We start from the raw sequence: 72089 nt of genomic DNA, 5'->3' as shown, positions 1-72089 counted from the left end.
ATCACCAGGCTTGTTGAGTGCAGGTGAGGAAGAGAGGTGCTTTATAAGAGCAGAAGTGTCAGTGCTGATTCATGCGTCCTCAAAACATCCTCCACCAGTAAGCTAACCAGTCTGGTGGACAACATGGCCTGTTGCCTTCCCCTGCCATAGCTGAAAATGGCTTGAAGCAATGAGCCAGCTTGGGTGTGATATTACATAAACGCATGGCAGGTTCAGAACCATGAAGTGAAAGTGACTACAGAGTGCGCTCAGTAGGCTGTGTGTGGAATATTTCTGGCTGTGCTCTCAAGACCTGTGTCTCTGGCACTGTGACATGGGAAGGGGCAGCCATCTTCTGAGCAGAAGCTGCCTGGAGCTGATTTCCTTGGCTTTATTTTCTATCCTGTGCCAGGACAATTCCAACCCCTGCTTTGAGGACACCTCAGCTTCTTTCCAGTAACAGCACGAGTCTGCAGAACTTTGTGAGTGATGGGCCGGGTGTCCTGACCTGAAATGCCGTAGAAGTGGTCAAGTTGTCTCCTCTCATTTCAGCTGTGGGATGACGTGGTAGACAGGGGAGAGGTGCTTTGCCAGGCATCATGGTATTGGGTCAGGCTTCTCTCTGGACCCTGCCTTTCACTGCTACACAAGAGATTTTTTATCCAGGCTATGTGTCAGTGTTGCTCCCTGACCCTTTGTGTTCTCCTCAGAGGAGAATCACAGAATCATAGAATCATTAAGATCGGAAAAGACCACCAGGATCACCTAATCCAACCGCCAACCCATCCCCACCATGCCCACTAAACCTATCCCTCAGTGCCACATCTCCACGTTTCTTGAACACCTCCAGGGACTGTGAATCCACCACCTCCCTGGGCAGCCTGTTGCAATCTGTATGTGTGCATATGCGTATGGCTTCAACATCTATTTCAAATAGGAGGTATGACATGACTGCAATGACAGAGGAGTGTGCCTGTGCACAGGCTAGAGGCCAGGGTTTGGAAGAGGAGGCCATGAACTGCTTGTTCTCAGAACACTTTGTGGACTTGAGAATATCAACAGAGAGTAACTTTATGGCTTGTGCGGATGTCTGGGCATTTAGTCCTTACCCTGTTGGATTTCTAGCCATTTGTCTTCCAGCAGTTGTCTACTTTGGGAACCAGCTAGCTGCCGTATGAGAAGCAGCATCTCAGCTCCCCAGGTCTTCAGTGTCATCTTCTCAGATCACAAAGTCCAGGTGTGAGAGAGAGCTGTCTCTGTCAGGATGCTGCTCATCACGCAGTCAGGGTGACAGTGTCTGAAGCGCAAAGAGAACACAGGACTTCACAGAGAGGTGGTTGTTCCTCCTGGCCAGCTTCGCTGATCCATCACCAGGCAGAAAGGAAGCTGCATGCAGGTAAGAGGCTTGTGCTACTTCATTTTTCCTCAGAGCAAAGACGACTGAATGGTGAGGGTACTTATTCTTCCATGAGACTTGTGTCCAAAACAGAGATGGTAGAAAGTTTCTGGTGTGCTGTGAATTCACACCTAGGTACTTCTTAATGCTGCTGTGCGTGCTTGCATACAGTCTCCTTGAACTGGACCCAGTGGCTGCCAACCTGAGCCCAAGGAGGCTGATGCACACCTTTTACAACAATAAGCTTCAGTCTTCACTAAGAGCAAACTTGGTGCGCTGTAAAGAAGTATGACATTGTTCAAGCCTGCAGGAATTTACCATCATCCAGCCAGAGACAAAAACAAACTCAAGGATAATTCAGTGTGCCCAGGGGAATTAGTTGCAGTGCAAAATTTGAGCAAGCAGATTATGACTAGGAGGAGCCCAGCAGAACTCACTTTACTTTTATCTTGGGTTCCTAGCAATGAAAAGCTACTGAAACATGCTGAAACCATAAGCAAAGCAAAACTCTTGTTTTTCACATTTTGCTGTTGGAAACTGTCGCTGTGGAATAACAACTTGTTTCTGAAAACGCCATGCATGTTGTTTACAATAAGATTTCCTAATTTTCTGAAGGGCTAAGGGACAAAAATCACTCTCATCTTTCTGCATTCACTTAAACTATCTGCGTTCTTTCATTTGTTTTAAATTAAGGGAGCCAGTGTCTAACAGATAAAGTCATCAGCCTCAGTTCTGTTGCGGCTTTATTCACTTTAGGTCAAACAATGTTAACTTGTTTTAGAAAACCAACAGGGATTATTAGATGTGCAGCATTTTCCCTTAAACCCATCCTCTCCCCCACACACACAGAGTTTAAGAGAGTTCAAGATAATAAATATCCCATCTATTTAAAATTGGCCATGGCAGAAAAGGTTTGAGTGCTCAAACGGTGGAGAGAAGTGAAATGACAATTTTTGTTACCCTAGCCCCTCTGCTGAAAGAGCAGCTCTGTGTTTGGCTCTCTGCTGTCTGCTGAGGGGTGATAAATCAGCCCCATTTTGTGAAATGTTTAGTTTAACTACTTAACTGACAGTTTAGGTGGAAGTAGCTGGTGATGAATCGACCACGGTGTTATCACTCTGTCCTTGCTTTATCACATCAGCAGCAGCTTGATCTGCTGATTGGTGAAGCTGTGCCGGAGTAGCACAGAGGTGTGAACAGCCGTCTCCAAAATTCAGGCTACTCCTCTTGTTTTTATTCTGACTGTCCACAGCTTCCCTCAGAAGGGGCATGGTGTGACAGCTTCCTCCTGAGCCCTGCCGTTGGCATATCTTCCTCTACAGATTGGGCTGGATCAAGATAGCTTTCAGGCACTGCAGGATCAGAAGGAAAAATAATACGTTTATATCATAGGAATATATTAAATTCATTCGAACCCTCCCTCCTTCCAACAATGACATGCTCCACCCAAAGTTGCTGCTTTCCTGTTTTGTCCATTCTGTCCAAAGAGCTTTTACTTCACTTTGAGCTCATCAGAACACTACTAGCAGATACTTTGTAGGAACCAGGTACCTCCAAACCTGACTCTATGTGCTGCTACTTAAACTGACTGCTGCTCAGCTCTTTTTTCACTGAACAGAGACACAGGAGATGCTCTCTGGGACAGCAGGAGGCATCTAAAGGCCAGAAGGTCTCTAAACCTGTAAGCTGATTACTATTTATGGGGACTCTGAAAGTGATATTGCACTGTCCCTTCCCTTCCCTTCCCATCTCCCTTCCCTCCCTCACTGCTTTCCCACCACCTATTTTCCTGTTCTGGCTTTTAAATACTGAGATAGAAAATGGGGAGAGAGTATCCAGGAAAGCATGCACCCCCTTCCTGCCCCCCTCTACCCCCTCAAAAAAAAAAAAAAAAAAAAAAAAAACTGAAGAAGTGGGAAGGTCAGATTGTATTTATGTCTGTCTATATAGAGAGAATTTTCCAGGAACAAGTTTGGTATTTTAACAGAGCAAAATTGTCACTGTAGCTTCCTGGAAGAAGGCTTATAAATCCCCTAGAAAGCTGCATGCAATTTCCAGAGACAGGATTGTCTGTGAGTGCTGGTTTCAAGAGGCAGAAAATATTGGACTTTATTCTCTTTACATCTTTTAGAAACCCTTTGAACAAATGTCAGTTTCCACAGTAGACGCTGGCTGATCAGAATGAGGCGTACTATGTAATGAGTGACTCTGCTCTAGTTTTAGGGACCATCAGGGACAGCTGTGAGCATGAGGAACACCTGGAGCTGTGTTCAGGCTCCAAATGCCTCACCTGTCTGTACTGGAAAAAAAAAAAGGCAGAAATCAAGCCATGTCAATTATCGCATCTAAGGAGCTCATTTACTTTAAACTCATTTACATGTTGACTGCCTATGCAAACTGGAGTATATAAAAAAGAAACATGATTTTGAACTGACTAGAGAAAAGTATTGAATGTAACATATTTCCAGTGTGACTAAATTAATTATTAGCACCCTCCATCATTTTTTCTCTGTTAAGAACAGCAAAATTTGATCCAGAAACATGATCAGCAATAACAGAATGCTGTGAGAAGTCAAAATGAAAGCGATGAGCTAAGAAACGAAGCCACATTTGCAGAGCGTTTTCAGCTAGTCTTCTGCTGGGACACCCTCAGATGTTCATTTCAGAACTGCTTTCCCAGAAGAAAGCGGCAGCCAAATATTTAAACTCATTAGATATACTCAAATTCTTCAGTGCAGCATTGGGCTGTTTCGCATGCACCAGTCTCCAAACGGCTCCATGTGGATTCCATGTCCACACAAAGGTCATTTGCAGGATTAGACCAAAACATTACAAGAGAGGCAAGGAGAAATCGTCCAAGTTAATTTAATTCTCAAGGCGGTCCTTAAGCCCTAAGCAAAATACAAAACAAACTCTGAGCACAGTAATGCAAGGCATTTTCTCCCCCAAAAATCTAAGGACAGGGTTTTGTCTTTTTGGTACAGTCGGAATGGCTTTTGCTGGTATTCAGTTGGGGGTGGACTATCAAATTTCAGGACTGTAGAGTTGCCTGAGTTATAGGCCACAAGCGCTATACAACTTCTATGAGGTTAATTAACCTTAATAACTGGGTCTGGATAATATAAAAAAGAAACCCAGGAGGAAAAGCTCCTCCTTGGTATGCTGTACTCCTGTCTGCTATCCTCCAGACCTGCAGTGCCAGCTGCAGGACCAACAGGCTGCACTCCATTACCTCGAGTTGCGCCAGCACTCCTCTTCTGGAGACATCGTTACGTTTTAGAGGGATCTTGATGAAAGCCAGAGAAAAAGCAAAGATTTGCACCAGTCATCATTTGTCAAACTTCTCTGTTCACTAAGACTTTTTTTCTGTGCCGACAGCTTCTATGTTTATTTAATCTGCTTTCCTTTATTTACTGCTTTTCTTTTACAAAGAAGCAGTTGCTACAGCATTGCCAGCCCAATAATTTTCTTAAAATTTAGCAGTGTGGCCTTTTGAAATGTGTGATACCCCCAAAGCACGAAAGAGTTAAAGAAAAATAAACAGATTACTGCAACTTTGAGCATTTCAAAACAGAGGTAAATAACAGCTGTGCACAGCTCAAGTCTCCTTCCAACAGTTCCTGCTGTAGCAAAGGGGATGAACCGAGTGGAAACTCTGCGGCAGTCATCTTTTGGCTTTTCCTCCTGCAAGATGTTCTCTGACTCCAGCTCAGAGGATTGCACTCTGGATAATGAAAAGAAGTGTTTGTACAAGAACAAAGATGGGGGCAAAGAGTCAGATACGCTGCTTGTATTACCGGTAAAGGATGGCCCGTGTGCCGTCCTCTGAAGACAGCTATCTCAGGCAGCTGCTCCTTTAGCTGCACCTGGAGCCAGGAGGTTATTTCACAGCTGGCTGGACTGATGAAGTTCTCCCTGTCATGTGAATGCAGTTGGACACAGCTTTACACAGTTCCTCAAAGCTAGAGAATGACAAACCACTTTCTTTGCCCCTCTGACCTTTTCTGCTACTCTGTGCTCAAAGAGGGCACAGGGACAACAGGCCTAGCCAGAGGATATGCCTGCTGCAGGGAACTGGGCACTGCTGGACCAGGGGATCGAAGCATCCCATATGGAAGCATTGCTGGAGCACCTTACTACTGCCAGATGTGGCACCTGCTATAAAGCAGACCCGCAGATGGCTTGAGGCTGTGCTGGGGCTCGCTTGTCACTCTTCAATAGCCAGCACGTCCAGCTAGCCACTGAAGAGTTTGGTTCTTCTCAGACAAACGTCAGGGCTTTGTTCTTGTGGTCTAGTCTTTTGTAGTTTTTGCTCATTTTATATTCCAAGTCTTTTCATCTTCTGCTCATGCAATTTCCATTGACTATGCATAGAATATGCGCAGAATCTGAAAGTTCTTCAGAGCACTGTCTGGAAATGTTTTAATGAAGTGGCTCTCACACTCCCTCTCTCCTTTTGGATCTTAATGAACATACTTGCTTCTGGTTCCAATTCAGAGCAGGAGCACTGCTGAAATATTGAAAATATTGATGGATTAGTACAGCGTATAATGGGTACTCTCTTTCCAAAATTAAACATCTTATTCAACTTTAGTTCAGCATGCTCTTAAAACCAAGAATGAGGTGCTCTCGTTGTGCATGAAGCTGTTCCAACATGGCTCCAAGTGCAAGCAAATCCCTATGAAGCTGGCTGCAGTGAGACAAGCAGGGAGCCTAATAACACAAATTTCGAACACCCCGATGCAAATAAATTTTTCTGCATGCCTAGTGCTCTCTGCTCCAAGTGCAGTAGAGGCCAAGGGCAGTATCCATGACACCTGATTTCACCCACTTATAAATAATTCATAGAATCTGAGCTCATTTGCTAGGCTCTCTCAATGGTCAATGAAGACGCAGAAGCTGACACGTTCACACTCTCTTTTTAAGAGAAGTTGCATCAGCTTCATAGGGTTCTTGTTTCTCCTCACTGACTGCTGGGAGAGCTTAGACTTACGTAGCTGTAATGAGTTATTATTAGCCCATCTTCTTTTTGCCACCTTCATATTGGGGGAATTACAATAAAAGTAACATTTTATTCCTGCATATAAAATAGCATCCTTCTGATGAGTAGCAGTGGACTACTGTGCAACTATGCTCTACGTATACAAGTACTAATTACTTCTATATTAAGAAATAAGCGTGACGTGTTAACATTAAGGCTTTCATCCAAATGTGTAGGGGAAATTTTCTCCTCGTAGCGTTGCTGTTAGCTGAGTGTATTGAGACATTTCAATTACGTTAATTAGGTATTTCCTACTTCTTTGACTTATCACTTCCTAAATTGTAATGCTGTTCTGCGGTGTGAGAGTGACAGTGTGACTGTTCTACAGGGTCGGCCTCATAGGAGTTTTGTTTTTAGTAAGGAAGGCTTTTTATTCTACACAAAGCACCAGGGCTAGTATTTTGAAAGCTTCTATAAAAGAAAATATTGATTTTCAGTTTAGTTTTATCCATCATCTTACAAAACTTAGCAGTCTGTCTGTTGCAGAGAATGCCGGGGGTGGTTGTGACCCTGGAAACAATCTGCCTGGTACACGTCATAGTTATTGATATTGAAATTGGACCCATTTGTTAGTAATAAAGAATTGAGCAGTGGTGTCCACTAGCGTAAGAAATAATTAGAAAATCCATTGCACAGCTGACATACACAAACCCAGAGAAAACTAAAATATTGAGCAGTGATATAACTGACCTCTACAGAGGTAAAGAGTTTAGCATCGTACACTGTGCCAAATGCATTAAAACTGAACTCAAATCTTGTCTTTTCACAGTATATACTCTCACAAGGGCTGTTTGTTGTTGTTGTTGTTGTTCATCAGAGATCTGTTATGTATGACAGCACAGTGGAAAGATTTGCAGTACAGATATTCTCCAAATTACTCTGTAGCAAGGAGTGGCTAACAATTTATCTTGTTCACTGCTGAACAAGGTGGTAGCTGGAGTTCCATCCCTTCTGTATAACTGGAACTGAGAACCAAAGCCTCCCTGCAACAGGTAGTTTTCCAGTCCTCGTGACTGTAGGACTGCCCTTTGGTGTGACTTGAACTCGTACCAGTGCAGTTACTCTCCTGGTGCTGCCAGCAAAGTCCAGGAGCAGCCACATTTATCACAGCTACAGTGTTAACTTACAAAGCGCATACAGTTTTAACAGTATTTCTTCCATAGGGATGAGTGTATTGGAAGGTACATCAGATGTTGAAGGTGCTGTTGACTATGGATGTGATATAAAGTTGAAGAAAAGAAGTTGTGGAAAAGAAATGCCAGTGGGGCCAAAGATGGATTTCATTTTGTGAGCACAGCAGAAACTATGATTCAGAGACCAACCTAAAACATGCTTTTGGCAGTGAGAAAGGCCAGCTGGAGAAACCATCGTAGTCCAGTGGATGCTGAGGGAACTCGGTATGGGCTCTGTGGATCAAGTGATGGCAGGTCCTGCAAAGCTCTCCTAAGCCTTTGCATATCTCGCTGTGGATCCTCCTTTATCTGCTTGCCTTGGTGTCAAGAAATAGACCCCCATGCATTCCTCAGAACCAAAATTACAGCCACCCACTCGCTCCATACTCACGTTCTGCCATGACAGGGACTGCGGAGGCAGCCTGCAGCTCCTGAAAGTGGGAGTTGTGACGGTGGCATGAGGAATGAAGGCCTATCTGAAAGGGGTATTCATCATTATTTCAACAGTTATGTATATGAAATAATGAATATAGCATTGAATATGCTGATTTTTTTCCTGCTTAATTGTAAGAAAACCCTTTTTCATCTTTCTTTGATATTGGCATCCAAATGCTACTGTGTCACAGGACCTGCAAAACCCACTTCTGTTTTTGAAGGACACTTCCCATTTTGACTAAGATTTACAGTAGTATAGCCACGTCAAGGAAGTCACAGAATCACAGTCGGGGATGCTCCAGGCACCTCATCATCCTTGTGGCACTCCACTGGACTCTCTAGAAGTTTCCCATCTTTCTCGAACTGAGGAGCACAGATTTGGACACGGTACTCTGGATGTGGCCTCACCAGGGCAGAGTATAGGGGCAGAAAAAAAAGTAGAGGAAACTCAAGCAAACCAACAAGTCATCTCACACACTTTTGTACTAGCCTGAGGGCCAACCAGGCCTCATTACTCCTCTCACGAAACTACTGTGGTGCGGTCAGTCCTAGAGCCCCAGGGGCCTTTGCGATACCAGTAGCACATCAGATGTTCCATCCTATGTTCTTTACAAACTTCAGAGCTTTTCATGATTTTCCATTTCTGTGGAGAAATCCCTACGAATATAGGAGCCAATTTCTAGCCACATGACTGGTCATACATGTAGCCCATAATTACTGAATTTGTATTCATTGAGCAACACTTTCAATGTGTATTTCATCCACTATGTTGCTGGATCGGAATACACGGCTCCATCCTTATTTCAGTGTAAAAGCACGTAAGTATTTAGCACCGAACCAGAAGAATATATTTTCCTGTTGTACCTCCAAAGTAGTTCTGTTAGGAAGATCTACTTCTAAACTAGCACATAGATGTCACTTAGAGACAGGTTGTAATGGGAAACATTTGGGTTTTGGCTAGATTAGTGCATTTAAATGGATCAGTGATGAGATGCAGCTGTAGGGTGGAGGCTCTTTAAAAGCTGCATTGCTCATTGCCAAATATAATGAAATACGAATGACTTCCAGCTAACTTATTGTTGATCTTTATACGAGGGAAATTTTGCAACATGAGCATTTGATACTGCAAAACTGCACCATGGAATGAAAAAAAAAAAAAAGATACACAGGAATTATAAAGATAAGACATAAAAAGAGGAAGTGAAAGCTGAAAATACAGGTAAGGTAAATGTGAAATGAATTGAGACAACCAAAGGTGAGTGGGAAATCAGAAATGTTAGAACTTAACAAACAAGAGATGAAAATAATAGAGAGATGTAACAGTTAGAAGAAGCGGTTAGGAAATTGTTAGTAAAAGAATTGCTGCAAGCATTCAGAATTACTGATATAAAGAAGAAAAATTTCTAGGGAATAAAGTGTGAAGCCATACAAATTCAAAGCTAAGAAAGTTGGTAAGAGTTATCTTAACGCAGATGATTTTTTTTTTTTTTTTTTTTTGCTATGTTCTATTTTCGTTCCTGATTTGGATTGCATTACTCACCTAAAATTATACATTCAGATATGTAATAAAAGGAGACTCAAAGTGATTCCGCTCAATCTTCTTGCTTCCCAGGTCATTTCATTTTTCCCTCAGTATATCCACCACAGCCATGACCAGTTTATTTACTTTGTCTCTGACTGTAAGATGGGAAACTCTCAGACATCTCGTGGCAATCTAACAACAGTTCAAAAACTAAATCCTTCTGCCAGCTGAGAGAGAGAGAACGTTCTGCATGAAGTCGCTCAGCTGAAAACAACACAAAAAAGCCCCTGACCTGTTGTCCTCTTCTGCAAACTGCAGAAAATGGGAACAGTTCTAGAGATAACAGAAGTAGTTTTTATCAGATCCTTAAACTTGCAGAAAGCTATACACAAAATTTTAGTCACGAGAAATCCTCAAAACGTGACCCCATTTGGGTTCAACTTTCTTCAGTTCTTCAGTCCAAAAATAATGCAATGCAGCAGACTTCAGTTAGTAGGAAATACATCTGTGTGCAAAGGAAAAGAGAAACTGTGGACTAACTGCTCCTAATTGGATAACCCGAAGGCTTACATAACGAAGGGTTTGAATAGTGTGACTGGACAAGAAGGTCACTTGTAGGTAGCTTCTCTGAACTCCACTCATCACGTTCATTGCTCTTCCAAGTTTTTACACAACTACATAAAAGCTGTTTTGTTGTTGTTTCTTTGTTTTCTTCAAAAAGTTGGTGTAGCTGGGTTAGGGGCTGTTTTCTTGGCCTGTTGTTCCTGAGAACTGGAAACTTGAATAATATATGGATATATACTCCTGGGTCCAAATCCTGCCTTCATTGACTGCACATGGATCTGGTCTGCCTTTCACGTACAGTACTGTGAACCATGACATCAGACATTGTTTCTAGCAAGCAGCTCTAGAGAAGTTAGTGGGCTATGACAGTCGCTGTTACAGTAAGGCTGTATCAAGTTGCACATTTTAAATTGCTTCAGCTCTGCCATCTAGGGGATCTCAGCCCAGCAGGGTGCATGGTAGAGGAAGTAATGAGTCAGTCTGAAACAAAGGAGATTTATGGGAGAAAACCCTTATGATGGACCCAACTGGGTCTGCAATACAGGGACGACCTGGGTCAATGGGAATGTCCACTGAGAACACCAGCAACCTCAAGCTGTAGCACTCATGTAGCACAGAAAAATGATCAGTTGGAGTCATGTCAGCCTGACTGTCAGGAGGAGAGCACAGTGCAGCTGTGAGGCTAGCAGTCTTGTGTGAACAGACCCTAAACAAGGCAGAATATTTAATTTCAGAATAAGAGAAATTGAGACCAAAACAGCCTTTCAAAACCACCTAGTTCATCCCCATCCTGTTCCACCTGGGCTGTTCCCAGCCCTGTGTTTTTCGGTGATTTATCTGGTCTAATTTTAAATGGCTCAAGAGATGGAGTTTCTACCACTTCCCATGGGAAACTGGTCCATGGTCTGATAGACACAGCCAGGATGTTTTCCTGATGTTCAACCTTCAGCGGTTTTCCTTTGTTCGGTGTAATCTCATTACTCGCAGTTATTCCCCATTGGTCAGCCCCTCTCCTTTGTGCTTACACCTTCACAGTTGGATACAGTTGTCTTTAGGAAAATCCAACTGGCTTGATTATATATTATTCACTTTTTCAAATGCAGAGACAAATCAAAAATATGAGCAAAGGATGGGATAAGTTACTCCTGGAGGGTGCTTTCAAGATTTAATCTACTTCTATTCCGCAAACCCGGCTGAGACCTGCCCAGGTCGTTTAAGGTACTGGTGACCCCACATCCCACCACCTCCTTCCTACCTATGTCAGAACTATGGGAACGTGTTACACAAGGTGGGAGTAACAGATGTGGGAAAGCAAAACCAGTTATCTATAATAAGGGGACATAGAAACTGAAGAGTTGCAGGAAAATGTGTTTAGTGAAGTGGTGTTAAGAGAAGATTACCAAAAATATCTCTGTGTGGGTGCTGCTTTAACTTGACTTAGGAAATACCAGACAGTAACATTGCAATTAATGCCAGAGACAGATCAAAATTTTAGCTCAGAAAGAATATGGCAAATCTGAAGTAGAAAGACTGGTGAATCATAAGCATGGGGAAAGCTGTTGAAATTTTATTTGTGGTGAGATTCTTCAGAGGCCAAGTACAGAGAGGGAAGAAAAGGTGACTGAAAACAGCTATTTCTTGAATGTATGGAAAATGCTGGAAAGAGAACGAAGATCTTGTAATACTTTGTAAGAACGTTTAAAGACAGAGAAGCTGAAATAGAAATGTGGAAGCAAAATGAAAGCACAGAGAGTAACCTGATCAAATCTCTTGAAAGTAGGAGAGAGATCAGAGGAGAGAGCAGTAGAATTAGCTAGAAAGAAATCAATTGAGGCTTTTGTGAGGCCCTTAAGAGATAACTGGGCTTCCGGAAGCTTGGGTTGCAGTGCAGCATCAATAGAACAGGCTGTTCCTTGTTAGCCTTAGTCATAAGAAAGCTGCTGAGAGAGATGAGATGAGCTATTCCTCTCCTTCCCCCATAAGCTCCTGTCTTTAGAATACCAGAGTTTTAGAAGTAACAGTTTAAAATTAAAACCAAAGACACATCTTACCTCCAGTTTTGAATTTTGTGGGAGTTGTGACCGAGGGATGCTGGAGCAGGAGGGACAGAAGCCAAATCAAGGAGGATATAGGTCAGAAGTGAAGAAAGCATCACAAGCAATGATTATAGATATGCTGCTCATGGAGCGGACCCACAGCAAGGAGACAGCACCTGGGTGGGCAGCCGAGGTCAGGGGCAGGTAGGAGAGACTAAACTATCCTTGGAAAGCCTTGCTCCTTGCACCTGTAAGTATGCATTTTTTTCTTTCACAGTGAATACATCAAGGTGACAGCAAGAGAACATTCTATCATGGATAACAACTCTAGTTTTGTGGTGCTGACATTATCCAGAGCTGCTCAAACAGCATATGCAGGAGCTCCAGGTGCTTGTCGCTTGAACACAACTGAAATTGTAAAAACATTCAGAAATCAGGTAGGACAAAAAACAGTTGTTATGGGCTCAGGCGTGTCTGTTCCCAGGAAACTGCGTTGCATTCCTGCCTGTCTGGACTGCAGCGAGGTGCAAAAGAAGATACTCTGGCTTATCTCTGTGACCTAAGTGTAAAGTTATTGTTGTTATGTGACATGCTAGTGGTAGAAATTGGATGAACTCATCTGGAGACAGCAGAACCTTCTTTCCACTCACTCAATTCAGATAACACCAGAGAGATAGACCCTGGCCAGAGACATTCAAATCTAGAGATAAATTTTAAACCATGCAAGATATTTAAATTTGAATTTTAGATCTTTAATTCAAATATCCTCCCTTGCTATAGACCTTTTGCAATGAATGTTTAAAAATTAGTTTTCTATGATCTCTTGGCTTTTTCTCCTCACTCTCTTTTTTCTTATTGTAGTCTGCTTTTTCGGTGTCTTTTCTTTCTTCCCATCTTCCCCTATTTCTTACATCTCCCATTTTCTTCTGTCATTTTTTTTTCCTACTTTTCTTTCCTACTCTTTCATTAGTCTTTCCTTCCCACACCACCCATAGACAGGTAGGATTCCTCATAAGCTTGTTTTCCATTCTCTCTCACTCTCCAGATCTGCAATTATCACCTGGTCCTTTAGTTCCTGGAAGTGCACTAAGAGAGGAATGCAGGTGTGTGTTGGACCCAAGCTTATTTCTTAAATGTTTCTGAGACTGATTCCCCCTTTCCGTGGGTCATTACATGGATTTGGACATGTTGTACACTCACACCTTGACCACTGAATAACCAAGAGGATCCATGGTCACTGTGTTACTAACCTGCTGACAGCTACTGGAAAAATGAGCCATATTACAGCTGGTATGGCCTGTGACACTACAGACTGTGTGGACAGATTTTAAGGTTTTAATATGGTACATTACACATTTTGACTTTCTACAGCACAGGACAAGCTGAAGTGCCTGATGGCCTGGTCTGGCTGGCCAACACTCCAGCTCTCAGGTAGGAATGAAGAAAGACTGGGCAATGGCAAGTTAGATCTCAGATTTAACTTTTTGAAAAGAAAATAGGTATGGAGTTCTGCTCGTAGGTAAAACAGGGGATTAGGAATTATCAGGGTACGTCATTTTTATGTTATCTGTAAAGCAACAGTACAAATATAAAAATATTGTGCAGGCCAAAATCTAGTGATTTGTGTTAATTCTGCATTTTGTGCTGACTCCACCTAAGCCATTTGTCTAGATATTGTTGGCTAGGCATTAGTGGCGTGGTATGCAACTTCACTTAATTATCCATTTTCAGGATCAGCCTTCGGCTCAAACAGATAAGAGAAAAATCAAGACAGAAAGCAAGAATCTGTGATTCACAAGATGTCACATGCTTTGGTTTCTTGACTGAAATTTCTGAAATGAGAACCACCTGCTCCTGGTCATAATGAAGCATCTCTGACTGGAAAGTCAAATGCCTATTTCAGTAAAGTCTAAATAGAGAAGAGGGAAAAATAAAGCTACAATTAAAAAATTCTGCCAGAAGCTTCAGCAGTAGTCCTGGGAGACCAGAAAGGAAGCACAGCAGATCCTTCAGAGTCTGACAGTCTTGCAGAAGACAGATAATTCCAGTGAAATCAAGGCAAAACAGAATAATAAACGCAACAAAAGACAAAGCAGGACAATAAAACAAATGCAGCAAGGTAAACAGACAAGAGGCAGCAAGCAGAGTATGCTTGAGCTGCTGAGCAAGGAGGTGAGTAGCTGAACCCCAGTGCAACTGCACGGTCCTACAATGAGAACATCAGCTCAGGGTGTTGCCATTAAATAAGACGCTGCTATGTGCAGTGCCCCCACTGGGTTTGAAAAGCCATTAGTGCCAGGGTCCTACAGCAGCTTGCTCTCAGTTGTTGTGCTACTCTCCTTAGTAGTGTGAGAGTGGAGCTGTATGTATCTCTCAAATCAGGGCTGTAACCTCTCAGTTTTTGAATCAAAATCTAAGACTGTGTACTTGCCCACATCACTTTTTTGTGTCATGAAAGCCAGCTTCGAAATGTCTGCGAAGGGTCAGCTGGTAATACTCTTATCTAAAGTAGTGCTTTACCCTTGGATGTCACCACAGTCAACCATCCACATCAATGGATGTACCTCCTCTTTTTTTCAAAAGCAACTTAAAAAAATGAATAACGAAAGAAAGATGATGTCCAGAAAGAAAAAGAGGACAGGACGTGACCCCAAGAGACATGAAATATCTAGGTGGGAGGTGCTGAACACACACAACTGCTACTTTCAATTGTAGTTGTAAAGGAACTGAAAGAAATCTGAATTAATGTCATGAGAGCTCAGAGGGAATGGCCTGGCACAAGCCCGGCCTGTGGTTAGTTTAATCATCTATCCGGCTCACCCCTGGTAAATCAGGGTCAGGAAACAATGAGAGGGCTGGGGACTGTTTGCACTGTTGTTTGCTGACTGCCTGTTTAAAGGAATGTTGGAGGAACGTGCCAAGAATCTGGCTTGGTCATGGAAAACGTTCTCAGTTTTGAAAGACTGACAGACCTTTACAGAAAAAACAGACGGGAGCCGACGTATCAGAAAAGAGTGCCAAAGTCAGCAGAGCTTCCAGAAGTTTCTCCAGCTACTAGAAATATTAGAATGAGCAGGAGAGGCGTCACGCAGGCCAGGCTCGTGGCACCTGGGCATGGCCCACTCTTGGTGCCACGGCTCGCGGAGCTACTGGCAGCAAACCTCGTGCTGCTGAGGCGCCCACGCGCTGTGAGCGGCCTGTGCCCGCGCTGCTGCCTGCTTCCAGGTCACCACCCACACCTGGGCCAGAGCGGAGATGAGGCCCCGTGTCTGTTTATTGCTAAGGGCTCGCAGAACGAGGGAGATTCTTCTAGAGGCAGCTGTTCTTGCTTTAAGGCTGACTTACTGCACCATGGAACGTCACTGGAGTGAGAAAGGATAACTGCCTGGTGGCTGAAATAACAGCCTTCAGATGGGATCACTGCAGCGCACTGTCTGAGGTGCACAGGGAAAGAAAAAGTGAGTGAATGTGCTGTGGAAAGCACGAAGGAAGGCAAAAAGAAATGTGGTTTGAGTGAGCAGTCCAGGTGCTGCCTTTGCAATGCACTGTTTTGTAACGCACTGAGCCTCCAAAAGGAGAAAGCCAAAGCAGTGAGTTCCCTTAGCTGCTACTTCTAGTGTCAGTAAAGGAGAGCTGAAGAAGGAGATGGAGCAGGGATCCTGTGAGTGACTGAAAAAAGCCCAATGCAGGAGAATCAGAAAATCATAGAAAGGCTTGGGTTGGAAGGGACCTCAAGGATCATCAAGTTCCAACCCCCCTGCCACAGGCAGGTTGCCAGCCGCTAGATCAAGTACTAGAGCAGGTTGCCCAGGGCCCCATCCAACCTGGCCTTAAACATCTCCAGGGATGGAACATCCACAGCCTCTCTAGGCAGCCCATTCCAGCACTCACGTCTCTCTCAGGAGTTTTGGTGGAGCTCTGGAAAACAGTGAGAAAATGGGAAAGAGATCCTTCGTACTCACCTAATTATCTCCACTGGAGCCACGGGCTGGCACAGGCTGTAGTCCGGCATTTTGGTCCTGTAAAGCAGCCCACAGGCAGCACCCGGCCTCACGGGGCACATTCACAGAAGAGGCTGGGGGCACGAGCAGGAGCCAGTAGAGGGGAAGAAGAGCTGGCGCTGGCAAGAAGCTCAGTGGAGGCAGCACTGGCACTCATGGCAGCACAGTGTCTCAGGGGGAAGGGCAGGGATGCTTCAAGAAGTTAACTCAGTGGCTTTTTTTAAAATCTAGAGCATATTCTCAGTGAGAAGCTAACTCCTACATCTTTACAGTTTGAAACTGTGATCCCATCTGCTCTTAAGTTGAGCGCTGAGCCGGGAAAATACCAGGAGACCTCAGCAAGAGGCTGGGGATGAGGCTGGTGGTGGGGCTGCCGTCTCCTCTCTGCCACTGTGTCCTCCGGTGGTGATTCTGAGGGGTCGCAGCCAGTTGAACATCTGGTGAACTTTACCAAGAACCACATGACTGCATTTCCATCCTATTTGGTAATGTATGAAATGTAACTGAAAATTTAAATTCTCGGGGTTAGCATCAATACCAACATTCCTATCTTTAGGCTGATGCCATTATACTGGCAGACTGAAGGAATGACATTCGCATGGAAAATTGATATATTTTCATACTATTTTCATACATACAGCTGTACTACACTAACTAAAAACTAGTCTGAGAACTTGCTAAGGCTTACTAGGAAGGTAACCTGGGGACTATGAGTAGTTGTATTCAGTCTGTGTGTCTCTGCAGGGCCCACACTGAAGTTACTTTGCTATCCAAATACACAGAACATGCGCTCCTTGTTCTTGAGGAGCTTACACACAATTTTCACAACCTATTTTTACTTTATAAAACACTTTTGTCCTCCTGCATAAAACAATTTAAATGTCTCATGCTGAGGCTGAGACACCGTAAACACAGTTTGAGGAATGGAAAATAACATCAGCAACGCTGCACCCGTCTGAAGAATTCAGATCATCCTGAGGCAGTGCCATGACGTACCTTGACTTCCTTCTTCCTTTTTGCACAGGAAATGGGTTCTTGTGGTTGACTCTTTTTCTAAAAATAAGTGGAGTATAGTCAGGAAAACACTCACTAGCTTTGGACTCCACTTTGTGACTTGTGTGGGGACAATATCAAAATATTTTGATGCATATTTTGGCTAGGCTGCTGCAAGATATGGTGGAGGCCCAACAGAATCCAGATGCCAGCCAGACCTGACCTGGATAAACCCTCCTCTGTTCTTGGCTGAATACTGGAGCTAGAAATACCACAGAAAAGCAGGACGTTGGTTGTGCAAATTTGCGTGGACATGAGCAGATTCCTCCCCAGCTCGCAGGCAGCTGGCAGCCAGGATGCCGCCTGGGCCCTAGGAAAGCACAGAAGGGTTTGGCGAAGCTGGTGATACATGGGGCTCTCCCTGTGCCTTGCAAACCATTTAGCTTCTCCATTTTTATACTTTTGGACACAAATCAGAAGTCTTTTTCCCCCAACATTATCTCCTCCTTTTCTTAAAAATCTTGCATGAAAGATCTGTAACTGCCTGCTGGTGGTGTTTCAGCTGTTCTTGGGGTGTGTTTTCCCTAAGGGTGGCAAACTCATCCACATTTGTGGCACATTCCAAAACTGCATTCACCAGATCATCCTTTACCTTGCTCCTAGCTCCTGCTGAGCTCCTAAACTGGTTTCTGCCCTACATGGACAAGGAGAAAATGGGAGAAATGGAAGTAAAGAAGACGTAAGGAATAGGGTAAAGCCTGAGATGGGAAGACCTTGAAGCCTTGGAAAATAAGATAGACTGTAAGTAACCACACTGGGATCTAGTCAGATGGACTAACACAGGTGCATAATTTGTTTGATTAAAGGCAAAGAGAGATTCAGATTTCTTATTTACTTTACGTAGCTGACTCTGTCTCATACATAGCTTAGGCAAAACAGTATTTGGAAGCTTAAATTGGCTGTTTGTAGTTAAAAGCTTGAAAGCAGTTAATAGCATCCTGTTATTATGTGCAATGCCTTCAGGAGGAAGATAAACAATTTTGGTTTATTACGGTTTCCTTTCCTATATGGCATAAATGGGCCCAGGATCAAACTGTCTCTCAGCAGAAACCTTCCATCTCCATACTCACTCAGCAGGTCATATTTAACTGATTTCAGTATCCTTCCTGTATGCTCACTAGTGGACTCATTCCAATTAATGTTCTACAGTTAAAGCTTGCAAGGACACTTCATTTTTTAACCTCTCTGACTCTGCTGCTCTGCTACTCCCGAATACACCTCTGTCTCTGGCCTGCCTTTGGTGTCATGAAAGCTGTCTGCTTTTTGTCTCTCTGATTGTTTAGGCTGAGCTATGCCTTCAAAAATTCAAATTTTGAGCACTCTCACCTCATTCCAAATTTCCTAAGAAAAAGCAGAAACACTTCTCCAATAATTCTCATGAAAACTCAAACAAATCAATTAAACACTTGTATAACTCAGGAAGGCAAAAAGATATTGATGCCTAAATCAAAGAATGACACAACTGTACTTGCCTCTCCTTTTTATTCTCGTACCTCCTATTTTCATCCCAGGTTGTGTGTTTTCCCATTCTATCCAGATTAGGTAACAAGCGTATTTTCAAAGGAACATAACTACTGAAGGATGCAGATAGGCACCTAACCAAACAAGTGAAATCCCATAATTTCTTGGATACCTAAGTACTTTCAAAAATCCAGCCCTGAACATCACAGAACAAGGGCTTATCTTTTCTGAAAAAAAAACAAACAACAACACTCTGTGAGTGACATTAAAAACAAGACTGACAAGGATTAGGTTAAGAGACAACAGGACAAGGGAGAGAATACCATGTGAAAAAAGGTATGCCTGATCAAACTAGAGAAAAACAAGCTGATGGAGAAAGGTAAATACTTCTAACAATTTAGGAAAACAAAATAATTGAGAAAAAATGCGTCAGGATAACTGCGATTTCTTCCATTGCTTCCGAAACATCTTTGATAAATTCTGATGTTTTCCTATGCCATTTCAATAGCTGTAAAGGTGTAGCACTGACCTTCCAGCAGGCATTGTCCCTTGTCAAGCATTATGACTTAACAGTGCTGGCAAATGTGGGGAGCTTTACTAATGGTAGGACCGGTGGTTTCTGCAACAAGTATAGCAGTGATTTAATCTAATGAAATGCTGTGTCATGATTAGAAATGAAATTTTCTTATCATTATCAGAAGTCCAATTGTGCAGATCTAAAAGGGTACTGGATCACAATAATACAAGTCACTTTTGTCTCTTTCTGCTATGGAAAAAGAAGGGAAAACTGTCAGGCCACTCCCGAAGCAAACTAAAGGTCAGTCTTTGAATGGTATCCAAACCTTTTTCTCTCTCAGTATTACAAATAAATTGCTGTACTGCAGACTCCAGCAGTTTGCCTGTAGTTCACTGCTCTGTGCAGCAGCAGAAAGAACAAAACATGACAGCAAAGTATTGCACTAATTGAGTCGAATTTTTTGCCCATTTGGAACCCACGTTGTGTTCCAAAAGAACCCGTGGTAACAGTGAAAAGTCCAGGTGAGGACACGTGTCATGTGAGAAGACAAAGGAACCAACCAGAGGTTTCTGGACAGAAAGAAGGACGGTGTCAGCCCATAATTCCCGGCAGAGGAATGTGTAAATTTTTCTCTCCAATCGAAGGAGGAAAGTAAATTAAAATACCCTTCACAGTATGCTTAGATACTGCATTCATCTCAGCTCCTACAGGTAGACAATCAGTATCTCTGGAAAACATTTGAAAAGGTAAAAGAAGGGAAAGACATTCCTAAATCAATGGCTTTACAAAAGGGAAAGCAGACTTCGATTGCTTGTTGTGATACTCTGTACTTTTTCTTTTGAGATTCTCATCTTATTTTTAACTGAAACTGAAAATTAAAGTGTTTCAAGTAAGTAGAGTCAATTGCAGGCTTCTTGTGTATCAAGTTTGATTACAACAGAGGTTTTCAGTGCTGTTTTATCTGGATACAATGAAAATGCAAACATATGGAGAGAAGCTGATTTGGCCTTTATCTTCCCTCTGTACTCAGCCCTGGTGAGGCCCCACCTCGAGTACTGTGTCCAGTTTTGGGCCCCTCACTGCAAGAAAGACATTGAGGCCCTGGAGCGTGTTCAGAGGAGGGCGACAAAGCTGTGAGGGGTCTGGAGCACAGGCCTTACGAGGAGCGGCTGAGGGAGCTGGGATTGTTCAGTCTGGAGAAGAGGAGGCTCAGAGGTGACCTTATCGCTCTCTGTAACTACCTGAAGGGAGGCTGTAGTGAGCTGGGGGTCAGCCTCTTCTCTCTTGTAACTAGTGACAGGACGAGGGGGAATGGCTTCAAGTTGCGCCAGGGGAGATTTAGGCTGGACATTAGGAAACACTACTTTTCTGAAAGAGTGGTCAGGTGCTGGAATGGGCTGCCCAGGGAGGTGGTTGAGTCACCGTCCCTGGAGGTGTTCAAGGAACATTTAGATATAGCATTGAGAGACATGGTTTAGTGGGGTTATTGGTGGTAGGTGGATGGTTGGACTGGATGATCTTGCAGGTCTTTTCCAACCTAGCTAATTCTATGATTCTATGATTCATCAGTCTAAAGAAATGCTAAAATTTAAAATTTCAATATTTTTATTCAAATAAATGTTATTCTCACTATAGAGCAGTAGAGATGACTTGTGTCATAGGTACATGTCCAAGTTAAGCCTTTTATTGTGCACAAAGAGTGATGATTTGCCTGTTTCCCAGGTCAGAAGCTGTTCTGAAGACTGCATACATGTTTTGTTTGTTTGTTTTAGCAAAGACCTGAACGTCACATAGAAATGTAATTACAAAAAAAAACTTTTAAGATTAACATAATATGTTCAGGAAATACATCACTAATAGTAAGCAATCAAAAAAACCTAGGCACTATTTACTACTTTGTTCAACTATAAATACAAGCACACAGCAGCATGCTTGGAAAAAGAAATAATTACATACATACTATACAGACTATTTAAAATTCCTTTACTTTCATATATTTTGGAACTGGACCAGATACAAGCATGATTGAATTGAATGAAATCTAAAACCTGAAGACTGCTAAACATTTACGTAGCTTTAAGCCAAATAAGTGCCCATGTTAATTTGTACTCAGTGGGTAGGGAAAGGACGCTGGTGTTAGTGAGCATGAGAAGAAAAACTGAGATAAAAATGGATGTCTGCCAAATACATGAACACAATGTCCAGAAAAATAACTGATTGTAAAGAACATCCTCTCTTCTTCAGCAACAGATGTTACTGAACTGATTTAAAAAAAAAAAAAATACATTGCTTTGTGGGTCATAGGGTGCAACCGCAACTGAAAAAATGTTTAGTGGCCTTTTAGTTCAAGAACATTGTGACACATGGAATCAACACTATTATTAAGCCATGAAACAGCCATGGGAATTTTTTTTTTTTTTTAACTCTGTGAACAGAATGGAGAAACTAAACTCAGCGTTAATGAGACACATGTACATAATTACCCATTCCCTGGACGTGCTTTGATCTATAAGGGTGCAAGATTCAAATATGACAGTAGAAGTATAAAACACCTGTTATTCACAGTATAATTGCACATGTCAATTCACGACTGAAATTCATATCGTGCTTTATCACCATGTTTAAGATATGATGGCAGGAAGAAATAAAATCAACTTGAATAAACATTTGAATAAACAAAAAAGTTCTTTTTTGTTAGGTACATAGATTTTAACAACCCAAATCTTCCAGTGAAACAACTTTGACAAAGTCTGAATGAAGTGCATCTACAGAACTCTGTATTTTCACACTAATTTCACTCTAATTGACCTGTTACATTCTTTTATGTTGTTGCTGTTGGCCGATCATAGCAACAAGGAGAAATGGACTGCACCTTTTAAGACGAGAAGATAAAAGGACACAGTTTAAGGGACCTCCTGCATTAAGTTTAAGCATGTCTGCCTACACCATGTGCCAGTGCTACTGAATCCATGGAAAACAGAAACTAAGAAAAACGTTCATACTCTCAGAAAAGGAAAAAAGATGAAACTCCTTTCAACACCTTTCACCAGAGGCTGTATGGGTGTGCTTTCCTCTCTAAAGCAGAACTTTATTCTATGAAAGAAAGCTTTTAACAGAAATCTTTAAAAATATAGGCTAAAGGAGTAAAGAAAAAAGGGCTAAAACATTAATCTAGCAACCACAATAATTCTTTGATCTTACTTCGTGTCATTAATGCCACGGATTTTATCCAAATAGAAATAGTTTATGAGTGACAGGATACATACGTAAGGTACATTTAGATTAACAATTAAATGCATATTTTGGGAAAGCTTTTATGAGATATGCAAAACGTGCTCAAGCAGGAAAATAAACAACTGTGCATTGTAACACAAGTTCTTACAGTATCTGTGTTAGCTTAAAGGAAACCGGAGTTGATAAAAACATACCTCTTGCAGTTCAGAACAAAGCTGTTGATACAGAGCTACTTACATTTGCTTCCCTCAGGAAATTATTGAGAATTGCTGAATACAGCACAAAACTAAATTTTTCAACTAAATACAGCATGTAAACTAACAGACTTCTTTCAACATGATGTACAAGGGAAAGAAGGAATCTCTAGAGTCTACAGCATTCACATGTTAGTTAACTTGTTGCTTGTGTTCTCCTGTACACTTTTTCCTTTCTGACGCTAGCTTTCAGCACTGTCACATCTGTATTCCTTAAAGAAGACAAATGGTTACAGAATGTCTCAACTCAGACATGCTATGACAATCAAACTGATACTAAATTATTGTTTAGCATTAAACTTCTGTGCTTAATGAGATTTAATTAAGAAAATATACATAGAACACTACTTTAATGTTTTCACTAGCTTGTGTACTATAGAAGTCAAAGGATACTGTACAGAAATGGAAGCCTGCGTGGTGTTGTTTTCTCTTGGTTAAAATTCAGCACATTTAACACAGCTGATAAGATCTATGCCCACATCGCATACCAAAAGCAAGACATCTTCCAAGCTCAGATCAACAGTGTCTTGCAACGGTCCGTTTTGTACCAGCACTCTAGCTCAGTGCATTCTGAGAGTTAGAACCTCTGTTTGGAAGAGGCAGTAAGGACTATCAGAAATCGTACAACATACAACTTCAGCTGAAACTTCTGAATTGTGGAATTAAATCAAAATAATGTTTTCAGTTTGGCAGCAGCATATCCAGCCAAGACCACATGGACGCTGAAGTTCCTAAAATTCTGTAATCTAAACTTAATGCACATAATGACATTTCTGAACAATTTTTTGCAACACGTTAAGAACACATAATGTGAAGTACATTAATTGTAATGGATGGAATGATGGACTGCACAAAGAAGATGCATTCACAATGAGTTGAGACAAATTATTAGTAAAAAGGAATCATACCGTAATTTTAGTACTTAAAAAATGTAATAACTTTCAATGCTGTCTACTTCACATTTTAGATAGGAACACTCACTTCTGTATATGTTCATCAGTATCTCTAGAGTAAATCCCTTATTACACTGAGTTCACAGAAACAGAAGTCAGTTGAACTTCTCTTCTGGGAGATGCCTGAAGGAGCGCACTCAAATTTCTGCTTCTCTGAGCTCACAAATCTTCTGATGAGGATGCAGCTGCTTCAGACTCTGTACTTTGCTTTTCCACGATCATTGATAACACATATGTGCTGAAAAAAATTCAAGACTGATTACAACAGCATAGTTAATTGCATTATTAATCATTAATGTATTGTTCAGAAATAATTTTGTCTGGCCAACCCAGTAATCTTGCTATTACCCCTTCCTCTCCAGAGAGCTGAAATTGAATTCTGATTTCACTTTCTACCTACAGCAAGTTCTGGCACTTGCAATTCCCAGCTTCCAGCTCCACCCCTGGGAGTACCACAGGAAGCAATGACAAGGCTGGTAAAGCTTGCATCGTTATCTAGCTGAGAAAAGGCACAAGCAACGTAGCAGTAAAACGCTCAAATTGTCTGAACTGTAGCTGTATTTCAGTTTTTACTGCTGTCACTGCATTTACTGGGAGTGGTTGAACCATAAAGTTCTGGGCTCACAGAAGATGGAAGAACGGCAGAAGTGAAAGCTTCTGCTTCTAGTGGGTAAGAGGCGGGAAGGAACCATGCACAGTCCTGAGCAGCAACTCCTCTGGATTATCTGAAGTTTTGCAAGGAGTTCTAGACTCACTGGAAGGACCCAGCCATGGCATAAGACCCCAGGAATAAGGCAAATTACAGTCTCTAAGACCCTGTAAAACAGTGTTTTTGGTTTTTTTTTTAGATAAACTTACGTTCAGATCTCTGAAGTACTCGTTGTAGTCTAAGGCATAACCTACCACAAATAAATCTGGAATTTCAAATCCATAATCTGTATTGAGATAAATAACAAACACCATCAATGCAAGATAGGTGGCTACTATAGTCCTTAAATTCATCTGCTGGTTTCCTGACCAGAAAACTATGGATAGGCGAAGCCAGTTCAGGTTATGTTACTTTTGACTCAGACACCAAGGTCAGCAAGTGGCCCATTATGCAGTTCCAGCTCACAGACTGTTTGTGACAGGTGTGTGAACAGTCAGCAGAGAGCAGGAGAGCTGTTCACAATTATCAGTGGCACAACAGACACATTGTGGAAGGAAACCAAAATCAGAGCAGAAAAATTCTGCTCTCCAGAACAGGCAGTTCCATTGGTATATGTATGCGATGACAACTGTCCAGAAGCACATTAATGGCAAAAAAAAAGAATAACTTTAATTCAGAAGTTGCTTACGTAGAGGGTTATGTATTTTCTTCTGAGAGTAGGCAAAACTATTATGCACGTTATCCTACCAAAATGTGTCAAATGCTTCTTAAATTAAAGCCCCAGTCTTACGAAGGCTCATGTCCATGCTTAACAAAGTAACTGCATGCAGCATGGCTGAATCATACAACTCACACACTTCAAACTAATCTTAGGCATGTATCTTTATGAGAGTGAAGTTTTGTGCAGTATCAGCGCTACAGAAAATGAATTTGACTCTTTCTGAGTTGCACATTATGTAACCAGAAAAAAACACAACCTCGTGGATACCATTTTTTTTTTGCATGTGATTTTTTTATGGCATAAAAAAATTACAGGTATTCATGCGAGGATTTTATTCACTTGTTACAAATTAGGGGAAATAAGACATCTTGGAATCACAGGTTCGAGTATGTGAGGAAATGACATAGTAGTGTTAGTGATTTAAAGGGTGACCTCTGATGTTTCATAAAATTCATCACAGTAAAAGTAAAAAAAGAAAGTGGAAAAAACCTGTTTCGTTTTACAAATTATTTCATAAAAACATTAAAGTATCCTTCACGCAGTAATTTTATTGTATCTTTTATACATGCAACCTTTGTTAATCCAGTAAAATAGATTAATTGACTGGATTAAATTAAAAGTAAAATATATTACTGTGTAAAAATGTTTGGGTCACAGTTCAGATTATTGGACTAAAAACAAAGGGCCATACCCAACATCAACTAGCTTTCCTTCAGGAAGTTTCCCTGTCTCCCGCATCCCAACCAAATACCCATCATGCTGCCTCCTGGTACTCAGCTGCCTACTCTCCTTCCCTGCTCACCTCCTCCCCAGCTCAGCTGTGACCAGAGCCTTCTTCAGCAGCAATACTGGTCCATCTCTTCTAGATGGATCTATTCTTTTTAGAATTTAGCCACATACCTGATATTACATCACTTTTTTCTAAGAAGTCTACAATGACAGTAGCTTGGTATAGCTTCATTTAAGGCTCTGGCTAAGCATAGTGCAAGTGTCAATATTGCAGAGAGAAGAGGTGCTGGTATGAGAAAGCTTAAAAAGTCCAATTTATCTTTTGCTTTTTACTGGGAAGGGGGGTGATTATTATATTATTGTTTACCCTTAATAATATTTCTTGAAAATAATTTTTTAAAATGTTATTATATGATAACTGTACAAAAGTTACAAATAACTAGGTCACAATGAAAAAGCTTTTGTATTCAGGTGGATTCTGGCAGCTCCTCTAAAGAGATGTAATGAGGAAGGAAAAGGAAGAAAAGGACTTTGTGGCAAGCTATGTGGAAGAGAGACAGGAGAGAAAGCAAACACTTTCCATGGGTAACATTTAACTCTTTCATAACTTCCTTAAGAAATTAGTACTCTGCAGAAAACATCAGATAAATAAGGAGGCTGGGCTTAAACCACAATTACATAAATCTTTCCATTGCATCCCATACTCTCACTGCCAAATGATATTTTACAGCACTTCTAGCAGTCCACCTAGTGATAGAATAACAGTAACTTCTTGTACTGGGATGTAAAGAATTTTACAACAACACTTACAATCTGGTCTGTACCCATCAGGCTGAGATGTTCTTTTCACCAGCAAGCTGTAAAGAACAAAATAAAAAGTCTAGATAATCACCAGAATAAAAAACTGTTTTCTCTGTCAAAAAACCCCACAACTTGTGAGCCATCTGAATCACTGTTTGCTGTCTTTCTTCTTCTCCTCTAACAATATTCTAATGGCAGGGAAGAGATGGGTGTGTTTCCCTTCAAAGTCTATCAATGCCAGTCTTGAAATGGCTGAAGGGGTCACTGTCACTGAAGAACAATACAACGGCGTTTCCTTTCCTGCCCTCCACCCTCCCCTTCGTGACTCAAGAGCTCCCCATGAGACACTGCAGCACAGAGTTAAAGCAGGATCTTGGGATGGGAATCCCACTGAGAAATATGTTGGGCTGGACTAATTAATTACTACGTTTTGTGATCGTTTTACTCACCTTGCCACTTTAATCATTTTTGGATTACATTTTTCTATATGATTAAGCAGAACCTTCATAGTCCTTCCAGTTCCAACAATATCCTTGGAAAACATGAAAAATACAATAAGTTAAAAACAAAGGAAAGCTGAAAAGAGGAAATCTGGGCAATGACTGAGCAGTTCCGCATTCTTATTTTGTGGAAATTATGCTATCATACACTCTTTGAAGCAATCACCTTATCCTCATGAAATAAAGAATGAAAAGACTGTCCATTTGCTCCTGAAAATAGGTGTGCTTCTAGTACTTGGGATCTTACAGGGGACTAGGGATGACTTTATCAGGCAGTGCAAGTATACAGGGATCAGAACTTTCAAATTATGATCAAGACTAACATATGTCAGGACCTCTCCATCTCAGGGCTAGATCCGCTCTATTTGTTTTTTTTCTTAGCCCAGTACAAATGAGTATTTTCCAGATCTGCTGTGCTCAACCTGATCTGAATGAGATCAGTACATACCTGGCTACACAACTGAACATACATGGGAGCAGCTGTTGATCCCAAACTCACTGGGTATGTATTTTTCATTAGCAAAACCTTACCTTTGCTTCCCAGCTATCTACAAACATAAATGGAATTTGCTGCAGACATTTTTCAAGTCTGTTACAGCAGTTAGCATTGACGAGGATGGAGCTTGTAGCAGTTACTCAGGTAACCAGCCATCTCTGTGGCTGATGACTTTTTTCCCCTTTGTTATGGAAACACATTCCAGCATCTATTCATTTTCTTCATTACACCATCCAGCTTACTTCTCACACAAGCAGACTGGGCCTGAAATGCCAGTCAGATCTTGACATGCTCTCTGAAGCATCCCAGTCAATTTTCTGACATTTTAACACAGAATCACCTACATTATTAATTAAGAAAGATTTTGCAGCACCAGTGAAGTGACACGTTCTTTTCCTCTAGAACCGAACGCTGTTGATCTGCATCAGCAACCTATCTACGATGGATCTCCCCAAGGGACACTCCAGGGTGCAGTACTAATGAGCAGGAGCCATGGGGACTTCAGAGAATGACTGACGTTCCCATGCAGCGTATGAACAACCCTGAAGTTGTAAAGCATATGTAGGGCTATGCTACCATTTCAAAGTCATGCAATAGGGAAATTTAGGGCACAAATGCAACTGATTCGTTGTCTTCCAAGGCACAGAACAACCCGCAGAACAGGAGCTCATGAAGCCCTAAAAACAACAAATCAAGTGACACAGAAACACAAACTACTGGGTAGCAAAAGGCAGCGTCCAAATTAGAGTAGCAGCAATATAGTTTGATTTCTTTGCAGTTGCAAAAAGACTGAGACTTTCTCGAAGTACAATATGACAGAAACAGCCAACTTACCTCAACAATTAAAACATTCTGGAAAAAAAAAAAAAAAAGAAAAACAGTTACACAATCTTCACAAACTAAACTAAATGAAAGAAATGTTTGAAAAAGTCCATGTGCATATGTACAACTGGGTAGGACACAGCTTCCTGTTTCATTTCTGTGCCCTGAATAAGAGCCAGCCATTTCTGGTCATAGTCAGGGACTATGGCTTTATAGAGCTTTGTCTAGATTATCCCCCTTGTACAAGAATAGATGTAGCTCTGGAAAACACAACCAGGTGGGACAAACGCCACTTCCTTGAAGTGTGTCCAGCAGTGTACTATAGTGTAATCAATAGTTTACTAAAATGTACCCAATGTTAATATTAGACTGCAGCAATGGTATTCTTACCCTGAAATTCTTCCTCTCCCCACACCCCCAGAAATCTCACAGTAAAGGATTACAAGGCAAGTTGTATGTTCCACTCTCAGGCTGCAATGCACCCTCTTCAACTACTGCTGCCCAAATCAGTAGCATTACTTAAAGAGAAGTGGTCCAGCCAAAAGCAGAGATGTCAAGCCTTATGACAGCGTGATCACACAGGCTCAGCTTTTTGCTGAAATAGCTCATAACTGTCTCAGGAATCACAATATATAAGGTGACTTCTGTTCTCCTATTAAAAGCAATAGTAAGAAATAAAAACCTACTTATTAGAGGACACTGTCATATGCATGTCCAAAGGGATAGTGCTCTTTGTTACAGTCTTGCATTAAGATCAGTTTCTGAGATGGAACTTAGAATAGCAAAAGCCACGTTTTTTCACAATATCCATCTATCCGTGTATTCATCTCACATGTATATGACCACTGCATGTCCTGCAAAACCCTGAGACAAATAGTTTCATATCCATGCAGTTATTCACTAGGCGAGCTTATATTCTCTTTCTAGCAAGCTAGCTGCCTTTGCAACATACATAACATGGAGACTGTCTAAGTTTCCTTTCAATCACATGGTCCCAAAGCTGAGAGCTCTGAGAAAGACTCTAACACCATGGAGATGGAGCGTGCGCAGGGTTTGCATTTATAAACAGAGCAGCTTTGACGGTTTCAGTAATGAGTATAATTTTTTTTAAATCTGCAAAATAGAACTGATCAATACAGATCATAACACACACGTATATGTCCAGGCTGCAGTCCCTCCTAATGATTACAGTACTTGGCAGGGAACTGTGGCATGCTTCATGCACACAACCACTGCAGAAACGTGTTTCCACACACTGTATAATCCCTAGTTGCTTCTGAAATGGCAAAACATTTGGTAAAGGTGTGGAGGGAACTCCCAGCACCAGTTCAGTCAGTGTCAGCGAAGGAGGTATCACTCAAGAAAGCCACTAATTCAGACTGAGCTCTGATGGAATGTATGTTAATCTCAGAGAGTGGCTCCTTTTTGGTGTTTCCATAACAGGTTTCACTGGTCGTTATCCTGCTTGGCACTCCTGACTTTCAATCTCCCAGCTGCTGACAAAAACAACTCTGGGTTTGAAAGACCTAAACCTGGGGAGGTAAAAATTCAGAGGCCTCTTAATAATGCAAGTCCAGAGATGTCCTACCTCTAAAAACTTCTTCCTTCAAAAAAGAATGGAAATATGGAAATCCTCTAGATAAAATGAAGAGACAAAACCCATGTTTGGGAGAAGCTTATGGTAGGCTTACAGGGACATGCATTCTTAATGGAAGACATTTGGATCTGAAAGACTTTGGCTCTCATCTGGTTTCCTGAATGAATTTAGGGAAAACAATTCCAAAGACTAGCTCAGGACACTTGGGTCTGAGGCATTAGCAGATCACTTGATTCACCTGAAGATTATCTGCGGGAGTATTGGTTTAACCATCCCCCAGGGAACTTGCACAGCCAGGGACACACCTTGCTGCCATATTTATAATATGATTAATCTATATAATTATGATATTCAGAGAGAGCAGAAGAGTGGACAGTTATGCAGAGGTATAGGAAAGAACACGGCCAGAAGTAAAGATGGAAATGAGCAAACAGTCTGGGATGACTGCAACTGGCATAAAATCGTAGAATCGTTTGAGTTGGAAGGGACCCTTAAAGGCCATCCGGTCCAACTCCCCTGCATGAACATGGACACCTACACTAGATCAGGCGCTCAGAGCCCCATCCAGCCTGACCTTGGGTGTCTGCAGGGACAGAGCATCCACCACCACTCTGGGCAACTTGTTCCAGTGCTTTACTACCCTTATTGTAAAGAACATTTTTCTTTTATCTGGTAGAAGAGGCTCACCTGATAATGTCAGCCTGACATTCTGAATAACCCTGCCAGTTTACTGCGTCTCTCGGTCTGTTGACAAGAACTTTACGCTCAAAGGAAAAACACAGATCTTCTCCTGACAAGACCAATCCCGCAGGTGCGGCAGGAGATGTGACACACCAAATCTGACATGGCAGAGGCTGCAGAGCCCTGCATTAGTAGTCTGTGCCAGGGTTCTGCAAAGGCTGATTCCTCCCCAGTCAAAGAGCAGGGCAGGGTAGGAGCCCCACCAATCAAGGCCCAGTCCTACAGTGCCCCAGCAAGATAAGCAGGACAGCCTTGAGGCAGATTCAACAAACAGTCTAGATCATCAAGTGAGTTCGTGGCAAGGAGGCAAGTCTGAGGCCAAGCTCAGATGTTAGTTCACCAGTCAGGATCAAGTCCAGTGAGAGTAACCAGTGCTAAACACAACTCACTGAATGTGAGATCAGTTCACAGTGATGAGACAGATCCAAGGTTAAGCTGGGAAGTCAGCCTGTGAGTCAGAGTCTCGAGTGACAGTGTTTGTTAGTAAGGCACAGGAAGGGCTGGAGCTGAACATCAGTACTCATACAGAACAGATCAGTCATGGACTGAAAACCCGGGGTTGAGCATAACTGTTCACAGGTGTGCATAGGGGCCCTTGTTGAGACTGGTCAGGTTCACTAAGGTCTATTAAGGACACTCAGGGCATTGACAGACTGAGAGAAAAGCGTAGTCCTGGATGTTTCATCTATAAACAAAGACGTCTTTTTTCCTACAGTAGCTAGCTTCAGTTATCCTATCATGACCAGCAACATAGATTCTCTTGCTTACTTGCAAGCAGAAATCATAAATGAAGGGACAGCAGCCTCTCTGGCCATGGAATTGAGATTAAACCAATGGGGACAAACAGACCTTACTAATTAACTACTGAGAAAAAATAATCATAGGTATTAATAGAAAGCAGAGCTGAGGAGATCTTGCAAGATCATCAAGATGATTTTCTTGGCCCAGAGAATCAAGTTAAGTTATCCCTCACAGATAATCTGATTTACCTGTTCTTCAACATGATGAGGATTTCAGATTCAGGATTATCAGGTAATATGTCTCAGTGCCTCAATATCTAAGAGCAAAAATATAGTTAGAAAGCTTCTGTTGCTATTTGGCCTGAACTTGTTTTGCTGTGGACGAAGAAAAAAAATATATATATTCTTTCTTCCACATTTGAAGATAGATAAATTTCCTGTTTCTTCTTCTTCAGATGAAACAGTTCCTATTTATTTTTCTCACAAGCTGCATTTTCTAGATTCCTGAACATTCTTTCGTTTTCCTCTAGAACCCATCCAGGTGGTCAGAATTCTTCTCCAGCTGTGGTGCCCCAAGCCAGAGAGAAGCCTTTCCCAGTCTCGAGAAGAATAAAAGAGCCAGTCTCCAGACCTTTTAAACTATCCTGCTTTCTATGAATTCCATACAGTGGTTACAACTTCTGTAAAGCTATGCTGCTGTCTCACGTTCAACTTGTGATCCACCTATCGTCTCCAGCACAGAACTGTTGCTTAGTCAGTCCTTCCCCACTTGCACTTATGCAGAAGATTCTGTATAAGCACGAAAGGTAGTATTCATCTTGACTGTTGCTACACATCATTCCTTGAGTCAAATTCTTAAAACAATTTCTTAAGATCATAATCCTATTGTAGCATTTTTCCAGGTACTATCATTAGCATTAAATGCTAATTTCATCTTTTAAATAATGAATTATATATTGTAGTTATTGGAGAAAATGTTTTAATGCACCCAGTCTAACAACGAAGCATAATTAACAGTTTCTTGACAACATCTTTCCAACCAGTTATACATCCACCTAATAGAAATTTAATATAGTCTACATTTCCCTATCACAAATGACTCATAAGAAGGAAGGAAAATGAATGTGGAATCAGACATGCCTGAAGGGTTTGTCTGGCCACTCCAGTAATAGCCACCTGCACAAGATTCAACAGAGGGGTAAGACCTCGTACTGATTAATTATCTTGAGAAGGAATGATACTGGTGGACTCTGAAATTCTCTAACCAGTGTTCTGTTATTCTTACCACTTCCTCCCCAGATTCAATGAGTCCAAGAGTTGCAAATTACATACATCGGGAGATTTGTTTCTTTCAAAGTCCCTTTAATCAGGTAGCTGTCTAGCTAAGGAAACACAGACATTCTGGTTTGTATTATGCACATTCTCATTATTGCCAAAACATGAAATAGTATTTTCTATGCTTTGGAGACACCCTTTACGCAATAACTTTGTAGTGGATAAGCCACTATAAAATATTTAGATATGGAAACACATATTAGTAAGCAGGCATCCTGATGGTTGAGAATGATAACACTAATCCCTGTTTTGATTAGGCAGGCTTACTGTGACTAAAGTCATCATATTTAACTTTTGCTTGTGACTGAGAGCATTCATAGTAGTTTGCCATCCCCCAGCACCAGAAATCATTTCCATGAAAACAACATGATGTGCTGGGAAACAGACTGTACTGCTGCCTGTCCTCTACCTTTCTCCTGCTGAAGTGGGCTACTGCTTGGAGGGCTCCATGAAAGGGATGGCATTGCAGAGTAGCAGGAAACAAAATGGGAAGAAGTGTTTTGACACAAGAGTATCTGAGAGCAGGCAGTGGTGATGTACAACCACAGCTGTTAGATGGTTGAAATGGATTTGATTGATCTTGAGCAGATGGATAGGAGAAGATAAAAGAAGAATGCAGTGAATAAAACAATTAAGTACACTATCAGTAATGTCACCAGCATCTTAAATGCAAAACTGGCTACATCCAGCATTCCTTGGGAAAGGTCACAGATATGAGCAAGTCTTTATTCAGCTTCACCACGAAATCCACCCATGAGCTGGGGGGTAAGAGACTGGTAGAATTCATCAGCTTGTGATGTTACTGCAGCAACTGACAGCTGGACACATGATGTGACAATACAGGATGCCGAAGAAAAGGTCTTTATCCAAGTATATGTATATGTTTGAGGCTCCTATACCACAGAGATCAAGACCGTTTTGTCCTTTCAGATACAGCTGTGGTGGCTGCAGAGGAGGAAACCACATGAAAAGTAATCTGGCCTTCTGGCATGCATTTGATATTTTCTATCTATTTTTGGAACTTGAAGAACAGGAAATAGGAATATTTACTGACAAAGTGACTAGACTGAAGATGGTTTAATTTCTGAGCCATTCTCACCAATCCAAGCTATGGAAGTACGTCCATAAATCTAGTCATGCTTCCAACATATCTTACAGTGAGTCAATTTCTAAAATATATCCTGGAAATATTTCTCATAGTCCAAATAAAGAAGGGACAGTGGCTCAACTCAAAGAGATTGAAACACCTTTCCACTGAGTCCTTACACAAGTATCAGTAGCTTTCATTGCTGACAGATCAGAGGAATGGCTGGGGAGGACAAGTATGGGTTGAGGACGGGTATGAGTGACTGCGATTTGTCCTGTGATCACAGCTTTTTCTATCAGGTAGTAGGTTGGTGTAATATGTGCTCTAATTGTGTTTTATAAATGCAAGAGGGAGAGGGTTTCTGCAAAGCTTAAAATTCTCAACTTCTGAGTGACCAGGGTGCACACAATTTCTGACTCTGCATATGGATATTTGCACTGAGCAGAAATAATATTTGCAATGTGAACTGGATCTACACAAATATAAAATTTCCTCTTGTATCCTTCTTTAGATGGTTGTAGAAATTGGTTGTCACAAGAGTTTTCGACAATATTACTGTTATATGTGATGAAGAAGCATTCATTTCTACTTCCTGTATTCAACAGCAATTTCTCTCTCATACCAAAAAGACATAATTTTACTTCTATTATAAACCACCATGCATTTGTGAATTTAAAAATTAAAGTGGAAATCTGATAAAATTGAGAAACAGTTTTCTGTAGTCTACTGCCTTTCAATGCCACAGGAGCTAATACGCAGCTAGAAAGTAGGCTGGCATTATAACACACGTAAGGAAAATCCTGACTTGTGATAAGCTGAAAAATACTCCAGCCCTGAGTCAATACATTTCTATTGTTTACCTTCCCACAGGTCAATAACAAATGGAACAAAGTCAGCTAACAAGACCAAGCAGAGTAATGAGATCATGGATAACTCCTGCCTGACAGTAATAAGTTCAATGGAAACTACTTTTTTTCTTCCTGGAAAAGAATAACCTTTTTTTTTTTCCTAGATTTTGACTTTATGTTCCACTTAAAAGCTTAATTTCAAAGGAAAAAAAAATCTTATGCTTTGAAATAATTAGTGAATAAGTGTTTGAGGGAAAATTTGTCTTTGTATCAAATACAATTTTTTCATAAGTGAAAATGCAGTTGTAAGTTTAGAAAGAGAGAGTATTTCCTGAAAAGCAGAAACTCTACTGAAATAATCAAGTAAACAACAGTAGTTAAAGCAATACTACAGCTAACAGGACAAACGTAGTCCCTGCAAGTATAGCAAGACAATCAGATAGGTACACAAACAAATTATATTCTCCTTAAATGTCTCAGTACAAAATCATTAGAATACCATGCATACACATTTTAAAAACCAAAAGCTGTTAAAAAACAGAAAGAACTGAAAACTGAGAAAAGTAAAATTACTTCAGACCTGGGAAAAACACCTTACAGTGAAGTAGGGTTTGTAGCAGGAAGTAATAGCTTTTATTTAATTAACAGCCCAGTTCCCAGTGGGAGAACATTTTTCACAAAGGAACTTTGACCTCTCAGCCCACAACCTCAAAGAGACCACAAAATACCTTCAACAGCTGAGCCTGGGAACAAAAATTCACAACTGCTGCATGCAGTAGAAATCACGGAGTCGATGAAATATGGAGTTTATGGCACATTATAATCTTCCACTGCAGCTGACCTCCAACTCATTTATCAATGTTCCACAGCTGATAATTTGCTCTTATTTTAGCTCAGAGGAATTCTTAACATTTTTATCTGCCTCTTTGGTCATAGGGCAGGTGATCGTGCAGGGCAATCACTCTTTTCTCCCAAATTGTCTAACTTATTACCACATTAATTAATTTTTTAATTAATTTTATTAATTAATTAATAATTACTGCTAATCTGTGCTTACCTTGAAGTTTGCTGATTCTTCTTAGACCAACAGAAGGATCTGTGTACTTGAATTTTTTTTTCTTCCAACTATATCCACTGGTCTAATATGAATTTCCAGTTGTTAATTCTACCTTAAATCCTCGCCACTACTTCACAACAGGCTCCCAGTGGATTACTTTATCTAAAAGAAGCTTAAGTAATGACTGGACGATGGGCAAACACGCAACAAATAGCAATATAAATTTGATAATGGTAGGCAACTCAATCTAGTAAGCAAAAGGATAAAAAAGGTAACAGTTAGCAAAAATGTGGTCAGCAAAAAGCTGACCAAATTCAGATAGGCAAATGAGGTTCACGTGTAGGCAGAGATGACAGCTAACTGTCGGTAAAACACCCCTGAAGTTTGGGGGCTTCTCCATCAAGTTGTTAATGGCAGACTTCAAAAGAGTTGGTAGCTCAAAAGAGAAACTAAATAAAAGAGAAAGAGAAAGCCACATGGAAGAAATCGGTGGGTCAGACCGTTCAATCTAAATTATCCAGTAGCTCAAATAAGAATATAATAGTACTCCTGCATCTTTAAAAGAAAACAAAAATAAAGAAAGAAAAAGAAAGAAAAAAAAGAAAAACGAAAATAAATATAGCAACATTTGTGGAACTTTAAGGCAGTGATTCAAAAGGGCTGCAATACGTTTTGTAAAGCCCACAGAAGGTAACCAGGTAGCAAGCTTAAAAGAAGGAAGAAGAACTTTTTCACACATATCTTAAACATGAAACTCTTTGCTGCAGGATCTTGTAGGACTATTAGAGGCATACCTGGAATTACTGAGGGATTAGACAGATGGGGATAGCAATTCTAGCACTGGATCTACTCAGAATGATAGCCTGGATGTAACTCTGATTTAGAAAGTCTCTGTACCAATTGTGTTTCACTTATCCTTTCCTAGTAAGATTCCAGTTAAGTGCTGCTGAAGATGTAACACAAGTGTAGACAGACCTTTCATCTTATATACCATGGCAGTAATGGAGGTCTTCTGAATGTAGAAAACACACGGAAATTGGGACTGATGGAAATACTTTCACTGGAAATCCCCATTGGTGCCCCAAGTTCTTTCCCCTCCCCTTCCCGCATAGAACTATACTTAAACTACTTCAGGATACATGTAACATACTGTTAGTTATACCAGCTTATAAAGTATGTATAAATAAAAAGATGCTGGAAAAGGTGATTTATTTTTTACATCTCCTTTCACAGATAAGGGTATATTCATAAAAAACAACAAAAGATTTTTTTAAAAATAATAACAATAATGAAAAGATACAACCCCTTTTTGCCTATCTGTATTTTTTTTTTTTTTAAAAGGGTGGCTTTGGGGGGGGCTACAAAATAGCACATTTTCATTCCCTTTAGTTCAACCTCCATTCAGAAGTCTGCATTTTCATTTGGATTATTTCTAAAGGCACTTTCTTTTCATGTGTACTCTATACCATGAAAAGATACATAAATTGATAATGTGTTTGTTTAATCTGAATTGTTAAGTAATTATCAGCTTACTCATCCTACCTTGCAGGACTATCAGAGGCACAGCGCTAGCTTTCTTAGTACTTTGGGGAAACTCAGGTTGTACCAGTTTAACAAGACATTTTATGACAACTTGGGTTTGAAGAAGCAGTGACATAGAGCTGAAGAATCATCAGCAAGAAAAGGCTAAACAATAATTGGTAAAGTCTCTGTGAAGAGGTCTAAGGGAACCTATAAGGACTGCTGACTGACATCATTTGACAGTATGCACAGGAATGAAATTCACATATTCCAACACCTCATTGAGATGGTAGAAAGTAATGAGAGACTTCAGAGAATGTAGACATTTAAGCAGGAGCTTTCTATAGGATTCCAGAAAAGGTCACGAATTTCTGATTTTATTCTTTTCTGCTGAGGTGATCCACAGCCTATGGCATTCTTACAATGACAGATATTGTATCTCAAAAATGATTTTTTGGGGGAAATTCAATTTATTCAGCCTCAGCTGCTGCTGAGTGCAACTTGGTTAGCATGATAGGAGTCTATGAATACTGACTCCAGCTGCTTAAAGCCTGTACAACTGGCTGAGTCGCTCAGATTTAAAGGAGTGGGAGACACAGTGGAGGGAATGCTGACAGGCAGTGATTGACTTTGGGTTCTCAGAGAGCACCTTGTAGAAGGTTGCACAAGCACATGCAGTCAGCTTTACAGCATGCTTGTTGGGCATAAGACTTAGAGCAATCACTCTAATGGTAATGCAAGAATAAATCACACTTTCTTTACTCTTACCTGAAGGAAAATGTATAATTTTTCAGTAATACGAAATTGGAAGGGTATCTTTTTGGCACAGGTGAAATCAACAGAATTATGAACTCATATGATGTAAAGGCAAGTGGGACAACAGAGCCCATGTGAAAAATGGGATAGAAAGTATGGGAAGTTTTTGCTATACTTCCTTTCTTTCAGAACAACATCAAAAAAGTAAGTAATGATGAATAGTAGAGCAGATTACTTGAGAAGGAAGTGCAAAGAAGGGTGATTGACTTTGAACATAATACAGAGTGCCTTTTGCTGTGGAAAAAGCAGTTAAGGATGGCAATCATCAGAAGAATAGACAGTGTAAGATCTAAGAAAAAACACAGAATGGAACACAAAAGTGACTTAAGATGGCAGCTAAGCAGAGGTACAAAAGACGTGAGATATTCCAAAATTCACAAAATCATCCTCCGAAAAGATGAAAAAGGCAAGACTGAATGTATGATACGAATACAGTACAACATACAGATGTAAAGATACACAGAGGTAAGGATAACTGAGGGACAAGACAACTGCAGAAGTGTACAATGGATTTTGCATACCTTCACTGTCACATGAATTGTCTCTTGTGTCATTAAAATATTGTCATATAAACAATCTCTCATGCCATTATTTTTTGCTGTGAAGTTATGCGCATTATTCCAGAGGGAAAGCATACAGGGAGAGAGAGTGTAACTGCTGTCAAGGCAGTTAATACTGAAGGAGAAAAAAATAATAGTAAATATAGAAACAACAGAACTCTAGGAAACAAACTTGGAATGCTAAAGGAGAGAAAAATATATATTTTAAATCTAGAGAATAAAACTTTATGTTACACAGCTGCCACATGGATCCTTTATTCGACATTGAAACGCTAACATAATTAAGAGAACGCTAAAGAAACAACTCAGAATTTGTTACAATCTATGACAAACAGAGAAAATTATGTGTAAAATAAGAGAAGAAATGAGAGACATAAGTCATAAGAGAGAAACTGCTATGCTCCAGGACCATATTCTCATATGAAAAATGGGGCAGGAAAATGGTGGGCAATGGATATATTTATTTAGGAGAGATGTATATAAAGGAAGTTTAGAGATCTGCTAAGACATATCCTGCCAAAAGGAAGTGTCCACTGCCGAATGGTGGACACCTTCCCCTGAGTGAAACCTCCTCTTAACAAGAGCTGATCAGTTGTTTTAGAAGAGCATCGCAACAGTGATGAAATGCTTAAACTAATGCAATGAAGCACCCAGAGAATAAAAGATATTAGCCTTCATTATTTGTTTTAATCTATTACTTTCTACTTTTCTCCAAAAATGCCCAAACCACTGGCTGTCAACATGATGTATTTAGCATGAATAAGGGAAACAGTCTTCCAAAAATAACATAAAGATTGATCCATGTTACAGACAGCTGGAACATCAGGAATTCATGGATTCCATGACTGTATCATACTAACTAGGTAGCTAGTCTGTTTTAATTAGAAGTTCTTGGTAACCTAACAAACAATTCTCTGTTACATACAAATAGTCACTATTATATAATTATATTGATATAATTTTGAAAATAAATATATTATCCCAACTAAATGAATATGTACTTCTAAAATGGTAAGTTTGTAATTTTGTCTAATGTACTTCATTTACATGGAGACAAGTTGAAATGGTACAGGAACCTTTTTAAAGGTTAGAGGACATATTACATTTGGAATGAGATGCAGAATAACTTCTGCCAGGGGAGACTTCGGACTATGTAACCAGCTCCAAAACTCTTGGGATTAATTCTCTCTGATCTCCATAACTGCCACAGTTCTGGATATCAGATTAAAATTATAATTCCATTTTCCTTCAACAAAGACACAAACCCAAAGCAATTTACAGTATATTAAGAAAAAAAACCCCACACGTACATATAGGAGGTAAATGGTAATGATAATTTACAACACTAGTACAGCTGGATCTACTAAAATTTCTGTTTTAAAGTTTATTTTGTTTAAATGCCACAAATACTTTTAAATGTTATGAATCATTACTACATTATAAAGTATGTTTACAGTATTAATACTAAACATTATTATATTATTCATTCTTTTACTCAATCTACTTAAATTTTCATTACCATCTCACTTTGAAACAGCACCTCTAGTTTTCTGTGCAGTTACTAATTACCTCCTGTTTTCAAAATTTATTCATCTTTACAAACATTCATGGTAATTTTTACCCAAATGAACAGTTTAACTACAGAGCAATTGAAAGCTAAGCAGCTACCTAACTATGAAATCAGCTACTGAGAAATTTTATGTTCATCTCTTTCAACATTAAAGGAGATTGAAAATATATTTTTTCTGCATAGAAATGAATAGTTACAAAGCATTGGAGCTGTATCAGGACTCATTTTTCAAGTACCCTCATTGATAATTCATACCACTGAAATCTTAATTTTTGCCTCTGTGACCTTCTTCACATAAGAATTTCAAATTGTGGATTACTTCTTTTCAGGTAGTTTGGGCCTCTGTGCTAACTCTCCTCCTTCTCTGTCTTAATACTTCTCTTTTTCATGATTTGGATCGTTATACTTTTTTTTTTCTCGGCTTTTAATAGTTTCAAAACAAGAGCATGTTCTATAGAGGTACAGAGGAGGGATTCTTCCTTCCAAAGAGCTTTTATCCTTAACTGCTGCTTTTAAATTTTCTTTAAATAAAGTTTAGCTTTCTTTAAGCTTTCTCAGAAAAAGAGCATTGTTACAGAATAGCATGTTCATAATTATACTCAATAATCTTTTTTTTCCAGCGATAAGTAACACAAAAAAATGATTTAGCTTTTCACTAAGATTATTGGATAGCCATGGTTCAAGGTATTATTACTTAATGAAGAACGACTTAAGATCTGAATATCAGAATCTTTTGTCTGTAGTTTTCAGAACTGTTGAAGTTATTTTTGGTCTCGAGTCTTACAAAAAGTTAATGGAACTTAGAGGCACTTTAGAAAACACTTTCTATGATTATTAATCGAATATGATTTAACCTGGCATATTAATTTTTCAGTATAATTACAATCTTCCTATAATAAGTATTCCAAGAAGTCAGAAGCATTTAGCTGACTTAGAAGCAGGAAAGTTGAATTCCACCCTTAAGTCTTCCACTAATTCATCCAGTGACTTTAAAGCCAGCAGTTTTAAAAGCCAGGAGCTAAACTAAGGTACTAAAACACACTTCAGGGAAAGATTTACACTGACTGTTGGAGGCTCTGAATCAGTCCACAAATGACTGATTAGTAAAACGTGCTAAATACTTCCACTAATTTCTAAAGTCAACAACAGATGGAGGATTTGGCATCAGTGGACATAAGGCTACTCCTTCGTATATCCAACTTTAGATGCACAAGTCTGAGCATTTGAGCTCAAGCCTTGCTCAGATCTGCAATCGGTAAAATAAGTCTTAAGGAAACCCCATTTTCACATCTTTTAGTGAAAATGCAATTTAGTTGTTCACCCACCAAAAGAGACAACCACACATACAAACAACCTCAGTTCACGCCCTTTCAGCAAGTCTGACCACATCCTTTTCCATCCCATCCCACCCTCCTTTCCTGCCTCTCTGCACCCAGCTTCCAACATGGGGCTTCATCCCTGATCAGCCACCACTGTGGTTCCCAAATCAGAACATCCTTACTTACCCAGGATCCCAGTCTCTTTACCCAACACAATCCTAAATATTACTGCTTTTTGGCCTTCTCACCACGTTTCTTCTAGCTTCCCAGTAGCCACATCTTATGTCCCTGCTCCAAACCTGGGAGCAGGCGGGCAGCGCCAACAAGAAAAGGTCACCAGGATTTTCAATATAAGGAAACACTGTGCTTCATTTTTGGCAAGAGCAGAACTATTTGGGCTAAATTTTTCCTTCTCTCTCACACATATATGCGCACACATAAATACACAAAAGTCCCAATACAGAAAGTAATATTTTGCCCTAGAGAATTCAGATTACACTAGACAGACTGTATCTGGAACAGGTATAAATAGCTGAAACCAGGATCTGTCTCACCAGGGTCTCATCAAGAAAATTTGGCATTGGAAGATGAGAAAGAGAAGCTGGCCTAGAAGATAAGAAAGGGCTTGGACTACCTGGAAAGGAGAAATTATAGGTGCACTGACAGTTCTTCTGTGAAGTAGAGAAACATATGCAAAGCCATCATAGAAGAACAGGTTACTCCAGCGACTGGATATTAGAGAGCAGCAAATGAATTACTATTTCACAAGAACATGATGAACGCTTTCATGATACTTTGCAAAAAACACCCACCCATCAGAATTTAGAAGTGTAAACTGAGGACATGCTTATCACTAAGACATTCTGAGAATACTAGTATTTTTTATTGAAGCTGCATCAAAACCTATTTAATATTAATGAAATATTCAAAATTTAGTTTTTCTATTTTTTTGTGTGTGCTACAGTACAACGAAGCAAATGAGATATCTAGTGTTAGCTACATTTGAGTGCTTTGAAGAAAACGATGTTATTTAGTGCCAACTAATACAAAAGTAACTGCACGTACAGTACAAATAACAAAACCAGTATTATGTTGCCTTAATGCATAAGTAAAGAATCCATTTCTGACCATTTTCCACATAGACCATTTGCCTAATGAAATCAGCCTTCCTTCCTCTTCAAAGCACTGCTTTGTGCTATCATGGTTGGATGAAAATAGCCTTTTCACTGGCTCAAACCACTCCATTTCATTACCACAGTGTTCAATCACAGTGCAAGGCAAATTCAGTCATACAGACTGCCTGATGTTGAAATAAAAAAAAATCCCATTTGATTAGCTGAGTGAAAGGTACCACTGCTGCACTTTGTACAGCAGGCAAAATTATCTTAAACTCCCCATATGCTGAATTCGACAGGGATCTCAAACTGCACTTTGCTTGCATGCATCCTCCAAGGGTAGAAAATACAAGGCTCAGAACACAAACAGGCCCTGGGGAGACATTCCAGCACCAATTTTGCCCAAAGTATCAGTGATGGTATATGTGCAACTATTCGGCAAATCCCTACGTTACTGGGATGGAGGGGCCACGTCTGACCTTTGGAGGCATCTGCAATCTGAAAGCAATGGCATTACAGCAATTCAGCGGAGATGAATATATTTCTTTGATTGCAGTATTAGTGTCTGTCTTGAAACTGACAGTTCATGTGCAAAATCACACAGCTTTTCTCAACCACTTACAGTGGATGTATTTACTTTCTGAATTTTAAAATTAACAAACCTTTCCAGTCAGCTTTGAAAGATCATCTCCTCCCATTATCTGCATATCTTGCATAGACTGATCATTCTGAAAGAAAAAAGACAAAGCTTTGAAAGTGGATGTAACAGTATAAAATAGAAGCATAAAAATATTAACATTTTTTGAATCTTTCACCGTCTTGGATACCGGTATTCTCAAATTATTATTAGCACTGATGTATGACAGAAAGACATTAATTCCTGTGGCTTCTACCATCTCCTGACTGTATTAACACTAAGATCAAGCTTCAGGATTTACTGAACTAGAAAGTATTGTATCTTTCTTTTTTTTTTAAATAAGTGATGTTCCTTTGCTTGCTCTTTCTTAGCATGAAAAGTGTAGAGCAACACATTTGTCCCTTCCAAAACAAGAAAACAGGTGCGTCCCAACATTGGACAAAACATCTGTAAGTACATTCTTTTTTCGGAACAGTTTTTATAAACACAGCCCAAATGTGCCTTTGTCTGTCACTCACACAGATAACCCAGCTATTAGAGAAGAAATCCATTCAGGGTTTTTCATGGAAAATGTTTTGCAGTTATCATTTTCTATGAAGAAAAGTTACAGTGTAGATGTGTATGACCATACAGTTTCAAGAGTTTTATTTTTGCTTTTCCTACTAACATAAAGTCCCTGAGGTCAGGGACCAAAATACTGTCAATCAGTCAGATTGAACTTATCCCAGCAGAATAGTACCCTTTGATTTTCCTACTAGAAAAGGTATTTACAGAAAAAAAAAACCCACCAACCCTCAGTAACACTTTTTCTTTAGATAAATTTGTTTTACAGACATTTCCAGTTGAAGTCAGTTCTGATGGAACATTCTCAGATTAGCTCTAGTCAAATTCATTAACACCAGCACACAACTTAAAGGAGGTAGCAAATTAGAAAATACATAGTCACAGCTAGTCTGTATGAATTTTGCAAAGAAAGCGAGAGCAAAATTAAGTATAATTAATGTGGGTTTTTTTGAGAAATTGGTGCATGTGCTAATCTTATCTCCCTACCCACAAGGAGATAGGGCTAGTCCAGTTTTATTAATAGCTGCAGTACCACAACATGACCCTGCAGTTCACTAATAACTAATAAGCTTTACCATTACGAACAACTGCTGAAAATGCAGCTTCTGAATATACTTGCTTTTTTGTTTCATAAATAAACCCAATGCTCCGAAGTCAACTATTTTTCAAAAATAAACAGTGAGACAGCAGAAGCTCTGAGGTAGGTGAGGATTTCCTGGTGGAGTGCAGGGTTTGTAGCAGGGTGGCACGGTTCCAGCTTCACACCTCTGCACTTCTCATGCGCAGGTGGGAGCTGCACCTGCCAGTGCTCCCAGCCCAGGCAGAACCCCAGGGCTTTTAAAGGCACCTCAGCAGCCACACGGTCACTAGCAATCCTACAACCCCAGCAGCCATGCACGGCCTCAGCAGCCTTCCTAGGTAACTGTAAGCAATGCTTGCAGCATGGCCCAGAGGAGAATTTCTCCAGGTTTGCATACTGCAGACCCACCAAAAGACTTTGCTTTTGCTCCAATTCCACTCATTAAAAAATCCTGCACCACAGCTTTGCATATCCATAGCAGTCGTTGCCTTAGAAGACAGTATGTAGCCCTGTCTTCCCTTTTTCTGCAGTGGATCTAGGAGCTCTAGATGTTTTTCATGCTGTTCTGATTCGTTTCCTGGGAAACAGAGCTAGAGCTGGAATGCGAGTTACATCCATATGTCTTCTAATATAAATTTCAACATTTCTCATATTTTTGCAAAGAATAACAGAAAAATAACAAAGCAAGCAACTGATTCCTCAGAAGATTATTTTAAAACTAAATAATAAGTAGAGGCAGGGAACATTTAAGCCTTAAAAGCATAGGCCTTTTGTTGTAGAGCAGGCCAGGTCATTCTTCAAAAGTCAGGGACATATTCAGGTCAAGAGTAGTATTAGACTGTAAAAAGCAGATTCTAATATCTATCACAGCATGTGTAACCAAGGCAGTGACAAAATATTTTTTCATTTCCAAATGAGAAAGGCTGGAATTTCGGTAACAACCAACACACAGCAGTTGAAAGGGAAAGTTTGGCTTTAGTTGCTAGTTGAAAAAGAAAGAAAATGAAAAAAAAAAAGAAAAAAAGACCAGTGAGGTATAGCAATTAATGAATTTGTTTATTTTTAATTAAAAAAAAAAATCTCTTTCAGCAGTCTTCACAGCAACACTGTTTCCTCTGCATTTGGTATTTCTGGCTTCAGCTGAAAGGAAGATGCTTAAATAGCAACTTTATTGCTGGCAAGCAGTTAAGCAAACACAAAAGCCATTGAGAGGCAGGGGATCAGAGCATCCCGTAGTCCGGGTATTTGCACACTGGTGGCTGTGACACAACTACACATCATTAGGAAAATCCTTGTGCCAGAGCACCAGAGAATGATCGCCATCAGAGGACAGGGCAGAGTGCTCATTGTGCCTCAACACCATCAGAAATGCATCTCGGAATGCTCCATACAAGATGCTTTCAAGAAATACGGAATAATGTCTAGCATCACACGGTAGTTATTCTATTAGAAAAAAATGTTTCATTGACTTTAATACCATTTAGAACCATGTCTAAATTTATCAATTAATTCAGAGTAAAATACATACCTGCCAAATAGCAAGTCTCAATAACACAATGTCACAGTAGAGTAATTGCAACGTTCATACAGAGAATGTGCACACTATGGTTGCCATAGGAACCTCACAGAGCTTTTTCCTGAGTTCTCAGTTTATAATCTCAAAATAACACTGTACTAAATGTTAAGTATCAAGCACAATAAATGTCAGGGAAAAAAAAAGAAATCTACTGATTCATTCAGTACCTCTTGTAGCCAATTCAGAACTGTTTGTTTAATTTTCGCACTCTCAAGCCATTCAGCGCTCCTCTTTCCCTTTGGGAGACATTCCATACTTTCACACAACTGATACGACTGACTCTACAGGGCTTCTAATAAATGCAAAGACATGAATTAAAGTTTACTTTCAGTATCCCAAAGTTCCTCAGTATTTGCTTTCTAACATATTTAACTGCTATCAACACGATTTTTGCTGTTAAATGCCTGAGACTAAATATAACATTCCAGATACACATCTCAAAACCACACTGCGGTTTTGTCTGTGCAGCAAATAATGCATTGCCCTTGTTCTCAACAAATCACGATGCATTTTGTGCTATCCCTACATCTCCTCACGTGCTGTATTTAATACGTTTCTCTTTATTCTGCATTTAATAAATCTGCATTTTTTTCGTGATAAATTTCAATGGAGTTGTTCTACTTGCTATGTTATGTTTTCTCACCTGTTCATCTTTGTTTTCTGATATTATTTCCCACAGACCTTGTCATTATGCATCCTCACATCCTATGAATGAGTGAAAGTTAGAATGTTGCTATTTCCAACTCCACTTTTCACAGCATGCGAGATAAAACTTTGACTTTCTATGTTGATTGGAAGTATAGATATTTAAATTCCATCTATACTAAGTCATGTCTTTTGAACTGGGTGAGGCACAGAATTATTGCATCTCACTTACATCTCCTGAGATCAACGCTTGGATACAGTTCAAGTTACAAGTGAAATGAGTTGGGTGGTCTCAGGAAAATTTATTATAAACAGCATTGCTCATCTGAAAATTGCACCAAACTGTGAACATCTGTTACTCTGCTAAAGAAACAGAATCTGGAGTACATTAATACTGGGCTCAGTGAAACAAAGATTCTTTAACCACGGGAAAAAAAAAAAAAAAAGTAGTTCTAACAGTTTACAGTTTAAATGCGTAATCAAATTACAAAATGATACAAAGGCATTATCACACCAATCACACATATAGTTACTATAGTTTGCACAACTCATAGGCAACTTCTTGGGAAGAAATGTGATTTCTTTTTTTCTACCTAAAATTCATTGGCAAAACAAAGGAATGCGACCATCAGGGCAGCTCACCAATAGGCTTGTCCTACACATCCACTAACACGGAGCAGAGTTCAGTCTACACTTTCACTTAGGCCTCCCCATTAAGGCTGTCATTAACAGCACGTGATACGTGCTACTGCTAGGCTCACAGGGTCACCCATCATCTTCAGTAAAGATAGAATTACCTTGTCCCTAATTTAGACATCTGAAAGCCAAAATCTATGAAACTCATCTTGGGCTCCCTTCACAATCACTGGTGGAAGCCAGATAGATCAAGGAAACGCTCTATTTCACCACATGGGAAATCTACAGCAAATAATTCACACCTAGATGTCTAATTTTCAGACATCTGAAGTTAGGTGAAATTAATCCCAGCTCAGTAGAGTGAGATCAATATTTTCATCCTATAAACCTCACTGAGCACTCAGAAAGAAATTATTTTCAATCACATTTACTGCAGGCATATAAGAAGTAATGATCTTGACTACTTTCCACTACTAACATCCTGAACTACCCACTTAGGATCTCCCTCACACAAACATTTAACACAATTCCCCTTGGTACTAATACAGGATAATTTGCTTGCGTGTTTACTCAAAGGTTTGGTTTTAATCTGGATGAAGTATATTTGAGGAGAGACATCAAAAGATACAACCAATCTAGTATTTCTCTCTGCATGTCAAGAAAAAATATTAGCAACCAAACTAGTCTTTGCAGATTTTTTTTCAAAAATATTATATAGGATGATTAATAGGACTCTACAGTCCAAACTTCTCAGATTATAAATATAAATTTACCCATAGGGTTTACACACTGATTATCAAAAACAATTGAATTTCATTTGTGTGGGATTCATGATCTGGAAAAACAGAGTCTTAAAGAGTCTCAGTAAAGCAATAATTTGTGTTTGATACCAGAGAAAGGATAGCAGCTGAGCTGGATGTGTAACAGTTCCTATAAAGGCAATAGCAATAGCTACATTTTGAATGGCACTGAGGGAACAAGGTGGATGGCACTGAAGTCAAAGGGGAGATGACATTTACCTGGGTAACAAATGATGAGGATTTGAACAAAATTCTTGGTACAAAACCAGATATTTTGAAACCTCACATGGACACAGCTGACTTATGAAACAGATACAGAGTTTCAGAGGCATGGCCGTGTGGAAGGCAATGGCTAAAATAGACTGCTGAAACTGAAATTGAAAACAGCAGAAAACACAAGCAGAACTATATACTTTGGCATAAAATTAACATATATTACAGATATGTTTTTCAGTTAAGAGAAAACATAGCACTCAGATGAAAACAGAAGCAGATATGACAAGAGTATACTTCCCAGTTCATATCCTTCAAAACTGAAGCAACGTCTCTCACATAACTTTAAATAGAAAATTATTACTTCTATGTGACTTAACTGGAGCAAACTGATTCATAATAGAGCCAGACCTTCTCCATTTAAAAAACAGCAATGCAGAAACTAATTGTAGGTATTTGCAGAATGTAGATAGATGTATCTGCAATTATAAAGACTTCTGCTTTGCAATTATGTACTGTTTGATAATTATATTATCTTTTGCTACATGACCATGCTATATCACTTCTGTCACAAACATAATAATTAAAATGAAATTTTTGATATTCCAGTTTGGATGCAGACATCCAAGTTCCTAGTACGGAACTTGCTTGCTTTGCAGCCTGCCTCCTCAGAAGTGCTGCAAGTATACAAATATATTGGTCTGAGAAGTATCAGTATGATATCCACATCATTTATGAACATATTTTGACTGGTGGGTAAAGTCAAGCATATAAACATATAAAATACAAGCTATGAAATCATCCTCGATACATCATCAGAAGAAGAACATCAGTGGAGTCATGATACACGAAGTACCATACTTACAAGCAACACACACTTGAACTGATTCCATTTTGGGTTTCTTTCTCTGAAGAATAACAGCTAAGAACAAAGGACCTCGAGAGTGTAGGTCAGAACATGAAGTGTCATAGTTTTCATGGTAGGAAACTAGGAGGACTATCTAGGATTAATTAGCAACATTCAGAGGACAGCTAGTAAGTCCTGCTAAGCAGAAGGTTGTGCAAGTGAATGGGAGTGATACGGATCATTCCTGGTAAAGACTGGAAAGCATACCTTCCCTTACCAAGAAACAAATGTGCACCAAAGGTAGACTGCAACCTCCAGGGCACACCCGTATTCAAAACAATCCGGTGCCAGGTCACTGATGGATTTGTAGGAGGTGCTTTAAATACCTTGTAAACAGAGAAAGGATGCTGAACCAACTAGAAATACAGTAAACTGGCATACACTGCCAGACACCGTTTATCGCACAGTAACAGTAAAGGCACATTTATACCTGAAGCACTGACAGTTTTGCATATCTCCATTAGCCTTGAAGTCGATGCTACAAAGCCGTTCTGACCTGCTTGTCAACTATACCACTAACAATGCTGCACCGACTCCCATCTTACTGCCAGCATAACCTGAGATAGATACACCTGTACAAGTTTAAATTTACTATCTGAGCTCCAGTCACTACAGTGTAAGACATGCCTTTACATCTCTATGCTTACATTTACAATATGATTAATTCCACTTATTTCTTATTCTTTTCCTCTATGTTTTTATTCCTAAACAAAAAGCTCTATCACACAGATTTGGAAGAGCTTCAAATTTAGGCTTGTCTATCCAGTTCCAGGGAAGGCCAGAGCTGTGCAGTGAGAAAGCAGGCTTTGGACAGAGAAACATAAACAATGAACTTGCTTGCAGCAAGGTACTACTCCTCACTAGCTAATGTGGTAGCACACGTATAAGCTTCTTCCCTGCTGTAAAGCAAGGTAGATCCCTCAGCTTAACTTTCAGGATAACAGTAACTTATTAAGCTTAATAAATTGGATTGCTTATAATCATCTGCTCACACATTCAGTAATTTCCTGTATACCAGGACTCCTGTATGCATTTTTTGTTTTTAATCCAAAGAAGGTAAGGTATCTGGAAGCAAGCATGATTTAGTAGGCACTAAAAATTCATCTGTCATACAAAAGGCTTCCATGGAGATCCTCTGATATCTAATAAAGCAGATACTGCCATGGAAGCTTTTCACCTCCTGGTCAAGGCATTTGGAATTGATCTCTCTCATGTGTACTCTCAGACATTAGCAAAGATGAACTGACATACAAGGTAAATACAGATTACATCTGTAACTGAGAACTTATTTGCCCAGGACAAATACTAAAAGATGTAAATTCTTTACAGTGTGGCTTGGTGGGTGGGTTTTATTTATATACACATACTTTTTCTCTGCTGGATGCATGTGTTCAACACCATATTTCCATTTATTACTAAGTTCTGTAGATATACAAAACTAAGAAATATTCAAGTATTTTCAAATAAAGAATCAGTTCTAAACGTGAGTACATACACGATCTAGCCCTGCAGTTTTATTGCAGATATAACGCTCCTTAAAATCCTTGAACACCAGTTATACTGGCATGAACATAAAGCACCTTTGCCAGAGAAGCTGTTATAAATGGCAACAGAATTTAGATCAGTTAATTTGGTTAATAAAGATTATAGACAAATAAAACAATAAATCATATTTTGCTTTCTGGTTGAGCAATTATGTTTTATTCATTTGCCTAAATTGGTTCAGGGGGTTATTTTGTTTAACAATGAAGCAGTACTTTTGTAGCATCACATATGCCCATATGCCACAAGCAGCACCTGCATGCTTAAAAAGATCAGCAAGAACTGAAATTCAGAATGCGTAATACTAATTTTTTTTTAAATGTAGATAAATGTATAAAATGTACATAAAATAAAAACACAATATATCTTCAAATCCCAGGTTAGCTAGGCTTTCTTGTATTATTAACCTTTTTTTTTAATTCCGTAAAAGAACATTTAAAAAATCGAAATAAAACATCAGGAAGAGAAAAGGCACAATTGCATAGGGCTGTTCAGTCAACATGAGATTCAGACCACTACACAGCCCACAGAATCTATAGAGATGGGAGTCAAATCAAATCTAAAACTTATTGGAAAAAGAACAATTCAGGAACCATGCCTGCCAGAACTGCCTTAATCCTACTCAGGCACTCATTTAGGACTGCCAAGGGGTATTACAGCCCACATGAAAGCCCAAGGTCACAGCATAGGTGACTCGGGCTTCTTTTCTTCCTCAGCTCTCAGAAGATGGCCATGAGCTAAAGACTGTAGGGAGACCTCCTGTTACTATGCCACGGCAATGCAGAAATCATAAAGGACAACAAGCAAGCTGTGGTCCACTGTACTGTACTCAGCAAGGCAAGATCACTGTTGGTTTAAGTCTATAGTAAGTAGAGTATCTACCTTTTACCCAATTATTGTTTATCATTACATACACGAGCATTACAGCAGCAGGACTAGGAGTCACATTTCCTAGTATCAGTATGCCATGTGGGACACTACCAGATCCACATGTACCAACTTATCCCATGCTTCTAATTCTGCTGAAAAGTAGCACAGAAAAGTAAATTAAGTGCGAAAAAAAAGTACAGCAAGTTAGTAGTGTTAGTAGTGTACTAAAAACACCGAGAGCTTCTGATAGGACAGGAGAAAACAGCTTTATCTAGACTGAGCACAAAGTGCCAACCTCCTGACCCTGACTTTCAGCAGCTTCTAGGATTTGATGATAAAAGGAAGCTAGGAGAAAAACCTTCAAATCTGTCAAATAGCAATGGGCTGAAACAACAGATAGGCAAGTTTAAGCAAATTCTCAAGAGATGAGACTGATAAAACCCCCAAATGCCTAATCCCTCCCAGCAAACTGAAGCCTAGTGTACAATTGACTATTATAGCTATTACAGTTCTGTAGTGCTCTCTTTCATACCATTACGTTTAGTCCCTTGGCTAGTGACTACTTGGAAACTTCAGACAACACAAAACCTTTGCCAGTTTTCTTGCAAAGTTATTTTCTAGTATTTCTTCTCTATTTAAATATTCAAACTTCTGTTTATCAAAGGAAGAGGGAAACGAATTTTGTATCTGTCACACTAATAAGCACTGCAGTAACACAGCACTTCTTGTTATTGTTATATTCCTTTACAGTAACCCTTTTGTTTTACGCCTTACAGCATCCCTGAGGTGTGGCACTGCCTGAACATCACACATGCTATGATCTGTTTTAAGAAACAGCATTTAAGAGATGCCAGTAGAACAGAGTCATAGAATTCCTTGGGAAAATTAGAACCCTCAGGCTTCTTTTAATTAATTTTGCCCCATTTCAGATCTTAATTTAAAAAACCACACACTAAATGGTATTATTAGCATCCAAATAAGTAAATCAAGGTGATACTTTGCCAATGCATAAACATGTCAAGGTACTTTCAGTCTTGCCAGATCTTATTTGTACAACAGGAGTAGCAGCCATTACGTTCTGGACATTTTGTATAGGTAAGTGCCTATCTCCCTGTCACTAGACATCCTGAAGCAGCCTGAAAATACGGTCTCTCCTATTGATGACATATAGTATTGTTGCAAATGTCATCATTTAGCAGTAGCTTGCTATATTTTTTGGCAGAATGTGAAACAAAATATTTTATTAAGACTAAATTTCAATTTTTTAGGCTTTGCAGCAAACCGCTGCTTTACAACAAATATTGTATCCAGGGGAAGTTCAGAATCTAACTCTTTGTAAAGATGACTTCTTAATGATTTTAAATGATATCCCTTGATGCTTTGAATCTGTTCTAAAACTGAACAATTTAAAAAACATCCACAGTCTCAAATGTCAAGATGTTCCAGAAGGCTGGATTGCTGAAAAATACCAAAGATTTAAGCTCATGAAGAAAACATATTAAAAAAGTTGAGAAAAATGAACTTCAGATCTAAAACTTCATTTATACATAGTAGCTGTACCCTCTCTGACACAGTGTTATCTAAAAGTTTTTTTTTTCAATTTGGGAAACATTTTTCAAAAGAAAAACATTACAGCTTGTTAGGAAAACATGGCCCCTGGGGGAGACAAATTTCTCCAGAAAGATTAGAGAAAATCTCTCAAGGAGTTTGCATTAGATCTGAAGTCCAGCAGAACAGAATATAGACCCCACATTACCTGAAAAGTATATATATATATATATTTTTTTTTCAGATAGAAAGAACTCCACAGCTAAAAATCACAAAGCACTATAAAGGAAGGCAGTAGCTAAGCAGGGAACAATGGCTAAAAATGAAGTTTCCTGAGAAGGAAGGCAACTACTAGCATTAATGGGTCTCATAAATTCCTTAACACAGTATTTTGATAGTGCTGAAGAGCTCAGTACAACCTTGCCTTCACTACCACATCTGTTCCCATTCTGTCCCCATGGCAATCAGGCTGCTTCCTACTCAGCTCTCCGCCGGCTGATCTGTTTGGTTCCCCTGAATCTTTTATTTGTGAATCACTGAAACACTTACTCATACTTTAAAAAAATCCCCAAGAATTCAGATGGTGCTAACATATTTAAGTGGTGTGTAGGTGTATTATCTGATGCATAAAGTTACAGAGATCACCTCTCTATGAGCAAGTTTTACATTATAGATGAGCTTGATAAACTGCCTGTACCATAGGTTTGTAATGACCTTTCTTGAACTACACCCACAAATCAGCGCCCACTTAGATTATCACTAACACTTGACCTGTAAGCAGTGTCCAACAGGAAATGCCGTATGTTTTAATTAAAATCCATCAGAAACACTTTATTTCTTCTTACATTCGTGACAGCCTTGAGCAAGTGATGGCTTTAAGCTCTCATATCTCACAGCTCTGCAATCAAATTGAATGGAGCTGTGGATGCCTAGGAGAGCATCCACCCCCAGATCACGACACTGAGTCTTCGGATCGCTTTTTATTACGTACAGTAGATCTTTCTCCATCTGGCCTTGGAGCATCAGGAAATGTAGGCTGGCTCTCTAAAAGCAATTAGGGTTGATACATACTCCCTTTGAAGTTCATTTCAGATGAAGGAGTGGTGGGGTCTGAAGCTTCACCCCTAGTGCGGAGGATCCCAGACTACGGGCAGACCTATGCCTCCAGCTGGAGCGGTGCTGGCTATGCAACTTACCGCTCACCAGCTGTCCCAGCTGCTGGTAACTCCCTCTGGCAGGGGCTGCTAGCAGGCTGAGATACTCATGTGCAGCCGGTTCATTAGAAGTGGACCTAGCTGGCCGGAGCAGTTCAGATGGGAAGCTTCTGGTAACCACTCTCACGTGGGCTGAAACAGGCTGAGCTGTCCTCAGAAGAAATTGAGCTGGCAAACGTGACCGGCACGAGGGCACCACATCCAGTGAAGAATAACAGGAGACTGTCACTGCTCGAGTCAGTGCAGCTGCAGTCAGAAGAAAGGCCCATTTCCAGAGTCTTAGTTTTTACACCAAACTAAGAACTATCCATACCTGGTGTGACACGGATATATCTAGCACATTTTAGTCAATTGGGCTGACATGCCTCTCATGATTTTTTTTGTAATTACCCAGCCAGTTGCAAGAACAAGCTTTTGGGAAAATTTTCACTACTAACACTTGTTCAGTTATTTCTCTGAGTGTCTCTGAGGCTGACACTTTGCAGTAAGACACTGCTGCAACTCAAAGTGGTTTTTGTTTCCCTCAAGAAAATCCTTCTGTTTTTAAACAAATCTTAACACTGGGAAAATGAACATTTGGACACAGATTGGAGGAGTTTGGAGGGCTGTGAATTCTAGCACTTCAAACATTCTCTCTGCACAAAATATGATCTGTTTCCACTGTTCCTCGTCTCATTAACCACCTCAGGTCTCATGAAGTTTCAGAATATAATGAAATCCACCAGAAATGCAGAGACAGCTTTAGTGCCTGCTGAAGACTTGGTATTATCTTCAGCTTGGATCTCTAAAGGACCTTTTACTCATTAGTTTTCACAAGTCTGAGCATTTCACAGAGCTTTTACTCAAAAAGATACTACTACTTGAGGATCCAAATATAATTTTATCCGTGGAAAAGTGCATCAAGACAAGATCACTTTGGCAATGCTTGCAGTAGAATTCTAGTCCCAAGAATCCCATGTTTCGCTTGCCCATAGGGCAGACATCTATCTGGCAGCACTGTCTATGGTCACTAGAACACATTTCTCAGCACAGCTATAACTTAAGTCCATAGCTGTAACGCTGGTAGCTTCTGTAGTCTAAAGACATTTTTGTTGCCAATTACCTTCTAAAAGTATACAATGTTGCAAAATTTTATCTCTGTACGGGTGTTCAGTGTCTACCATACAGATCACGAGCTGTGCACCTGAAAAAAGTTTAGAAAATTATTATTGCTTTACGTGTAGTACACGCACAACCTCTCTCCAAGTTAGATAAATAAAGCCCATTTTTCCTACACTGGAGCTATTCATTTACCCATCAAATTGATCTTTTGGAGATAATATGGAGTCCAATCCTGTGGAATTATTGCAAAAATTTGGCCTTGAAGTTCAAAGGAATTCATTCCAGCAGGTAGGCTCTAACTTCTAATTCTTCCATGGCTACTTAACATTGAGGAAGATGAAATGATCATCAGCTAAATTGTGCGAATGAAGCAAAATAAAGGGAATTCACAACTTGCCCAAGAGAAAGCCTGTAACTAACTACAAGAACTGCTGCAGATTCCCTTTCATCTCGGGACACGTGTTTTTCTCAGGAGATCGTAAGCTGTGTTTTCACAGCACGTAGGTACGGAGACAAACAATCATCACAACGCTGCTGAAGAGTTTGGGGACTGGATGCAAATCACTAAATCCAAGCAATGCACTTAGTTGTTTCTTTTCTGTTGCTGCAGGAGTAAAATCATTAAGAAGTTACTTGCTTTTTTAGGGCATAGATTACAATATAATGTTTTCAGGTATGAATGTGAAGTTCACACTTAAAAAAAAAGTTCCATACAATAAAATTATATTGAGTAGAAATAGGTCATTAAGCAAAGAATGGACATACACTGTACACAGTGGTTACAGTCTGATGTCTCATGCTGCTGTGTTTTTCAAAATCTTAGTATTTAATAATGGCGTATGAGAAGTAAAGCTACATGGCAGAAAAATAAACTATTTTACTACTTTTACTAACTAGCTTTCAACTTACTCATTATAAAATCCTCTGTTTCCTTACTCCTACAGTAGAGCATTTTAGCAAAACTATTTACTGAAGTGGCCTCATATAGACAAAAACATTCAGATTTCTACTAAACAATGACTGTTTTGTTGCTTGTTTTCAGAATTTTGCAGCAGTAATGGGCCTGTTTATGCCAAGATTAATAACCAACAGTTGTAAATATATTTCAAACAACTGGAGGCTGAAGAGGAAACAGATCATATCAATGGATTTGTTTGTGAAGCGGCTTCAATGGAACCATTGTGCACGGATTACAATTCAAGGCTATTTTTCTTTATTAGTTATGTTCTGGAAACTATAAATAATGTACTAAATTTAAAGGATTACATGAATTGGCTCAGTCCACATAATCCTCTACAAGTTTCCTCCAAACTAGCAAACAACACTCCTTTGAAGTTCATTCATATTTTTTCAGGATGACTTTCAACACTATCTTCTTGCCACCAGAAGATGAAAAATGCACTTCTAGAATCCATAGGCACTATATGGAAGACAGATCAATATTCTGTAATAATCTTTGCTTGACATGGAATTTGTAACTATGATATATAATCTGACTGTCACAATGCATCTATCCTCTTTCAGAAGCGCACTATGCAAGTTCAAAATAACAGAGATGGTGCCTGTGTAGGAGTGATCACTCAGGAAAAAAACATCAGTACGGTGAAATTGAATATTGAATCATACAGTCATAGAATAACAGAATAATAGAATCACAGAATCACAGAATGGCTTGGGTTGGAAGGGCCTCAAGGATCATCAGGTTACAACCCCCTTGACACAGGCAGGGCCACCAACCTCCAGATCTGCTACTACACCAGGCTGCCCAGGACCCCATCAACCTGGTCTCAAGCACCTCCAGGGATGGAGCATCCACAGCCTCTCTGGGCAGCCTGTTCCAGCCTTCACATCTCTCTGTAAAGAACTTTCCCCTGACATGCAATCTAGACATTCCCTCCTTGAGTTTAAAACCATTCCCCCTCATTGTATTGCTGTCTACCCTTGTAAAAAGTTGATTCCCCTCCTGTTTATAATCCCCTTTTAAATACTGGAAGGCGGCAATGTGGTCTCCTTGCAGCCTTCTCTTCTCTGGGCTGAACAAGCCCAGCTCTCTCAGCCTGTCTTTGTAGGGGAGGTGCTCCAGCCCTCTGATCATCTTCATGGCCCTCCTCTGGACCCTCTCCAACAGCTCCACATCTTTCCTGTACTGGGGGCTCCAGATCTGGATGCAGTACTCCACATGGTGCCTCACGAGGGCAGAGTAGAAAGGGACAATCACCGACCTCTCCCTGCTGGCCACCCCTGTTCTGATGGGGCCCAGGATACCATGGGCCTTCCAAGCTGCAAGAGCACACTGCTGGCTCATGTTCAGTTTTTCATCCACCAGGACCCCCAGGTCCTTCTCCGCAGGGCTACTCTCAAGGAGTTCTTCTCCCAGTCTGTATACGTATCTGGGATTACTCTGACTCAAGTGCAAAACCTTGCACTTTGCTATTTTGAACCTCATTAGGTTCACACAGGCCCACCTTTTGCATTTCTCAAGATCCCTCTGGATGGCATCCCTTCCTTCTAACACATCAACGGCACCACTCAGATTAGATTTTACTCTTCCACTCAAAAGTCCCTGTTCCTAACTTATGTTACATTCAAATCCAATCTCTTACAACTTGGTATATAAGATGTTGCCAGATTCTATCAGTGTTTCCAGAACACATTGTTTTCCCCTAAAACTTCGCACGCAGCTTACCCATACCTGCATCGTATTTCAGGAGAGGACTACTTTAGTTCTTCTCTGTCTACCCATTAGACATAATGGTTCTTAAACCTTCAACAGAATCTTTGTAACCAAATGCACAGATTGCAGCCTTGTCTGAAAGCATGTTTTTACTTCCTATAGAAACTGAACCATGTTTTTCCATTTCTTTAGATCTCTTTTTTTTTTTCTACCAGAATGCTAAAATGATGCAGTATGGATAGCTAGGAAGTTTATACATGTGGACAGAAACTTACAAGCTCAGGTGTAGATCAGTAAAGAAAAAATTAGGTGTGCTTAATTTGTAAGCAAAGTTTGTACCTGTAGATGCAGAAATATACCACTTACAAAGAAATAATTAATTTTTCTAACATAGATTTTAAGAACATAAACAATAATAATTTTAAGCTACAGTTTCTTACGTTGGACTTCTGAAAGTAATAAACTAACAGTGTTTTCCCATATTACTTTTATATCTAAACAAAATTCAGTAAACTGACACGTCAATGAGGTCCTGAAACAAGAAAAGACTTGCAAAACATGGGAATTTTTCTCATAAAAATAATCAGGCTAAGGAACATATTTCAATACCTCCTAAACCAAATATAACCATCCTGATTCTAGAAGCACAAGCAGCTACTCATATTGCCAATACCCAGAGAACTTAAATGTAATATGCTTTTAGAAAAGTCAATTCATTTGCACGAAGAAGTTTAATGATATTTTCAGTGATGCCAACATCTGACTTTAGCTCACAATTATAGCCCATTTTTGCTACTCAGTTAAATCAGGAACTCTCCTATTTAAAGTACGACCCCTAAAAGTTGACTAACCTTTCAGTACTGCAGCTGGAATGAGACAATTCAAAAAATCCCATGAATCTGAGTTGAAGTTAGTTGTTGGTTTTAAACAGCTGGAGGGGAGAGAAAGGAGACTTATCTGAAAGAAGTACATTGAGAGCAGCAGGATTCCCTTTAGAGAGAAACAGAGAGCAGTTAGTAAAAGGAATCAGGATAAAATACATGAAAAGGACTATGTTTGTAAAATGAAAGAGAGATAAAAACAGAAAAAAATGAGTCAAGAGTAATAATAAGTCTTCACAGAAAGCAAAACAGAAAAGGCAAAAGGAAGGAAATGAATGGAATTGGTAATGCTTCGAGACTTCACATGGAGTTTTACTCCTAAAACTGTAATTATTTGCCTCAAATTGAAGTATAAATCACTGTGGGTATTCTATTACAGAATAAACTGACATGAAGGGTTTAGGAGTCTCATACAAAGCTGGGAGACAGAGTCATTCAAACTAGTAACAGCTCCAGTGTTCTGACCAGAGCTCTGTTGCATGGGGCTATGATATGAAATTTCAGAGAAAATATCCTTATCTGCAACTGAACTGGGCACAGCTGTAGCTCACAATACAAAGGACGGCACGTTGTGGTACTTTCGTCAGCGTTACAACTACGGATCACCCACTGAATGAACCCACAAACATTAATGTCATTTTGAATTTATACTCCAGTACTGCTCAGCTTCTTCAGACAAGGCAGACATCAAGCACTGCTCCAAGGACAGTTGTGTTCCAATCAAGAATAGTTTCAGTCTCTGACATCTGTTGGGAAGCACTTATGAGAAAGATTTATTTTCTAGAAATTAGATGCAATCAGTAGTTCTAGGGAAGGAGTTAACTTCCTGCTGAAGCACCCAAAATATCCACAGCCATCAAATGCTAGGATCATCCAGGACGAAGCCTTGATGATTACATCCTGTATGCCCAAATTTGTTTTGCAGTTTCAGTTTTATATACCATGCTGTTACTTTAATTCTTAAGTAATGATGTGAAGATTTCCAAACTTTTGTAGTATACGTCTCCTGTCACTTAAGGATTATGGGTTAGCATTGCTAATAAGAGTTGACTTGTCACCCAGAAAAGAAATTTTAAAACTGTGGTATCTTCACACTGGTCAAGAGAAAACTCAATAGGAAAACCACAGGCATTACCTTTAATGTAAAAAAAAAAAACAACAAATCACAAAACAGTTTAAATTACTGTATTACTCTCCAAGTAGTACTACTGAAGTGCTGTCATTACCACGCCAAAGAAAATTCTAGTATAATTTCTATGTGCCTTCATATGAGACTAATCTAATATTCTAATTTATTAATTAGTTCCATAATACTGCTAAATAACTGGAAATTGTACTGTACAGTCTTTGTATTGCACATGTCCTTCACAAACCTTACTAATTCTTGAAACAGAGGACCAAACTCTAACCAAATGGAGACAAAAGGCTCTCATACTCTTCTCTCCTATGATAGAAAAAAAAAATGGGTTGGATTTGTAAAAATTAGGAAAAGCTTATGGTCATTGAGGGCAGAGCAAAATGCCTACCGATCAGCCTCTGCCTGTGGAAAGGACATAGAAGTATTGTGGAAGCTCCTGGACTCCGCAAGTTGCATTTGTGCTCAGAGAGAAATCACTCCATGTATTTGGTGTACTTCCTCAGACGTTTCTAAGACAACTTCTAGAAATGCTCCCTCACTATGAGTGTGAACTACGAGGTGGAATATAAATATGTACAGCTTATGCAAATAGAAATTGTAATCACACACTCTAATAAGATGCAGGCCATCTCATTATCACTGCCCCATGGAAACGAATGAATCATTACTGCATAACTTCTTCAGAAGATAACAGGAAGTCTTCAACCTTGCCTCAGCACTGCATTTGGTTCAACATCTTATTTCATTTTCTTCTAAAGCACTATCATCATCTAGTGGTATATTTTGCTTCCATGTAAACTGCATGTTATGAAGAATAAAGCACTTCATTTACTTAGCATTAAACATTTAGAATATGGCAGAAATTTGTTTTCTTGAAGTTATGCCGACAGCGGAGGGATTTGGGGAATGGAAAATGAAGTAACATGACATAAACTTAACAGAACTGTTGAGGATTTCAAGAACAAACAACACGTAGACATTTTACAGGAATGGGAACTTGAATAATTTTATGTCCAAGAGTGATGACAGACTGAATCAAAAATACAGTTTGAGGATGCTTCATACCATCACTCAAACTATTCATAAAGTATACAGGGCCATGAACAAATATTTCAGAAAAAAAAATCACAAAAAACATTTTGAAACAAAAAGATTTTGCAAAGCTTTTTTCGTATAATAAACAAAATCACAATTATGAAAGTCCACTACTTATTATGAACATACAAGTGGTTGTTGACTTACGTGGTAACTTTTCAGTCTAACAAAATCGACTTTCATGGAGATGAACCTTTCTGAATTTCTGCTGAGATTTTTAATGTGCTCCACAAGATCAGCACAGAACTTGTAGCCACCTTTGAGTACACAGAGAACCACAATATCATTGTCTCCAATGTCTTGCATAATATCTTTAGCCAATCGTTCAGTCCTGGGGCAAAAAAGAAAAAAAGAAAAAAAGAAAAAATAACATTAGATGTGTGTTCTCCAGGTTTATGATTTGCTTTCTGAATGGTTACAAAGAAATAGAATAATGAAAATATTGCATGGCCTACAGTCTGCTTGAGCATCTTGACTTGATTTGAATGGGATTGAATGAAGTCCACCACGGGGAGATACGCAGACTGGATGCAAGATGCAAAGCGCGTGAATCAAACTGGATAAGCATCAATCTATTAATTCCTCAATTATATAAAAATGAATAACACATCTCACCGTGTGCTGAATTCATAAGCATTTCAGAGACTTCAGAGTAATACATAAAACACTGCATTCAGTTTTACCTTGCAGGAAACTTCAAGATAAATTATTTCTGTAAAATGAAATACCTGATTATTTTATTTACTACCTGAGAACATTATATCAAGTGAAAGACAGGGAGGAGAATTATTTAAAATATTTCAAACTGACAGGCTTTGGAAGATGCTACAACTACAATTTTAATAAAAATATTAGCAAGTATTATGAAGACATATATCATGAACAAAAATTTTATGTAGAGTGCAGGGTAAGTGACTTGTTCTGGGTCACGCACATGAGAATAATCAAGGTTATGTCCCAATTAACCTGCACTTGCAGGGCCTTCTCTTCAGTAATTTTGCATTGCAAACAAGATGTGGCAGATTGAAACCAAAAGACACAACATTTCTGCAACTCAGTCGTACAGAATTTTTCAAGATGAAAACAATAAACTTGAGTGCTCATCTCAAATAGCTTTCATTTCTAAAGAACAATGCAGAGAGTATTATAGATCTAAAACAAATACCTGGTCACTGCGAGAGGTAAAAACAGAGATCAACAGAAAACTGAAAAATGTCATTTCATGTTCTGAGCAAGAACAACTCAGTGGATTATTTTCTGTAGAGACTTTTTTCTGGAAAGTTTTTTGATAGGTCTCTGAATTAGATTAGTAGATTCATAGATTCATAGAATCATAGAATGGCTTGGGTTGAAAAGGACCATAATGATCATCTAGTTTCAACTCCCCTGCTGTGTGCAGGGTTACCAACCACTAGACCAGGCTGCCCAAAGCCACATCCAGCCTGGCCTTGAATGCCTCCAGGGACGGGGCATCCACAACCTCCCTGGGCAACCTGTTCCAGTGCGTCACCACCCTCTGTGTGAAAAACTTCCTCCTAATATCTAACCTACATCTCCCCTGTCTTAGTTTAAAACCACTCCCCCTTGTCCTATCGCTATCCACCCTCACAATCGTTCCCCCTCCTTTTTATACGCTCCCTTCAATTATAGGAAGGCCACAGTGAGGTCTTCCCGGAGCCTTCTCTTCTCTAAGCTAAACAAGCCCAGTTCCCTCAACCTTCATAGGAGAGGTGCTCCAGCCCTCTGATCATCTTGGTGGCCCTGCTCTGGACCCGTTCCGAGAGCTCTGTGTCTTTCTTGTGCTGGAGGCCCCAGGCCTGGATGCAGTACTCCATCCAGATGGGGCCTCACAGGAGCTGAGTAGAGGGGGACAATCACCTCCCTCTCCCTGCTCCCACTCCTCTTTTAATGCAGCCCCGAACATAGTTGGCCTTCTGGGCTGAATTCAATTTCAATTCAATAAGAATGCACTTCTTGACAAGATGCAATCTACCAACAGATAAATCTCATAATTTATCCTGTATCTTTCATGATCAGTTTTTCTCTACCTCCAATAATTAAGAAATGTGTCTGCCCCTATATAAATACGTTCAACTTGAGTGAAATCTACACATATGCACGTACCAGAGAAGAACAAACACTAAATTGAGGGTAATAGACTAGTTACGAGCCAACACATCATTTTCACGTCTTTGTAATGTTCAAGAAAATTCTGTAAAGCAACAATTCATATTTTTTAGATTCAGAAAACAGACAGCCTCATTAGATCATCTTGTTAGACCTTAAATATGTAATTATTTTTACTGAAGTATGGATCAAGATTAGTAAAATTTTTTCACTTTTCTGGTAAAATAGTTTTTATCATCTCTTAACAAGTCTGAGAATCATGGGGGAAACTTTTTATTCAGAAAAACCATTTTTCTGATGATACTTATTTATGTTCTTTCTGTTAGTATTTTAAAAGAGTATGAACTCCAGAGAAGACAAAAATGTACTCAGTAAAAACACGCCAGTTTTTAAACCTATGTAAGGAGACAAGATAATTTTCTCAACTGCTGAGCCTTCTTCCTACATGAAAATTTTGCATGGTCACAGTATATTCAATTCTGTTTCCTTTTCCATTAGAACAGAACAAGTCTTTTCTGGAAGAGTACAAAAAGACAGTGGAATTCATTTTGCTGGAGTAAAAATAAAAAAAAAAAAAACACTGGAATTCAGACAAATTTATAGTGAATCCCACAAGAAATGAAGTAGTAACATATTTATTTAAAAAGACAAATTAAGAGTCAGTTGACCTTAAACAAAAAAGACAAAAAATTCAACACAATGGTAGCTGAAAAGGTGATGAAATAAAGCTTGTGTTTAAAACAAATATAGGAGTTATTACTCTTCCTTCTGATGGATGTTTACAATCTTCTTTCAAGGAGTTCCAACAATTTCAATACTTGCATCTTGCTGTTTAAACGCGAAAGGTAGAAAGCAGCAGGTTAAAAATATCCCATGAAAATCCACTCCGATTGGTTGAACTAGATGATCTTATCAGTCTTTTCCTATCTAAATGAGTCCATGATTCTACGTTCCCAATACTATGTTAAAAATTACCATTTCCATTTTGTAACTTTTTGAAAAGATTTTTAACAGTATATCAAAATAATATCTGAGTATGAACACTGAGTTGGACTACCACAAATATCAAAGCACCATGGATGCATACACTGAGAGCATACAGGAACTAATACTAGGCAGCATGATGGTTGACCAAGCTTTCCCACTGTCACTCTTCAAATGTAGCTTTTGGCACAAACAGCCCACTCCACACTTTCCTCCTAGGCTGGCTAGCTATAAACACCGCTGAAATGACAGAAGTCAGTGGTACAGCCTGGAACGATTAAGTTAGTCTACATTAACAACTTGTACTAGGGAATTCTCAAAGTTGTACTCAGATGATTATTTTCTCTCTTTTTATGTTAAAAACGTAAGGCAGGGTGCAAGAGGAACATTCAAATACTACTATGTGCAGAGCTTTGTACTTGTCCTTCTCATGCTGGTTCATCCCTCTTGTACCCTTTACACTTCAGCACCAGTGTCACTACATTATCACATTCTCTTTTTTGTGGGAACCCTGTACCATTCAGTGTCCAAATAAGAAACTAGGTGAAACAAATATCACAATGAGTTGCAAGAGGCAACAAGTCTAGTATTTCTTAACTGTCAAGCAGTATTTTTACTTCTCAAATTACACAAATAAATTTATAATACAATATATTAGGACAAATGTTTTATATGCACACTGTCTGTGGATGACATGCTTTACAAAAGAAAAGAATAATAATACAGACCAAAGTGTTTATTTAGTAGCAAGCAAGCCACACATACCTGTCAACAATAATGCCATGAGGAATAAGCACATATTCCAGGTCTCCATAGTAGTGCTGTGGATAAGTGAACAAATCCAGACTGTATCCAGGCCAACTGTCTGAAATCTGAGTATTAAATAATACTGTTAGGAATACCTCATGGTGTTGGACAGTATATAACTGATATAAATTCATTGGTTAGTACACCGTACCGAAATAATAGAATGACACACACTCTTCCATATATGCTGACACATAAATAATAAACTTCAAAACTATGTAATCAGAAGTTATTATTTCATTTTTTCTACTCATTATTTTGCTTCTAGTATTCCTCAGAAATTAAATGATAGTGGGTTGGATTTGTTTTGTTTCTCCATTGAACATGGGAAAATTCACTTGAAATTACAAACAGCTAGATATAGAGGGGAAATAATACTAAACTAGCAGCCAGTCTAAGTTTCTTACTACTTGCAAACTGGAAATGCAAATGTAAGATTAACAGAAAGAAAGGACTCTCCAAAGGCATTTTCAGACAGTGGGCTTAGAAGTTATAAAATCATAAATTAAAACCATGAATTTCTGTTTTAGAAGTAATTTAAAGTCACATATTCTACAGACACAACAGTATAGAGTAAATGATGTGGTTCATGGACTGTATTCATACAAATCAGTGAAAGACTCTATGTCTTGCCAAAGGCAAGGTTCCTAATTTAAATAAGTCACCAAAGATAAACTACTACCAAGTGTTCATGTGTCACCTCAATATCAGCTAGTTTGTAAACCCACACACTTACAGCAAAAAATATTTTAAGATTTAATACACATTAGCTTAATAACTATCAGAATACAACAGTCAGGAAAATACAATGATAGTAGAGATTATGTAAGGCAAAAATCAGTCAACAGGCAAAGTTAGCAGTAGATTTCTAAGAAAAACAAAGAGCTACAACTCCTCATCAATAGTTTCCACGATTCTGCATGAATTGTGTAGGTTCAAAATGTTATCAAGTTTCGCTTCAGTATTAGTACACAGATTCCAGTCTGTACAGACACGTGTACAGACTGGGAGAAGAACCCATAGAGAGCAGCCCTAAGGAGAAGGACTTAGGGATTATGGTGGATGAAAAGCTAGACATGAGCAAACAGTGTGCACTTGCAGCCCAGAAGGCCAAGAGTATCCTGGGCTGCATCAAAAGAGGGATGGCCATCAGAGTGAGGGAGGTGATCTTCCCCTTCTACTCTGCCCTTGTGAGGCCCCATCTGGAGTACTGCATCCAGGTCTGGGATCCCAGCACAAGAAAGATCTGGAACTGCTGGAGAGGTTCAGAGGAGAGCCATGAAGATTATCAGAGGGCTAGAGCACCTCTGTTAAGAAGAAAGGCTGAGAGAGCTTGGCTTGTTTGGCTTGGAGAAGAGAACCTTACCATGGCCAACCAGTAGTTAAGGGGAGCTTATAAGAAGGAAGAAGACTGAAAATTCACATAGGTAGATAGTGTACACAAGAGGGAATGGTTTTAAACTAAAAGAGGGGAGATTTAGATTAGATATTAGGAGAAAATTTTTCACTTAGAGGGTGATGCGACACTGGCACAGGTTGCCCAGGGAAGCTGTGAGTGTCCCATTCCTGGAGATGATCAAGGCCAGGTTGGATGGGGCCCTGTGCAGCAGGATCTGGTGGATGCCAACCCTGTCCACAGCAGAGGGCTGGAACTGGATGGGCTTCAAGGTCTCTTCCAACCCAAGCCATTCTATGATCTTATGGTTCAGAATAAAGTGACACCTAACAGGTTTTCTTTGCAGTCATGTTCCTTGAGTAACTTATGGTCTTCTCCTTGACCATGTGAACACTGGTTAGCAGGAAAAACGGCGAGCGGCTTGCCTTTGAGAAATGCACCTCTTCATGGCATTTCTGCTAAACATGACTTTTAAATGCCTGTCACTGAAATGAATCTCTGCTTACAATTGCATCTAGTAGAGCAACAAACCATGACTCAAAAATACCTAGGCTAACACGACATACTCAGTACTGAGCTGTTCCTCCACATTTGTAGTCCTGTTGAAGTTACCCACAGTCCTGTCTAGTGCTGCACGACAACAATGCTACATCTCATGGATTTTTGTTTGGTTGGGTGTTATTGCACATCCATGGACAGCTACAGACGCCCATACCGTCAGGTGTTCTTAGCTCTGCCCAATAGCTTCTGTATCAAAAAAAAAAAAAAAGAAAGAAAGAAAAAAAAAAAGCCTTGTTGGCAAACAGCATGTCTGCACATAAAGAGCATGACTCAGAGATCACTGGAATCAATGAAAGCTTTTCCTGACTTACACAAGTCTTGAGACTACACACTGGAAAAAAAGTTATTTAGTTATGTTCCTCGTTTCCACAGAAACAGGAGAGTATAAATATACTCCTCGGCAAGAATTTTAATGAGGCAAATCCTGCTTCTAAAACACTGCTGCGGAAGGCCTGGGAAGCCTATTTTCCTATCTTTCCTCACAGGACATAGTGGTGGCTGACACTTTTTAAATATTTTGTAGCAATGAACTGTCTGGCATGGTTCTGCACAGAAGTACTTTAACATAAAAGGAAACAATTTCAGGTAGTGATTTGAATTACATAAGAGCTCTAAGCAATCACTAAGAATCCCTGAGAGTATCACTTATTCAGGCATCTTTCTCATCAAACTACATGTTTTTAAGCTTGGTGCACAACATCAAACTAAATGAATTGAAACTGCTTCAGAATTCATACAAACCGACAGCTTTTACTCAAGTTACAAACTGTCCTTTCTGAAACAGCATCAGCATGAAATCTTTATGCTTTTACCTACCCTTCTGGTTCTCAGGAATGAAAAACAAGAATAAAGAAGTTCTTATTTACAAGTGCCCCCTGGCAATTGACAAATGAGACTAAATACATATGTACTTTCTAATAAATTACTTTGTAATATAAGAAGCTCATTCCATAGTCTACTTTCTTTTAAACTGACATTTCCCAATAATAAGCCTTAGAAAATCTGATTTACCCCAAAGCTAATCACAGTGAAATACTATAGGACAATTTTCAGGTAACTGCCAATTTTGATGAGTATTCTGCTTGTGAACTGTGTGATTACCCTCAGTATCAAAAAACGGCAATCTCAAATTAAATTCAACTTAGAATCATACAATTCAACATAGAATCACAGAATCGTTAAGGTTGGAAAAGACCACTGAGATCATCTAGTCCAACCATCTACCCATCCCCACCGTGCATACTGAACCACGTCCCTCAGTGCCACATTTACACAGTTCTTGAACACCTCCAGGAACGGTGACTCCACCACCTCCCTGGGCAGCCCATGCCAATGCACTACCACTCTTTCTGAGAATAAATTTTTCCTAACATCCAACCTGAACCTCCCCTGGAATAACTTGAGGCCATTCCCTCTCATCCTATTGCTGTTACCTGGGAGAAGAGGCCGACCCCCACCTCACCACAGCCTCCTTTCAGGCAGTTGTAGAAAGTGATCATATATCCCCTGACCCTCTGTTCTCCAGATTGAACAACCCAGTTCCCTCAGCCACTCCCTGTAAGACTTGTGCTCCAGACCCTTCATCGGCTGTGTTGCCCTTCTCTGGACATGCTCTGGGGACTCAATGTCTTTCCTGTGATGAGGGGCCCAAAACCAAAAACAGTACTCAAAGTGCAGTGAGTACTTCTGGCTTTAATCCTTGAAAAATCTAAGGAAAATTTTTGATTGTTTTGACCAGATAAATAAACACGGATATTAATTATATCGGTACACAACTGTGTAAAAAAAAAAAAAAAAAACATACAGTGAAAGAAGCAGCTATTTCTTAAGTTCACATTTGGCAAGTTCAAGCAGCCCAGCAGAAATTCCTTGGTGAGTCTCCACAAAGCTGGTCGAATGTACACAAGTAAGAATACAAAGACATGGCAAGGTCTGAAAGGCTTCCTTTGAGGCAGAAGAGAGAAAATGGAGAAATTCTACTGAGCTACCTTCGGAGGAACACTGCTGGCTTTGTTGTCCAACAACGTGGGCACACATGAGGGGCTAAGCGCAGCTCTTCCCTTAAAGTAACAAAGAGCTGGGTTCTGCATTGGTACGAAGTAAGAGAGCTGAGCACCAAGCAAAATACGTGTTTTGTAAACGCAAATCAAATCACACTGTGCTACCTTCCTTCTGGTTGGTTTTTGGAAGGGTACCAAGCAAAAGGCACAAAGACACAAAGTCAGTGCAGTGAGGAACGTCCATCCCTGCTGCAGCACCCTGAGCCGCGTTACAACAGGCACCGACCATGGCGGAGGCCACCAGAAGGCAGCGGCTGCAGCACAGCCCAGGCACAGCGGCGGTCGGGGCGTGAGTGCCGCCCACACGGAGCCCGCCGCTCTGCACCTCGGCGGACATCCCGCCACTGCGATAACATGAGGGCGTTCCCAAGGGGGTGCCAGCGACAACCCTCAACTTGGTGTTCGTTTTATAGGATAACTTCATTTGTGCCATGGAATAACGAGTGCATTCCTTCACTTTTACGTCATTCATTCATCCCGATAGCGCTCAAATGCGTTTCTGGGGTGCTCGCTTCCTCCTGCCACAGAAGGGCGAGGAACAACGTGACGGTGCCTCCCCCCGGGCCCGCGCCGCGCAGAGGCAGCTCGGCACCGCGGCGGGGCCCGGAGCAGCTCTCTGCGGCCCTCGAGCTCCATTACTCCATACACTTCGTTAAAGCCACAGCAAAGAGCGGGGCTCGGGGCCGGGCCGGGAGCGAAGCGGGGAAGCGGACGGGCCGAGCGCAGAGCGCGGCGTGGGGCGGGCGGGAAGGAAGGAAGGGGCGGCGGGGAAGCGGGAGGGGTCCCGAGCGGCCGGGCCGGGCACGGCACCGTTTGCATTTACCACAACGCCGCGGCCTCCGCCTCCCCGCGCCGCCGCGCCGCTCCCGCCGTGCCCGGCCATCTTCCTCCGAGCGCGCCCGAGGGGCTGCGGCGGGGCGGGGCCGAGCAGGGCCGGGCCGTCGGTGCCCCCGGCGGGAGGTGGGCGGCCGAGGGAGAGGCCGGGAGCCGGGACTGAGCGGCGCGCCTCGGAGTAGGCCGCGGAGCTGGGGGTGTGCTCAGCCGTTAGCGGCCTTCGCTTCGGAGAGGAAGTGCTGTGATGCATACGTTAAAATGTGAGCCGTTCTGAGCGAGGAAGCGGCAGCGAGTGCAGAGCTTTGTCTACAAAAGGCGGTAGGAGATGGAAGGCGTTCCAGGCGTACAGCTTGAGGAGGGCAGCGCAGCTGGCAGGCTGGGCAGGAGCGAGGCGTCGTGCTGGAGATTTGGGCAGAGCCTGATAAAGGGCCCGGGCTGAATGAGCGAGGTGGATAAGATTAAAGTGGTGTGGCTTAAACGGACAGTTTAAGAGGTCTTCACTTATGCTCTAGAGAAGGAGAAAAACAAGCAAACAACAAACCCCTGTTGCAATAGTTAATCAGTTTTGCTTTCCGTGTTTGCTGACTTCTGAGCTGGTGCTCTTCCCCACCACTGCATAGGTGTTGCAGGAAGAGGCATCTTCAGGAGCTGAACTCGATGATCCTTATGGGTTCCTTCCAACTTGGGATATTCTATTATTCTGCTGCCTTGAGCCCACTGCAGTGTTTCTCACGCTGTGTGTTTTCATTAGAAGAGGAGCAGAACAGGAGCCACCCTGCTGCATTCCCTCTTCTGCTTCTCTAAAATTGTTTAACACTGTCCTTTCACAATCTCACAGATGAGAAGAATCTTGCATCTTTGAGGTTGCTCTGAGCATTGTGTACCTTTACGTTTCCTTTTTGCATCCCATCTTTTGGGGAAAATCCTAACATCCTCTCCATCCACTGCAGGTAGTTTTTTTTTTTTTTTTTTTTTTTTTTTTTAAAGTCTTTTCCTAAAAGTGAGATTTAGTTATAATTTACACTATTTATCTGTTAAATATAGAAGTTGTAGAATTCTGCCATTGCTATACTAGAAAATATTAAAAGGAAGAAAAAGCTGGTTTTAGAGCAGACCTGGGCATAATGAAATATGTTTACTTTTACCTGAGCAGCTACTACAACCAAGCAGGAAAACATTTTAGTTTGTACACTGCTTTCTATAATATAGTCCTAAAGACTCAGAGGCCCCAAGTCTTAACAGTTGGACCCTGAGAACACCATGGGTGTATCTAAACCACGAGCCTGGTGTCCAACATGGGTTGTTTTTCACGTGTATCCTATCACTTCTAATGACAATTAATAGCTTAGGAATCTGGTGTTAAGAATATTTTTGTAAATGAATATACAGTTACAGTCTGGATAAGTACTACAGTAATTTAAAATGACCTTGTTATAGATACTTTGGTTCTTATGTGAAGTCAAACCTGTTTGCTTCTTAGTGGATTAAAGATCTACTCTTGACTATTGCTACAACTGACAACATGTTTCCAAGAACAGAGGTTCATGTTTACAAAGTGACACAGGCCAACTCCAGAATGTGTCTGTCTTGGATGTGATCCCTGCATACCAAGACTGAAGCATCCTGCAAAAAGATGACCCACAGTGCATTAAAATAAACTTAAGAAAAGGTAGAGAATTTGATAAAGAGCATATAAAGATTTGCACAAACCCACATACCTAGATTAAATAAAGTTATTTTCACAAAATATAAAGGAGATCTTCATAATGGGCAAAATCCCTAAATACTTTTGTATTTTGATTGCATATCAACATTTCATAGACCTATTCAGAAAAACTCTAATATTTCATCTAAACTTTGGGATTAAACAACACTGATTTGTGCCCACAAGCACTTTTCAAGATCTGATGATTCTTCTCGCTTGGAGGTGGGCAAGAATCCCTTTGCCATCAAGCAAATGCAATCTGATTTAGTTAATATCACATAACAGACAAAGCTGCTGTTGAATAAACATCCCAGACCTGAGCTGTATCGTTTTGAAGCTAGCTAGATTGCAG

The 72089-nt window shown here is 40.0% G+C and overlaps 1 protein-coding gene across 3 annotated transcripts; it reads right to left on the bottom strand.

The window, feature by feature from the left end:
- PRTFDC1 (phosphoribosyl transferase domain containing 1) lies at positions 21522 to 70278 on the bottom strand. 3 transcript variants are annotated; one of them, XM_021388038.1, is made up of 9 exons: positions 70022 to 70278; positions 65140 to 65246; positions 61411 to 61594; positions 43305 to 43370; positions 28349 to 28366; positions 26968 to 27050; positions 26528 to 26574; positions 24477 to 24553; positions 21522 to 23856 (listed from the first exon to the last, which is right to left on the bottom strand). In XM_021388038.1, the coding sequence occupies exons 1-9, from the start codon at positions 70079 to 70081 to the stop codon at positions 23809 to 23811; spliced, it is 690 nt and encodes a 229-aa protein (XP_021243713.1). In that variant the 5' UTR covers positions 70082 to 70278; the 3' UTR covers positions 21522 to 23808. The 3 variants fall into 3 exon arrangements, with proteins under 3 accessions (XP_021243713.1, XP_021243712.1, XP_021243714.1); XM_021388037.1 differs by lacking the exon at positions 70022 to 70278 and adding an exon at positions 69127 to 69927; XM_021388039.1 differs by lacking the exons at positions 24477 to 24553; positions 70022 to 70278 and adding an exon at positions 69127 to 69933.

Source organism: Numida meleagris, chromosome 2 (genome assembly GCF_002078875.1).
Source record: "Numida meleagris isolate 19003 breed g44 Domestic line chromosome 2, NumMel1.0, whole genome shotgun sequence".
Taxonomy (NCBI): Eukaryota; Metazoa; Chordata; class Aves; order Galliformes; family Numididae; genus Numida; species Numida meleagris.
The sequence above is the reverse complement of the archived record's forward strand: the minus strand, read 5'-3'. Positions and strand labels throughout refer to the sequence as shown.

Coding starts and splice junctions, on each gene's coding strand:
- PRTFDC1 (XM_021388037.1), bottom strand. CDS start 69,228: ATGCAGAACCCAGCTCTTTGTTACTTTAAGGGAAGAGCTGCGCTTAGC. Junction 43,371..61,410: donor TTAGACTGAAAAGTTACCAC/GTAAGTCAACAA, acceptor TTTTTCTTTCAG/AATGATCAGTCTATGCAAGA. Junction 26,575..26,967: donor AAAATGATTAAAGTGGCAAG/GTGAGTAAAACG, acceptor TGTTCTTTACAG/CTTGCTGGTGAAAAGAACAT.